This window comes from Elgaria multicarinata, chromosome 1 (genome assembly GCF_023053635.1).
Source record: "Elgaria multicarinata webbii isolate HBS135686 ecotype San Diego chromosome 1, rElgMul1.1.pri, whole genome shotgun sequence".
NCBI classification, from domain to species: Eukaryota; Metazoa; Chordata; class Lepidosauria; order Squamata; family Anguidae; genus Elgaria; species Elgaria multicarinata.
In genome coordinates, this window is record NC_086171.1 from 135,572,847 (window position 1) to 135,624,533 (window position 51,687).

At 39.8% G+C, this 51,687-nt stretch overlaps 2 protein-coding genes and 3 non-coding genes across 5 annotated transcripts; all 5 read right to left on the reverse strand.

Annotated features, from left to right (window-relative positions):
• Positions 1 to 4,046: 4,046 nt before the first annotated feature.
• RABGGTB (Rab geranylgeranyltransferase subunit beta) lies at positions 4,047 to 17,348 on the reverse strand. Its single transcript, XM_063137299.1, has 9 exons — positions 17,259 to 17,348; positions 15,259 to 15,366; positions 12,992 to 13,189; positions 11,341 to 11,446; positions 10,437 to 10,489; positions 9,440 to 9,550; positions 7,951 to 8,076; positions 5,919 to 6,068; positions 4,047 to 5,054 (listed from the first exon to the last, which is right to left on the reverse strand). Exons 1-9 carry the CDS (start codon positions 17,259 to 17,261, stop codon positions 4,914 to 4,916), a joined length of 996 nt encoding a protein of 331 aa, XP_062993369.1. The 5' UTR covers positions 17,262 to 17,348; the 3' UTR covers positions 4,047 to 4,913.
• On the reverse strand, positions 11,100 to 11,180 carry LOC134413495 (small nucleolar RNA SNORD45). Its single transcript, XR_010026502.1, has one exon. It is a non-coding gene; the product is annotated as a small nucleolar RNA SNORD45 (small nucleolar RNA).
• Positions 12,679 to 12,763, reverse strand: LOC134413494 (small nucleolar RNA SNORD45). Its single transcript, XR_010026501.1, has one exon. It is a non-coding gene; the product is annotated as a small nucleolar RNA SNORD45 (small nucleolar RNA).
• Positions 15,050 to 15,133, reverse strand: LOC134413492 (small nucleolar RNA SNORD45). The gene has a single exon (XR_010026500.1). It is a non-coding gene; the product is annotated as a small nucleolar RNA SNORD45 (small nucleolar RNA).
• A 3,713-nt stretch (positions 17,349 to 21,061) lies between the features above and the next one.
• Positions 21,062 to 36,995, reverse strand: ACADM (acyl-CoA dehydrogenase medium chain). Its single transcript, XM_063137312.1, has 12 exons — positions 36,897 to 36,995; positions 32,983 to 33,079; positions 32,422 to 32,519; positions 32,109 to 32,178; positions 30,700 to 30,800; positions 30,537 to 30,617; positions 29,541 to 29,671; positions 28,236 to 28,344; positions 26,560 to 26,700; positions 26,384 to 26,479; positions 23,599 to 23,847; positions 21,062 to 21,510 (listed from the first exon to the last, which is right to left on the reverse strand). Exons 1-12 carry the CDS (start codon positions 36,918 to 36,920, stop codon positions 21,439 to 21,441), a joined length of 1,269 nt encoding a protein of 422 aa, XP_062993382.1. The 5' UTR covers positions 36,921 to 36,995; the 3' UTR covers positions 21,062 to 21,438.
• Positions 36,996 to 51,687: the final 14,692 nt, after the last annotated feature.

Genomic DNA, 51,687 nt, shown 5'->3' on the forward strand with positions numbered 1-51,687 from the left:
TAGTCCAGGGTCCTCTAAACTGCAATCAGGCATATCCATTTCTCTCCCCCACCCCTTGCCAAAGATGCTCTCCACACCCCACTGCTATTCTTCATAGTTTGTTCACCAATATTCCCAAGATGAAAGATGTCATTGTAAAGTTGTCAATATTATAAGGGCAGGGATGGCAGAAAATATCTAATAAGATAAGATTGCTGTACTGCGTGCATATTTTTGTTGTTGTTTTTAAATCCCTCACTGCCACAAGTTTTGTTCATGACGCCTTTTATGTAAAGCTTAAACGTAACACTCTTCCACATTAGTGCTGTCAAATTCCTAGGATTTTCTGCCACTCTGTAGGCTTTTAAATGTCATGGAATGGGACTCTTAAGCAACAAGCTCACACACCGATAATGCACAAGTATATTGTAATAGCACACACTACAAGGTACTGCCTAGAAAAAGTGTGAGCAATTGTTTTTAGCTGCTCATCTGCCCAATCTCTTTAGCTAGTTCAACATAATGGGTTGGGCCTGCTGGGGCCAATGCCCATGAGCACATCACCCAAAAGGTGCGCACAAGCATGTAAAGGCGAGAACTGACTTGCCTTCTCACTCACTGCACTCTCTCTACGTGCCATGTTCATGAGGATTGGACCCAGCAAGCTCAATCATCCCCATCACACCTGGCAGAAATAGGTGGTGGTGGTGAGTGAACAGGCTGAGTTGGCGGCTCTAAGCCCTCTTGTTGTCCTTTCTCTTGGCAAAGTGTGGCTTGGGGACACTGGGCACATAGCAGGGCACCAAACCAGCAAGTCATAACCGGCACTAGTTTTCCTACCTCTCTAACTGGTGGTCCATTTCTCCTGCCTCTTAGCGCTAACAGCAAAAGACACTTCTTTAATCCTGAAGAAAACAGAAGTCTGCTACATTCTGAGAGTGTAAGCCAGCACAGTGCATTCATGAGAAGTTCATCATAGCACGCCTTTTTTTTTTTTTTTTTGCTGGGCATTTTCAGTATTTGTACACCACCAATTCTCTTTTGTTTGAATGTTGATACTTAGGGACATTCTTAACACTTGTAGCATAGTTGCTACTGAGAAGTCCACAATTCTAGTTCCCCTGCTGTAGACCCACTAGCTCATTTTAGACAAGGCATGGTCTCTGCACAGTAGAGGGAAACAAAATATTGTCCTTCTGACAAGGTTGTTGTAAGGATAATGGCTTGAATCCTAAGTTAAGGAAATTTACAGAAGGGGAATATTGTGTACGTCCCTCCTTCAGCAGTCCCTCACATATTGTTTAGGAAGAGCCCTTCCAAAGGCTTTGACTCTGTGACACAGTTTGTATGATCACCACAACCCACTGTGGCTTACTCAAGCCATGATGGGCTATGGTGCATGCCAACAGTCATTGTGAATATTGAAGCTACAGCAGGTGGCCACTGTGACTTCAAACCGAGGGTGCATTATTGGCATGGTTTGTTAACCACACCAACAACCCAGCTTGCACCAAGTTCAGATATTATAAGCCATGGCGACCGCCTGCTGCTATTTGAAAATTCAAAATGGCTGCCAGTATGCGTCACACTCTGCCATGGCTTAAATAAGCCACGGAGGGCTATGGCGGCAATGTGAAATGGCCGTGTATGTTTGTACATAACAGAAGAAATAGTTCTTCCTTGAACTTCATTATCTTGGGAACCAAAGCCATGTGTGCATGTTAACTTCTTTGAACTCTGCATGCTAAGTAAAAAATGAGACAGATTACAGTGTCAATGCAGTTTTGCTGATTGCTCTTTTATGAGTCTGATATAATTCTGATCAATATTATAGAAATTATTTGGCAAAATACCTGATGTGTAATGGTGGAGCTGCAACTAAACTTAATTTATCTTAAGCACATATCCTTTGACATTTACAACAGAAATGCAATATACACTCTAGACCAAACTTACATTTTTGCTTGCAACTGAAGTCTAATCAACTTAATTCCATTTGCTAAAAATGCAATTAAGAAAACAAATGAGTTTTATGTTAATAAAGCATCTCTCCATTCACAAATTCAAGCTAAAGCCCTAACAAGCTAGACCAGTGGTTCCCAATTAGCTAAGTACTGCAGACCCCTTGTTTTTCAAATGCCAAGCCATGGACCCACTTTTGAAAATTTTGTTATCTCTATAGTAGTTACCTGTGTGAAGCAATTTTTTGGAGAAAATAAGGAGTAGCCCCTAATAAGCAAAGGATTTTAGGGATAGTAAAAAACAGACCATAAAATTTGTGATATTGCCACGCAAAAATGACAATGATTTAGTTAGGAATATAAAGACGAATTTAATTTTACTAACGTCTAGTTTACAATTAAACAAATTATATGTCTAGCAGCTACTAAACCTAAATGTGATGGGAGAAATCATGCCTCTTTTTGTCCTGAACAATCCCTTCCACATCCGGTTCAATATTTCCTACTTTTAATCTGAAATCTGGATCAACATCAAGCCGATTTCTATGCTTGTTCTTCACATAACAAAATGTCAAAAATGTTTGTTAACAAAGATATGTGGAACAAAAAGGAACTAGATGTTTCAAAGCTTTTTCACCTAACTTCTTATAATCAGGAAAAACCTTCACCCAGAATTGGTCCAGTATATATTCTTTGAAAAATTATTTCAATGAACCATCACAAGTCACGTCAACAAGTGCATCTTGCTCTTCTGCAGATAGAGTTGTTAGTTGTACATCACCACATTCAAAAGGATTCCTTATCCATGTGTTTTCAGGATTAGGTGCAGGGAAGTAATCTCTGAAGCTAGTCGCTAAATCATGCAGGTGCTTTTGCGCATGATGTTACCGTCGAAGCAAACGGAGCGCAGGAGACGGCGTATTTTCTTTTATTGAAGTGTGAACCATGCAGAGCTAATGGTCCGCGGACCACCAATTGGGAACCACTGAGCTAGACAAAAAACCCCAGAGATAAACTATTTGTAACCTGAGATAACCAGAGTATCCATCCAGTAGAGATGATATGCCTAGCTATTTCAATAACACAGACATGTTTTCCTTTAATACAAGCTGTTGTTTTTTTCATTTTGTCTTCAAGTCACAATAATGTATCTCCAAGGGAAAGTTTGTCATTTTCTTTTCACATGCAGGTAAGATATTCAGCAGCAGTGTACTTTACCTGTAATCCATATCAGACAACATAAACTAATTAAAAAACACATCTTATATACACCCACCAACCAATTAGGAAAGCAAGGAGCCAATTTATTTTTTCCCATTGTGTCAGAAAAATCTGTAAAATGGTTGATTTCAATGCTTCCGATAGCAATTTGCGTGCCCTCCTCCAACAACAACAAAAATGGAAATTTGTTGCAATACATGGGCTTAACCAAGTGTCAGCAGCCATGGCTAGATGCTTAATTCACAAGACTGTGTTATGTTTTGCTTCATCTTCTAGTTATGAAGTTGTAGTTCAAAACATTAGGAGGTAACCAGGTTGCCTACCTCCTGATGTTTTGAACTACAACTTCCATAATCCTTGACCATTCCCCATGCTGAAATTTATGGGAGTTGTAGCGCAAAACACCAGGTTGCCTACTCCTACTCCTATACTTAATTCCAATATGTAGGATTCTATGGTGAAGTAGTGCTACAAGTACATAATTTAACTTAATATGAATCTGGTTTTTTTCTACTTCCTTGTTTCCACTGCTTGCATTTCTAGCAATTATGGATGCAAAGTTAGGTGAGAAAAAGTCTCGGAATTCAATTCTTACAAAGTCTTAGAATTTAAATCTTGATGCAGCTTTTTTTTTTGGAAAGTACATGCAAGCCTGTCTATACCTGACAAAGCAGAAATCTAGAATGACCATTATTGTGCTTCTACAGTTTTATTTTCAGTTCTGGTTGAACCACTCAGATGTAGTTTAATGGATTGGGCCTTAATATGTGACTGAAAACCATTTTCTTGTAATCTACCAAATCTTGTAACTTCTCAAAACATCAGCAGAAAAAAGTACAAATACAATGCTCTTACACTTCCAATGGATGATAGACAATTGAAGCCTTTACTTCATAATTAGCTTTAATTTGTTTCAAGCAGAATCCCATTTCATACTTAGATTTCAGCCAAGATACAAATGCACAATTGTGACAAATGTGAAATGGAGGCACTTCTAGAGTTCCAGTGGAAGCAGATATTTCACCCTGCAGAAAACAATGTTCTTCTATAGCTTTAGTCTTGACTCTATATAACTGTTCTAAAAGCTACTGAAACTGGGATTCAAATCACAGTTACAATAAATACTTTAGGGCAAATGAATCAATTCTAAAATTCAGCAAGGCCGTTAGTTTAAACCAAATTACATTATAATTGCATTATTAATCTTCATTAAAGGATATCACTCATAGAAAGCAGTTGCCTGAGTACCATAACATTTCTACTATAATGTAGTACAAGAAAATGTGATTCAAATTGGATAAAAAACTATAGCAGATCCTAAACAGGAACTCAAGTGCATAAAGTGTCACTGGCATAAGCAAGTAATTTTTTCTCCATAGAAACAGTGCTCAGGACAATTCACTGTCCAGTACATGCTGACTGTCACCAAGATGAGTGAATGATTGTGTCAAATATCACACAATTCAAGTATTTATCTACTGTGCCTAATACAGTATGTTATTTTGAAATAACATGAGTGGAACAGAGCCCAGAGGCAAACATATATGAAGACAATTTAAATGTGTATGTACATATGTTACTGAAAACCTCAAGCACATGTAACACTCAGTTTATTTACTTTGGATACAGTCCACATACAAAATGACAGTGCTTACAGAAAAGTGGTAATTTATCATGTAAACACATTTAGAAATGTCTCTTGACGGAAAAATTCAAAGCAACAGAGTATGACAATGTTATACACATGAGAACCTAGCTCACAAGCTCTGGCTGTACATTTATTTTTTGAAGGACTTCTTCAGGCATACAAAACACAGGATTTACAGGCTTAATTTGTTCTTCTCCCAATAACGATAGTCCAGCAATTCCAAACAAGGTATGAAATGGATCCACCTAGAACATACAAAGATATACATTAAAAACATTAGCAGTAGGTTCTTACGTGAAGTTATTTGTATCAAATAGGTTTGAGGATTCAATTAGGGAAAGAACTACAGCAGAGATATTTTAGTAACTATTTGGAAATTTCAGAAGCAAATAAAACTAAAGTAAATGTTCTAATTACAGGAAATGTAAACTGATCAGCCAGGGTAACATGGATCACCCAATCATCAAACGCTTAAAGAAACTCTCCAGTAGGCTAGATGGCAGCAGAGAGGCATAAAAGGTACATTTGCTTTGGTGCAAGATGATATGGCCAGAATTAGGTGACACCTGTGTACGCTCAAAGACAGGAATCACAAATTTTCCTTTCCAGTGGCACTCCCTAATGTATGATAAGGTCTCATTTCAGCGGTATGTTTGATGTTCAGGCAGGGTGGAGTGAAGGCATCAATGAGACTGACATGAGAAGCTAAAAAAAGCCTCCCCATCCATTGCATGCAACCATTTGGATCCCAAGATTTGTTTTCCAGATTTCAAATATTTTATGAGCTGTATCCCAAACTTGCACCTAGGAACACATGTGTCTCCCAAGCAGTCACCCATTCAGGTAGCAGTTGGACCTAGATCTGCTTAGCTTTACAGATGAAGTTATTGTGTCAGTTACCTTATCATCTAGAGGGAGAGGAATTTGATTTGGGAAGATGATAATCTTTTATGGAAACAGTGCAAGATAGATCCAAGACTGCCACATCTGTGTGTGGGTTGTGTTTTTGTTTGTTTGCAGAATATGAAGCCTTTTAAAGAGTCCCAAATCCTGCATATCGCTTTAGAAGTGTTAAACACACATAAAAATATTGAAGGTGGATAACTTGCCATATCTCCTGGCCTGTCAGCAAATCCTCCAGTCTCTTCATCCTGGCAAGCCAAGATAAAGCTGCGTAACTTCTCTCTATCAATCCAACGCAATCTGCCAATTATCTTCAAGGATGCCAACACCCACCATGAATAGCATACATCTGGTAACTGACAAATAAAATTGTAGTAGCAACAGCAAAAAAAAAATGTTAGGTCAGAGTGAGAAACTACCACCATAAAAAATAAAAATAAAGAGTGAAAACAATGTAAAAATCTGTTTCCTTATCTGTGAGAAAGACTATTCCTACTACTCAGTAGAATTCCAAGAGCTTTCTTTGAGATTTTCTCCTTTCAACAAACATGTGCTCAACTACACTTACATTGTCTTAAGATCCCTTACTTAATGTTTTCCTTTTATCATGCTTGCTGGGGCATTTGCTGCTCCTAATTTCCTCTACACCATCAGAGGAAACTGGAGTTTGTGAGATACCCTATATGTAAGTAGATAATGGTTGACTATGCTTAAGATTTTCATAGTTAAAATGGGACTTAACACATTAGACTAAACTTAAAAACTAAAAACAATTCTCATAAACGTTAATGTCATGTCATACCCTTAAAATGAACTGTGAAATAATCCAACTGCCATTCTAAAAGGCTTCCAATTTTCATACTCTGGTAAGATTACTGATGTGTATGAAACAGCTTGCTAGCTAAACCCAATCTTGAATATAACACCCACAAATTGTTTTTCAGAGTGTATCTATTTGTAGCAATGCAATATTTGCTAAATCATTTAATTAAAATAAATTATTAATTATTCCTCAACTGTCACCCCCAGCAGCCATTCAAGCAGGCTGCAACAGAGGGAGATGAAAAAGGAAGCAGGACCATTCCTCCTCCCACACCATGCTTTTTCCCTTGTGTGTCATGACTTTTTATATTGTAAGCCTGCAGGCATAGATAATCTGTTTAATTAATACTCTGGCCCCAAGTATTTTAGAAATTTAAAGGTCAACACCAACATTTTGAATTGGGCCCACTCTGAATCAGTGCCTGGGCATGGCAATGGTCAGGATTGAGGGCCAATAAACTGAGACACAACCCAGGCAAGACAAACATACTTTTACTGGGTGGTTCATCTACCTGGCTAACTGATGTTCAACCTGTTCTGGAGGGGGTCACATTCCCCCTAAAGGATCAGGTTCAAAGTTTCAGGGTGCTCTTGGATCCAGTATTGCCACTAAAGGCACAAGCAGGCTCAGAAGCGCAGAGCGCCTTTATCAGATTAGGCTGATGTACAAACTACATCCTTATCTAGACAGATACCCTAGCTAAAATCATCCATACCCTTATACCCTTTTGTCTGGATTACTGGAATGCATTATATGTGGGGCTGCCTTTGAAAAAGGTCTGGAAACTTTAGCTGGTCCAAAATAGAATTGATAACAGCAACGGGCCAACATGATCATATTATGCCAGTCCATTACCATCAGCACTGGCTGCCAGTCCATTTCCGAGCCCAATTCAAAGTGCTGGTATTAACACTTGAAGCCTCAAATGGCCTGGGAACTTGGTTACCTGAAAAATCATCTCCTCTATCTATCTATCTATCTATCTATCTATACACACACACACACACACAGACTCTCAAGATTGTCTTCAGCAGTCCTTCTCCAGGAATCCCTGCCAAATGAAGTAAGGTAGGTAGCTGCCCAATGAAGTGAGGCTACAAAGAAGAGGGCCTTTTCTGTTGTGCACTCCAGTTGTGGAATGAACTCCCCAAAGAGCCTCATCTGGAGCTTATGTTTTGCCCTTCTCTGTGCCAAATGAAGACCTTGTTATTCTGCTAGGTATTGTACTTTGTTGTTTTAAATCTGTTACTGTATTTTAAATCTTTGCACTGCTGCTAGGTCTTATTTTGGTTTTTATTTTATACTGTCATTTTAAACTTTTATATTTTATCGTATTGTACTTTATGACTTTAGAAAGCTTCAGCTATTTGACGGCATAGAAATGTAGTAAATAAATACAAAATGTAACTTAATACCTTTTCTGGCCTTCCATTCAAGCCACCAGATGGCAACTGACGTTCACATAGCCACCAGCCTAACAAGTCAGCGTTTATTTGGTGTAATTGGCCAGTTATGGCAAGAAATCCTGTGCAACAATAGATCTAAAATTACAGATATAAAGTTCATGTCTATTTAAAAATATAGATAAAACAAAGGAAGATTACAATGAAGAATCCCAACCATTTATGCAATAAATGTTTAAAACAAATTCTATAAACCTCTCGCCCCCCCCCCATGTACTTTAATTAGTAAGATTTTCAATCAAAAACGTTAAAATCATGAAATTGATTTAACCCACAAAGCTTCTCAAATGAGATAGCATCTAGAAATGGAAAACATTTAGCAAGGTAACATATTAACCACATTGGTGCAGAGTTAAGCTTAAAAATACAGAACTTGGTATGAAGGCACAAACCAATGGAAGGTGCTGTGCCAGTATTTATCTTGCTCATGGCAAGAAGGGTTCTTCCTAGGCTTCATGCATGACGCCTTATGGGCCTCACCCATAAGCATGGAGATGCCCTATTTGCCCATCAGACAATCCCATTTTAGCCACTGTGGTACCTCCATGGCAAAAACAGATAGGATCGCAATGCCAGTCCTTCCTCCAACTTAATCCTTAGCTTTGTTACATTTAATCTTGTCTGCAATGGTACCGACAAGAAACATTTATTACTGAACTTATTAAGCAGCTTTATTTTAACACTTAACTGTTCTGAATTCAGTTCTGCTGTTTCAGACTCCAGTTCCAATTCTCTTCATCCAAATTGCTAAAGATATTTATAGCATGGGAAACAAGGTAAGACATCTGTAGAAATCCCACACTTGCTACCTCAATCCCAGTTTGAAAGTGCACAATTAGTAAGTTGTCATTTGCAGGCATATTTAGGAAAACACTATGTAGAATAATCATAAACATTATGATTATTATATTATGTAGAAACTAGGAAAATTTAAAGCAGAAATGGGAAACTTCTGGCCCAAGAAGCCCCTTTCCCTCCCTGAAGCCCCCCCCCCCCCCTAAGCCTAGGAGGAAGGGAATCTCCTTATCACACTGCTCCCTCTCCCAACTGAGAGGGGAAGTAGCAAGCAGGGGAACCCCACTATTAGCTCCAATCACAGCAGATTTCTCTCCTTGCTAGCATTGCCTGGTCCAATGGGAAAAGCAAAATTGCCAAGGTGCTGGCTGATGCCTCTGGGGCAACTTCACTGCATGCGGGCTTTTCCCAAGCCCGTGCAGTAAAGCTGGGTTCCCAGATGAAGTGCTTCCAGAATACCTACAAAGGCGTGTGTGTGATCTGGCCACCCTCCCAAAACTAGTTCCACACCCCTGCTTTAAAGGTCTTATGTCTGATTTGTGGAGATGCTTCCATTAAAAAATCCAACACAAATAGCCTAGCATCTTAATGTCAACATGCACTAAGAATCCTTTGCAAGGTTTACTTAAGAAGCAGCACTACTTACCTGTCCTGCATGAGATTCAGATCCTGGTCTACAACCAAATCCTCCATCAAAGTTCATACAGGACAACACAAATTCTACTGCTTTGTCCACATCAATTGCATCCAGTCTTCCCTACAAAGGAGTGAATCCTTGTAATTAGTTTTCCCTATTGTAACTCCAACTATATTGAACCACAAACTTATTAATAAGTGTTCAGCCCAATTCTCAAATCTGTTTTCTAAAAAGCAGCAAATGAAAAGGAAACTATCAATTCATCTCTACAGGGCATAACATAAAGTTTCTCCCACACCTCACCCCCTTATAATTCCTCACCCACTGAGGCAACTCGGCAGACCTGATGAGGAGGGCAAGTACCCCAAATATAATATAATACACCTCCACGGCTCAGTGCTCTGCAGGTTACCAAATTCACCTTTTGCCAGGGCCCCAGGACCGAGAAGCTGAAATATAGCTATCCAAAGATGGGCAGAGAGAAAGGGAGCACAGTGCATAACATCCTGAGGACCTGAATCCCTTGCATGCTACATTTTGGGTTGTTGCAGCGTCATTAGATAATAATAATAACAATAACAACAACAACAACAACTTATTTCTTACCCGCCTCTCCACTTGGATCGAGGCAGGGAACAACAGCGAATATAAAACACATAAAACTGATTAAAAACTTACCATACATGATTAAGACATCCTTAAAACATCCTAAAAACATTCTAAAATTCCACTGGATAGGCCTGCCAGAATAGATCAGTCTCTATTGCTTTTTGAAATGCTAAACGACTGTCAAGTTGATGAATCTCCTCTGGCATTAAAGTATTTTATCCCACATTTCCATAAAAATGTCCACAGCTGCTCTTCTACCTTCAAATCCAGTATGACTTGGTCTGTACAGGACATCCACCGTGACCTTGGTACTGCAGTACCTGTTTCAACTCTGGCAGTATTCCTAACGGTAAATATAACTTTGAAAGCCTTCCTTGCCTCTGACCAAAGGACTTACCAGAAGGGCTAGTGTTGCTACCGCACAAAAGGAAAATCTTGTATCAATTTCTCCTGCAGGAAGAAATAAAATTAAGTGTGCACATGGTATTGAAGTATTTTGGTTATAAACAGAGATGCAAAGATAAAAATGTAAGATTATGGAAATATTCTTCTGTATTTTTTCCTTCTTGTTCTTCAAAAATTACTTAAGTGTTGTTGCACTGCAATTTGCCCAAAGAAACAACCCTTTAGTAATTTCACAAGCAGTTTTCAGCTTAAAATATTTCAATAAATTCTACGTGTACCAGCAGACCTTACATTAGCCGGTACTCTTGATCTTATATACAGTGCACATTTCCCCCCAGTATAAAACAAATAGAATAAGGGGGGTTGTACTCAACAAGCAGAAAACTAATCTATTAATATTTTGACACAGAATTTAAGCACCCATGCACCCATTCTGCTCTTGTGTAAAATGGATCTAGTTGTGCTTTAAATAGCTCAGCATACATGTCTTCTTGATAAAACATTCAAAACTACTTATTTAACTGTGCATATATCAGCAAACTAAGACAAGCAACATTTGTTCTCACAGCTGAATTACAATATGTGAAAGTAGTACATAGTTCTGGAAAGGCAAATAATATGGGATCTTTAAAGCATTACACAGTAATACTGTTCTCAGATGTCAGAGTAATTCTAGAGCTAAAATGATGAGACATCAGCTTTAGAGTCAGATATATATTAAAACTCATCATACATCTGAGAAGCTACCATTTTAGACAAAAATACCATCACAATCCCTCTGAAATTCTGGATTTTCAAATGCATGACCATGCACAGTACAAAGGAGAAAAAAGTGAAGATGTGGAGTGCTTTTTATTATTGTATCAGAAAATGGAAATACTTAAAAAAAAGGTTACCCCATCTGTCTCCAGCAAATGACCCATCCTCCTTTTGTAGATTCTTTACATAATCAACAATTTTTTTTACATCAACAACCTGAAGACTGTCATACAGAGATAGAATCTGCAAAACAAAACCAATCATATTAAGATTATTAGAATTAAAAGATTACCCTGAATATAATACCCAAGAGAATGTCAAAATCAGCAACATGTTTTAATTGGCACATTGGTTTGCTGTACTATCATGGCAACAAATGTTACTGCAAATTGTTTGTTTCCAGATGCTATATTTCTCTCATCTCCATTAAGAAATACTGATTTTGATATACTATACCCCATTTAAGTGATGCTCATTTTTCCATTATGTACAAAATACAGGGGGTTAGATCCTGGTTTAGTCACACTTAGAACAGACCTATTTAAATCAGGGCTATCTTTATGACTAAAGCCATGACTAAGAGAGCTTCGGCTATGGTGCGGTATATAAATGCAATAAATAAATACCATTTCAGTTGGTCTACTCTAAATATGACTAAATCTAGATCCAACCAAATAAGGCTTTTTAAATTTAAAAATAAAGCATGTGCCAAGGTATGACTTTGTGCCATAGAATGCCAAACATCTTCAACTCCCAATTCAAGCCAAACCAGTGACGTTATAATGACATCCAAGGAACATCTCTCTTACCAGACCTTTTTCCAGCTGCTTTGAATAGTTTTGCACTGAACTATTAATCTTTTTAAAAAAAAATTAAGAGAGTTTAAAAAGAATTTTGGGAACTTAGTGGAAAGCTGCTAAACATATAGCAATCCAAGTACATGCATGCCTGCAGATCACAAAGGTATACAGTATTTGTTTCAATTACATAGGTAACACTTTTGCATAATGTAAAGCACAATTCTTAGTTTTTGTGGAATTTTCAGGAGTACAACAAAAAAGTACAGTGCTGAATAAGGAATAGAGAACTAACAGTTTAGGAGTGCTCTTAACTCGGAATAGTAACAATATGGTGTTAATGCTGAACAACGACAGAGGGAGCGCATGATTTCCCCCCGTCCTTAACATAATTTGGCATTTCATCTGACTGTTGTAGCCTCTCCTCCCATTTTCTAAACCTTTCCCAACCAGGTACTTTTCAGATTGGACTACAATTCATATAATGTCAGTAAGGCAATGGCCATGCTGGCTGAGAACAATAGTCTAACACAGCTGGCCAGTGCCAGGTTGGGGAAGGCTGCTCTAAACCACGGTTGATCGCTTGCACTGGTGTTTCAAATTTAAGATGCATGGATTCAGAATCAGATTCTCAGTTTTTGAAAACACTATAAATTCAAGATATTCACAGAACATTCTCAGGTCTCAGAGTAATTCTAGAGCTAAATGTTAAAACCACATCAACTTTAGATTCAGATAAAACAATCAAACTTCATCATCGACCCAAGGACCTACTGGTACTATGTCATAAGCACCAGTGTTTTTAATTTTACTGCACAAAAGGTGTACAACTTTGCACAAACAGGGGAAATGTTACAAGTAGCATCTCTAATACAGGATGTATGCATGCTGATATTTAATATTTGTGCAAGATTAGCAATATTATAGCCTCGGGAAGATCAATTATGGCAAATTTATGCACTAAACAGATATCCATCACTCATGTGTTTACCTGGATAGCACTAAGTGTATATAATAGGTGAGGATCATGACCTATACTGGCACTTATTCCTCCACATTCATGTTGACATGATTTAATAAATGCCAGAATTTCTTCTTTGCTCATCCGATGCAGCTGTCCCATAAGATCCATTACTGTCAGTCCCCAATAGACACCACTCATTCTTAAATATTCTGACATGCAGTATTCCTGCAGGGGGAAAGAATGTTTTAATTGCTGAACTGAAAGAAGTAAGCTTAAAATTGAACGTAACTTCCTATTTAGTTATTTAAAAGAAGAAATCCCAATTACACAAAGTTTAATTTTATTTCTTATTATTAGCAAAGACCTTCTTAAACAGTTTTAACCCCCAAATTTCCCCCTTACTGTTATACTCACATTAGCCCGAGCACCAAAAGGCCTTGCTTACGGGGATCACTGTACTTCTGTCCATAGCTTATATTTATACAAAAATATTTTGAAGTCAGGAACGTGTACAAGAATGCTAAAGAAAGTGATCATATATTCTACCAAATTTGGAGTTGTTGTTTTTAAAGCAAAATTTGTAGAAAATGGAATTTTGCTATAAATAGCTACTTTGTTTTTTAAGGGATCTATTAGTGTAAAACAATAGGATAGCTCTTAGCCCTTATATTACTACAAGAAATCTGGATACTACACAATAAATGTGTATCTACTCTCCTTCCCATCTCCAACAAAACCAATTAGTCCTTTACATTTTCATATGGAACACTGGTCAGTTGCATTATAAGAGAGCCAGTGTGATGTAGTGGCTAAAGTGTTGGACTGGGAGTCCGGAGATCCGTGTTCTAGTCCCCACTTGGCCATAGAAACCCACTGGGTGACTTTGGGCCAGTCACAGACTTTCAGTCCAACCTACCTCAAAGGGCTGTCGTTGAGAGGATAAAACAAAGGAGGCAGATTATGTATGCCGCCTTAGTTTCCTTGGAGGAAAAAAAGGCAGGATATAAATGCAATAAATAAATAAATTAACATTGCTTCTTTTTTGAGTTTTTCCCTGCTTAAATCATTACAGGTCTATATATAATTAAAACTAGTTAGTAATAGTCCAATTACAAATTGCGATCTTAGCTCTCAACACGTGCTCAAATTACCTACAACTAGTAGTAGTTTCAGAAAAGCTGCCTCACTATCTACCAATTAAACAATGTTTCCAAGAAGTTAGAAACCTCTGAATTAACTGTAGTTATGTGTGTGTATATATATATGCGCATATAAATTGAGAGAAAATCATATGCACACATTCCTATTTAAAAAAAAGATAAAAAGAAATAAACCCAGATAAAACTGGCAATGATGAGGGCAGGAAATTTTTACAATGAAAGCGAAGCAATCATTGCTTTCTAAGAGACCAAAATAAACTGGATTCTCCAGATACATAAAAATCCTGAAAAAAAACCTTCAACAGGAAAGTAAATATACACACTTATGGCTAGCTTTAGTGAAGTAACAGCATCTTCAAATTTGAGGCAAAAATCTGAAAGACATTAGGCTGTATCCAGAGAACAGTAAAAAAAAAAAAAACATGTTTTACAGACAAATGCATTGATCCAGAAACCTCCTGAAACCCATGGCCTTTAGTGTGCATATGGAGGTATTACTGTTTTCTGGCCCATTACTTTTTCCTTGCATACTTCAATAAAAGGAGCTGTTCAGCATATGCAAGGGGTTGTGAATGGAAAACCCACACTCATGCTAGAGCTCATCAGGGGTAGACAACTTGCAGATGTCTAGATGATTTGGTCTATATCTCAGGCCAACTGCCTAGAGCTACAGCTTCAACCCTAGCTAGCAGAGCCAATAGTAAAGGATGAAGTGAGTTGTAGGATACCACAAGTTGCCCACCCCTGCTCTGAATACGAACAACACTATATACAAGGCTGCAGATGAAGGTTGGTTCTGGTGCTGATTCAGACTAACAATAGTCTTTTAGTCTCATTTCAAAGTATTTCATATACAAAATTTCAAGTCAGAAGATTTCAGAGGACAACCACATGCAAGTGGAATCTAGTTTAAAATGATGTTTCTTAGGTCTCAGTGTAATTCTAGAGCTAAAGAGCTAAATCTTCAGCTTTGGTGTCAGATAATACATGCCAGGTTACATCACTGACCTAGAGAAACCATCTGCAAGTTACGTCACTAATAATTTTCTCTTTCAGGCAATAAATTAACAGTTATAGCACTATAGTAGAAGAAATAAAAATGCTACTCAACTTATCTTAAAATATGGTACTCACATAATCATCTTTCTTGGTTCCATAAGCAGCTATGTAGTCTGCATGTTTCTCTAAGAACAACGTAGCTGGTGCATCATTTTTTATAACGACATCTTTTTGTGGTGTTCCCTTAAAAATATTACGGTTAGATGAAATCATTTTTAAAAACTGTTTCAACCTGAATTCCATGTTACAAGTAATATATAAAACCAATAAAAAAGATGGAATACTTGTGCGCACACAACTACACTCCTATCTCCTGTATCTGACACCAGCTTTCAAGAATTTGAAATCTTGCACAATCTTTTGTAGCATTTTGTTTGGTGATGTAGGATGGATTTTTTTCCCATGGAAAAAAATCTGTTTCATAAGTTTATTAGTAAAAATGAATGAATGTCAATTGCAAATACGAGATTAGGCAAACTTGGCAGTTTCAAAGTTGGAAATAATATTGTTCAGTTGATTTGCCTAGCATTCATATATGTCAGTGAAATGCACATGTCTCACAATGAAGTGGAACTATTAGGTAATGACAGAGAAACTGAAGGGATGATGGGAATTATAAGCCAAAACACATGGATGGTGAGAAGTTATCTATTCCTGCTCTATCATCAGAACATCTTCCAATGCAAACTTTTCCAATAGTTTAAGTGTGGATTTAGATCCCTCCCACCCCCAATTCTGATTCCACACACACCCCACAGACCCTTTTTGTCTGTTTCTGTGGTTTTCCAATAAGGAAATATTATACTTCTCCAATTTGGCAAAGGAACTTCAGCATAAGCATTCTGTTCCTCATAATGGTTTATATTTCCAAATGTATCTTATTTAGCTTTATATTATGCTAAATACAAATATGTAACCTACCTAGCACTTTTCTTTGGCAAGCAATTCCAGAGAAACCTTCCTTTAACAATTTACAGTGTCAATAAATAAGCTACATATCATAAAAAAGAATGCTTAGAGTGCATTTAATTCTATTATAAACTATATTTTTGCTTTAGCACCATCTATTGACTGCACATGTGGCTGAGGTAAGCAGACATTGAAGACATTTATTCCCAAGCTCTACTTGGGAAAGATGTCCCCACTGTGCCCCAGAAAACTGCAGACAGCATATAATAAAGGTAAAAAAAACTTTTGGCTTAAAATATTGCTTTTCTTTGGTCATGTTGTATTAGTTTATATCCTACACCATAAAACCGTTATATTTAAAAATTAAGTACAATTCTGAATATGTAAAAAAGCGATGGTTCGCTTCTTAACCTTACTTGGCTCCATTTAACTATCCCGATCTATCTTTATCATCGCACTTACAAGGTACACCGGCCTTTTAACAATCTACATCTCGGGCAGTGTATCAGCCTTTCCCCGAGGTGACTCAAAGCAAATTTTAGAGAAGGCGAATCGCTATTGTTCCGGGGCTTCTCCACGAGCCCAGACCGGGAGCCCTGATCTGGCGCCTCCTGGACTCCCCAGCGAGACCACAGAACTAAACAAGGGGAGGAGTGGGGGGGGGAGTTCCAGACACGCAGCCCCACGGGGGAGGGGAGGGGGGCGTGCAAGAGAAGCGCTTTAGAAAGCCGGAAGCCTCCGAGTCGGACACTCCGGTCCCAAGGCGGCGCCAGGGAGGCCGAAGGAACCACGTCATACTCTCACAAGGGCAAGCGTGGGCCCTGGCATGACCCGTAGAGCCGCACGGTGCTCGTTCGTTCTTTGGCCAGGCATGAAAAAGGGGGGGGCTTGAGTGGCAGTGCGATTAACCAATCAACGCCCAACCTATCGCTCCCTCCCTCACACGCACTCCGTAAACCAACTCCATTAGTTTCCTCCTCCCGCACCCCACCCCCACCCGTACGCCAGACGTCCTTAGAAAGCACAGACTGATTTGTTCGCTACGGGGGCACGGCCGGCTCATTCCCCTCACCACGGCCACCCCCACCCCGCAGCCACCCCCACACAGGGCAGGAGGAGGAGGACGCGCGCGAAAAGCTACCCCGGAGAAGCAAGCGGCTGCTCACCATGTTGGCACATCCGCTGCGCCGAGCCCAGTGCTCACCTCAAGCGCGTGCGCGTCGCTGGGCGGAAGGCGAAGGAGGTCTATCCGCCTCCTGCGCGCGAGGACCCCGTCGCAGCTGTCTTCGGGCTGCCTGCGATTGACCAGCTAAAAGGAGGCCTTTTGCACGTTCCTTCCTTCCTTCCTGGCCTTTGAACGAAGTGCTGCCAATCCACGTTTAACCTCTCGCGCCAGTCTCATTAAAGGCTGGGTTCGGACGACACGCTTATCAACGGTTGTTTCCCATTCTTTTCCTGTTACCCCCCACCCCCCATCCTGATTAGTGTGTCGTCCGAATTCAGGCAAAGGCGACTCTGCGCATACTTTTATCTGCACCAGGTTGAGGAGAGCTGCGAATTCCTTCCGACTGAATAGGCAGGATGAGGCTGAAGCTTGCAGTTGCACGCTTGCTCGCTTTCCTTCCCAAGCACTTTTATACATTTTGGCTTTTGCGGTTAACCTATTCTTGTAAGAGCGCAGCTCTTCTGCAGATGCACATTAGCTGCAACAAAGGGGTTCCGTTTTGGCATAAAAGATAGGCCCCACGGTTAAGCATGACTACATAAGAGGGGTATCAGTTTTCAAAGGTGTAGTAGGAAACACACACTGTGACACGTGAATGTATCTTTAAGAGGTCTGCAGCCGTCACGTCTCCAGGTCCTCCTAGAAGCGGCTTCTGCTTTATGCTCTTCTTGGTGCAGGCTTTGAAGCAGGCAGTTTGATGTGTGGCTGTCCCCAGATGTTTTACCAATAAAGGAAACCGTCAAGAAAGGCTTTGGAGTTATTGCTTGGCAGTCAAGGTCTGGGGTGAGCAGCAGGCTGAGCAGGTAAGGTTACCCCTACGGTCCCTATGCCCGAGGGATACCCACACACAGCATAGACCAATTTTAATTGGATGCCTTTGGCAATATTTTCAGAAAGGAACTGATCTACAAGAGTATTGTTCAAGATTGGTAACCTGACTCGTTCTTTTTAATGGTTCATGTAATTTAGTCTTCCCCATTCTGGTGCCCCCTCAAGATGTTTTGAGCTACAACTCACATCAGTCCCAGCCAGCAGAGACAAATGGCAAGGATAATGGGAGTTGTTGGGCAAAATATCTAGAGGGCAGCAAGTTTGGGAATGCTGATGTAATTGATTCCTACCTGCTCAGCTGCAGCATGAAGGTAAATACATAGAGGGAAAGAAAAACACTGCAGAAAACAACATTCCTAAGAGTTGATAAAGGTAAGATGGCAAGAACGTACTAAAAGAAAGCAAATGGAAATAGTTTTAGCTGCCTATTAGTGGGCTACATAGCCACCCATGGAGTTGTTCTGCTAACATGACTTTTAGACATTAAATTTCAAGCATACAGATAGCTTACCTCTCCAAAAATGCTTTAAATAAAACTGGTTTTATTTTGTATGTTTCATCTGTATTCTAAGGAATTCAGAGTAGCCTTTCACTCTCATAACACGCCTATAAAATAACTGGGTTAAGCCAGACACTTGCCAGGACCACTACAGTAGCTTCATAGACAAGCAATAAATTGAACTAGACTCACTGCCACCCTAACTGGTTTTTTAAAGGCACTTGAATTTTCAACTGAGATGTTTTGAAAAGAAAGGCTGCAATATACAATATAATAGCCTCCTCTTCCCTCAACAGTCACCACTAGCTACTATTTCAACAGGCTGCACAGAGAAATATGAGGGGAAAGCGGCACCATTCCACCAGCCCTGCTGAAAGACTTAACTCATGTGGCCGCCATTCCCTTCCCATTTTGTGTTGCATCTCTTAAGATTGTAAGCCTGCATGCAGGAATTGTTTTACTGATTGCATGCAAGCTGCTTCAGGAATCTTTTAGGGCTTTAAATAAAATAACCTATGTTTAAAATAATTAGGAAGGACCCATGGCTGTGTTTATATATAATCTACACATGAATGTATGAAAAGTTGAGCAAGAGACTTTTGAAAGGGTTACCTTATTACTTCATGCATCTTCTGCTCAAGTGCTACATTTTCTCAAAATTAGTAATGTTGCCTTCTTATAAAGCTCTGTGTTTTAAAATAAATAGTAAAGGTGGAAGGCTTTTTTTTACTTTAAAGACAGTGCAGTAAAAATGTCAACATTCAAGCTACACTATTAAACTGATGGCAAAGATGAAAGAAAGAATCTGAAATGTGAGAAGACAGATCACACATTTTTTTTAGAAGGAATTGAATGTTCTAAGTGCAACAAAGCCACAAATTACTGAGTGTGTACCCTCAGTGCACAAGAAAAAAAAAGGAATTCAGTCACTCTTTTGTCACTCATTTTTTCTACCAGAACAAATAATATGAAAATGCCTGGTTTCACTGAGGCACAAGTTACTGAAAAGCATTTTTACTCCAGGCATATTAGAAAACTAGGACAAGTTTACATCATGTGGATTGCTCTTTGTTGCAGTCTACTAAACACAGCTCCTGCACAATAACCCATCATTTATTTATTTGCCTTATTTAATGAATGTCCTGGCTGCCTTTTACAGCTGCAACTTACAATACAAAACATTTCATTTCAATAGGCTCCAACAGTACAGCTACACTGATTAATGCCTTATAAGTAAAGATGCTTTCTTAATATTTTACTATCTGACATTGCAATATAAACCCATTACCTCTGAAAGCTACAAGTTCTTGTGTTTCTGTATTAAGGATATGCATCCTTGCTACTTCTGAGATAACTACTGAGCCACTTCTTAGGATAGATTTAATAGTAAATAAGCTGTTTTCTATTTCACTGTCAAAAGAAATCTGCATTCCAGGTTACAAAGAACATTTTTCCACTTTTCAACTAGAATTCTTGTTTCAGACTTGTTTATTTTTAATTTAAAACTGTAGCTGTTCCAAATAATGCTAGTACTATAAGTATTTCTAGCTGCAATATTGCATTGTATGGCTATTTTCACCATATTTGACTGTTACAAAACATCCATTTAGAAGGTTGTAGATGGCACTGTAACCATTAGCAACATATACTCAAAATTGAAGGCAGGTAGCGCAGTTCTTATTTTACAACTGCAACTTACAAAGTTGTTTGCAAAACTGCTAATATTCACCGTTTACAAGAAACCTTTTTTCAGTAAAGTTAATATAATGCACACTAAAAGGTGACTTGTTCTTAAGCACTGCTTTAAACACACTAGCACGGATTCAGATAGGAATTGGTTTCAAAGGAAGACATAAAGTCCATCATTTCACTTTGCTCTCTATGCTAGTGAACAAAGCATAAGAAATGATCCAGCTGATAGCTATTTTGAATAGCTTCAGAATAGAAAGTCTACAAGTGAGCTGAATCCAACTTATGATTGGTAGAAATCTCAAAGTGGGGAAAGGTGATTTTTCTTAACCCATCTCCCCCTAAAAATCTATTCTAGACCGGGAGACCCTCCAGAAAGGCAGGAGAGGCTACATGAGGGATGGAAGAGCATCCAATGGATCTCAGTCTATTCTGTGAATTTAAGGAGCCCTTCCATTCACAGAACTGTCTGTTTAGATTTAACCTGCAGACAGCACAGCTGGTATGATTGTAAGAGGTAAAACTTTTCATGCTTTACCTTGTGTACAATATTGCAGTATTTAATAGTCGTTAAAATATAGACCTACTGACAGAGTCAGTGATAAGTGTATGATAAAAACAGTCAAATCAGAATTTTCCTGTATCGCAGAATCACTCTTGGTGGCCCTACCCCAATATTACATTATTTGCAGATGGAAGACACGGACTCTCAAAACTCCCACTAGTGATATCAAAGTCTCGATTTAATAGACGACAGCAACATAATTCAATTGTCAATATTTAGGCACTTAGTGTTGCAGAGAAGATTACTTTGAAGGACAATAAAGTTAGGTGAAAGTGTAAAAGTGTAAGGCATTCAGTACTGACAGGTGTGTAATGATTCCATGTATCAGCAAATCTCCAGCTAACAGTTTTGAAGCTAAGTGACCAGCCTCTTCATACAAAGAAGAACTGAAACAGCTGTGGAATGCTACTACTTTGGGGGGCATTTTTGTCTTCCAATCTCAAAAAATAACATATCAGAATGAACACAAATGTTTACAGTCAGGTTAGCGCATGCCAGGAATTAAAGCCCTTTTCTCTTTTTGGTTTCAAAGTTCTCTCAACCCTTAAATTTGCCAATATATTCACGAGCTACAATCAGCCTCTGAATCTGAGCCGTTCCTTCATATATCTGAAAAGACAAAGTGCACAGTAAGTAAGTGATCCGTGTTTTTGACCCCCTACAGAATTATATAGAACATCAGTGAAAACACACTGAACATTTTAAGTGACCATTAACATGTTACCAATTACCGTATTTTCCGGCGTATAAGACGACTTTTTAAACCCAGGAAAATCTTCTCAAAAGTCGGGGGTCGTCTTATACGCTGGATGTCGTCTTATAGGGCGGGTGCTGTAACTTCCGAGCCCGGCTGGAGAATCTGCGGTCGCCGCATATGGTTCAAATCCCCAGCCTTCTGTTTAAGGCTTGCCTATATATATACACGCACACCGTTGCCCCCCTCCGCCTCTTTCTTTTTCTCCTCCCCGCCCCCCTTTTTACTGTTTGGGTTCTGAGGGTGTCGGTGGTTGAGGCAGGCAAAGGGAGCGCGAGCCGCTCGCCTTCAACCGAAGCCATGAGCTCCTGAGTTCTGTGTGTGTGTGCACGCGTGTGTGTGTGTGAGAGAGAGAGCGCAAGCGAGCAAGCGAGAGAGCGCAAGCGAGCAGGAGGGAGGGAAGGAAGGAGGAGAGCGAGGGGGGAGGAGAGCGACGGAGAGAGGAGAAGTGGCTCAGCGAGCAACTCCTGACAGAGTCTAGCCCGGCAGCGCGCCACAGACACAGACTCGTAAACCAGGAGAGAATGAGAGCACGAAAGCAGCACCAGCCTTCCTCAGCTCAGACAGCCGCTTCTCGCCAGCTGCAGGCGCACAACTAGAGCAGGGAGAGGAGAGGCGGAGAGGGGAGGCTGAAGGGGGGCCACAGAGGCACATTCCCCGCACCCTCGCCCGCTCTCCTACCTATTCCGCTCGCCACATCGCCCGCTCCCCTCCCTCCCTCCCCCTGTGTCGGAAGAGGGGTAGTCTTATACGGCGAGTATATCCCAAACTCTATATTTTAACTGGAAAAGTTGGGAGTCGTCTTATACGCCCAGTCTTATACGCCGGAAAATACGGTAAATGCACAACTTGCTACAGATGTGTAATGGAGTAACTAACAAGTTTCACTGAGTACTGCAAGGCTCAATGTAATAGCTTGGGTCCAATGAGCTACTTTAGATAAGTCTAAGGACCCAGAGATGTTCAGCGAGATATTGAACTTTTTCTTTGAATGGCTGGTGTTTAAAAAAGCCAAAACCTCTATCAAAGTCTTCTCCAACCTGGTGACCTCCAGATGCTTTAGATTGCAACTTCCATAATGGTTTAGTGATATATAAGGTGAAAAGATTTGTAAGTAGCAGGTAGGTACAATTAAATGCACACTGGTACATTTAAAATCTGCGCAAGTTCTTTGCAAATTAGTCTATCTATACTTAAAAAACCCAGTACATAGTCATCTAAAAGTCTATTTAAATCTAACACAGTGGTAATCAACTTTAAAATTGCTATACACTGTTACTTGGACTTATGCATTTATTTATTTATTACATTTTTATACTGCCCAATAGCCGAAGCTCTCTGGGCGGTTTACAAAACTTAAAACCATGAAGAGCATAAAAACAACCAACTATTTAAAAATATGAATACAAAATACAATATAAAAAGCACTCTGCTGAACTCAGAATAAATAAACAGGATCATTCTGCATGGGTGCAAAATTCATCAGGGTGCAAAAGGGTGCATGGGTGCAAAATTCATCAGGCTTTTAAAATTTTTAGTGCCATTAAAATTAATCAGTGGAATATAATTTCAAGTTAAGATTGTCAGGACTGAGCTGTTAGTTTTTCTTAAGAGTTTCTATTTCAATGTTTCATGGCATGTCAATCACTTAGATAAACAGATTTTAAACATAATTGACTAAAAAGGAATGTCCCCAACTATATTAATAAAGCACTCACAAAAAACTGCAAATGGCAAGAGCCACTTTAAAATTGACACCTTCTCCCATGACGCTGCATTTTAATATGATGGCTGCTATATGACACACCATTTAAAAATTCTTTTCTCTTTACAATAGTTGTTTTTCATATGCAAATTTAGTCTATTAAAAAACTAATGCTATTAATCCACTAACATTTTCTTTACTGGGTGACAACGTTAGTATTTACATATGGATTACTTGCCTGGAATATTTTGGCATCTCTCATTAGTTTTTCTACTGGGTATTCACTATTGAATCCATTTCCTCCGAAAATCTGGACAGCATCAGAAGCTACTTGATTTGCAATGTCTCCAGCATATGCCTTTGCTATAGATGCATAGTAGGTATTTCTGCGACCAGCATCTACCTCCCATGCTGCCCTTTGATAAGCGAGGCGAGCAATCTCCACTTTCATTGCCATTTCAGCTAGCATGAAGGACACTGCTTGGTGCTATGATTGTTGAAGAACATAGAATGCAAAAGGATAGTGTATACTCACAATCATTATTATTATTATAAGTATTCCATAGAACAGTACAGCAATGGAATGGGGTCAACTGTCAAAGCCCCAATTCACAATTCTAGCTGCAGATATGCATTACATGTGACAAAAAAAATTAAGATAACAGAACAATTACAACGTTTATCGGTTTTTTAATAGTCAAGATTTCCTTAAGACTACTTGACTTCTCACAGCTTTCTATTCTATTCAATTCTAGCATCACTGTTCTCATAAACTAATGTACATTTAATGTGAAGTGTTTATATATCAAAGTAAAAGACAGCTGGCAAATTTCGAAATCAATTCTTCTGCTAGTGACAAACAAGAAAACCCTCAAATGGTTTATAGTCAAACAGATACAGTCGTGTGAAAAAGTACACCCTCTTGGAATTGTATGATTTTACATATCAGGACATAATAACAATCATCTGTTCCTTAGCAGGTCTAAAAATTAGGTAAATACAACCTCAGATGAACAACAACACATGACATATTACACAGTGTCATGATTTATTTAACAGAAATAAAGCGAAAATGGAGAAGCCATGTGTGAAAAAGTAAGTACACCCATACTGCTTCCATAGGAATTAAGATGCTAAGTAGCAGACAGGTGCTGCTAATCAAATGCCCGTGATTAACTGATCATCAGCAAGTATGACCACCCCTATAAAAGCCAAAGCTTTTTCAGTTTGCTGGTCTGGAGCATCCAGGTGTGTGTTAACACAATGCAAGGAGGAAAGACATCAGCAATGATCTTAGAGAAGCAATTGCTGCTGCCCATCAATCTGGGAAGGGTTATAAGGCCATTTCCAAACAATTTAAAGTCCATCATTCTACAGTGAGAAAGATGATTCAAAAGTGGAAAACATTCAAGACTGTTGCCAATCTTCCCAGGAGAGGACGTCCCAGCAAAATCACCCCAAGGTCAGACCGTGCAATGCTCAGAGAAATTGCAAAAACCCCAAGAGTTACATCTCAGACTCTACAGGCCTCAATGAGCATGTTAAATGTTAAAGTTCATGACAGTACAATTAGAAAAAGACTGAACAAGTATGGTTTGTTTGGAAGGGTTGCCAGGAGAAACCCTCTTCTCTCTAAAAAGAACGTGGCAGCACGGCTTAGGTTTGCAAAGTTGCATCTGAACAAACCACAAGACTTCTGGAACGATGTCCTTTGGACAGACGAGACCAAAGTGGAGATGTTTGGCTATAATGCACAGCGCCACGTTTGGCGAAAACCAAACACAGCATATCAGCACAAACACCTCATACCAACTGTCAAGCACGGTGGTGGAGGGGTGATGATTTGGGCTTGTTTTGCAGCCACAGGACCTGGGAACCTTGCAGTCATTGAGTCGACCATGAACTCCTCTGTATACCAAAGTATTCTAGAGTCAAATGTGAGGCCATCTGTCTGACAGCTAAAGCTTGGCCGAAATTGGGTCATGCAACAGGACAATGATCCCAAGCATACCAGCAAATCTACAACAGAATGGCTGAAAAAGAAAGAATCAAGGTGTTGCAATGGCCCAGTCAAAGTCCAGACCTCAACCCGATTAAAATGCTGTGGCGGGACCTTAAGAGAGCTGTGCATAAACAAATGCCCTCAAACCTCAATGAACTGAAGCAACGTTGTAAAGAAGAGTGGGCCAAAATTCCTCCACAACGATGTGAGAGACTGATAAAGTCATACAGAAAACGATTACTTCAAGTTATTGCTGCTAAAGGTGGTTCTACAAGCTATTGAATCATAAGGTGTACTTACTTTTTCACGCATGACTTTCTCCATTTTGGCTTTATTTCTGTTAAATAAATCATGACACGGTGTAATATGTCATGTGTTGTTGTTTATCTGAGGTTGTATTTACCTAATTTTTAGACCTGCTAATGAACAGATGATTGTTGTTATGTCCTGATATGTAAAATCATACCATTCCAAGAGGGTGTACTTTCTTTTTCACATGACTGTATGTGTGGAGAAACAGAGTTAATACCAAATGGTCATTATACTAATGATTGCTTTAATCCAGGTATGATCAGTCTATGGTCCTCTAGGATATTCTTGGATTACTACTCCCCTTTTCCCTAACCACTGGTGATGCTGGCTGGAGCTCATGGGAATTGGAGTTCAACAATTTCTGGAGGACCACTGGTTCACATATCTGTTTTAGTCATTAGCAATGACCCCACATAGACAGAATCAGCAGTAGCTTTGTCATATGATGGTCTGCTGATTTAACTGTCAAGTGTAGCCATCTTGAATCCTCTTACAACACAGGAGTCCTTTTACGAAGTTTCATGACTCCAAATTTAAGTAATTTCTAGTAAGGGATTACTGAATTAAATTTCATTTTTACCTGCATTATGACTTTGTTTGCTAATTGGGGTGGATGGGGTTGGTCCCTACAAACACTTTGTGAATAAGACTTCCCTAAATACATATTAACTGGAAACTATATTATATAAGTGAGTGGAAATTCACATACCTCTGCGAGTATCTTTCCAAACGTTTTTCTTTCCAAAGCATACCTTGTAGCTTCATCTAAAGCTCTCTGTGCTAGTCCTACAGCACCAGCCGCTACCTGTGTTTTTAATGATGAATATCATAAAATGAGAACTCTAGAAGTATGAGATTTTTCTCAAATTTATTTCAAATACTTACTGGAGGCCTTGTTTTATCAAATGCTCCCATAGCTATTTTAAAGCCAGCTCCTTCACCAAGTAGAACGTTCTCTTTGGGCACTCTTACATCCTCAAAAACAATCCCTCTTGTATCTGAACAGCGCTGACCCATATTAAGTTCCTGAAAAGAAGAGGTAATTATCCATTCACACAATAATTCTTCGATATATTGGAAGAAAATGCAGACTTGTCCCTTTTAAATTAAATGTGCAAGAATAATATACTGTAATTGTCACAAGTATGGGTTTTCACACAAAAAAATATTAAAACTAAACATCTTATGAAGGCTTTTAGAAGTTTCAAAATAAGTAGTGTCCTCTTGAAATGTCACACAGCACATAATTAAATTATGGAATTCACTACCACAAGATGATGTAATGGCCACCAAATTGGATGGCTTTAAAAGGGGGTTGGATAAATTCCTGGAGGAGAAGGCTATCAATGGCTACTAGTACTTGTGCTACCCCAAGTATCAGAGGCAGTAAGCCTGTATATATCAGTTGATGAGAAACATACAGTAGGTGGGACCCAGGGGCTGTTGTACAGTGTCCTGGTCAACAGCTGGTTGGCCACTGTGTGAACAGAATGCTGGCCTAGATGGACCCTTGGTCTGATCCAGCATGGCTATGTTCATAATATGACACTTTGATCACAATCTAAACTGGTGGGGGAATTTCAAATGCACAACCACAGTTTTCAGAGGAATTGGGTGCAGTACTGTCCCAATTCTGCAATAAATAGAGAAGCCGTTTCCCATACGAGAATACTACATGAATACTAAAACTGGCAGTCTTCCAGGTAAGGAGTGAAGAAGCAGTAGCTAACCTGTGTTTATTTCAAGCCTATCTGCCCCTCCTCAGCAGCTATTGCATGTGCGTTTGCCTCCTGCTCTCTTGGGAAACAAGTGAGTTTACTTGTAATATGAGAGAGAAATTAGTAATTTAAGTAGCAGGTTGGCAACCATCTCTTTAATATTCATTTTCCAAGTTGTTTTATTTTATTCATTAATATTGGACATGCCACTATACTCCCACATTTATGTATTTACTGGGGTTGCTATTTATGTATCTCCTGTTCCCCTGGCAAGAAAAGCACTTATATTAAGCAGCCATATATCTCTCCATCAAGCCTGGATCCAGCTCCAGCTGACAGCCCCCTTCCCTCCTGCTACCATCTGCCACTGCTGAGGCTATCAGAGGGAAGGGAAGCAGCAGCCAGGCATCCCTCCATTGTGCCTGGATCTGTATAAGGTTATTAGAGCAAAGGGGGGGGGGGGGGGGAGAAGAAGTGGCAGCCCTTTCACTGTGTCCATGACCTGCTGAACTTCGCAACTAAGAATCTAGTGCCTAAATTTGCTTTCCCCCCGCCCACCCCATCCCCTTCCCTTTTGTGTCATGATTTTTAGACCGTAAGCCTGTGGGCAGGGATTATTTTAAGAAATATTTTTGTAAGCCGCCTTCAAAGCCTTTTTTGGCTAAAGGGTGGGATAAAAATACTATAATAAATAAATAAATAAGCATTTTGCTTGGAACAACTCTTATGCAATACAGGCGACTAAATGCTAATTATAAGGCTTTTTATATATATGATTATATATATATTCACCTATTGAGAATTTCTGGAAACTTAATTAAGATTAAAATATGTCAACCCCACCTTTCTTCCTAGTTGTACTCCAGGGCTGTCAGCTTCCACAATAAATCCAGTAAAAGCTTTGCTTGTAGGAGCTTTGGGATCAGGATCGGAACGAGCCAATAAAAAATACCTAGTAAAACACACATAGAAACCACAGTGACTTAACTTTAACTTTCATTCTCACAAGTGCTTATGGTAGTTTTATCCCCACAAACTAAACACTGATCAAGCATTCAAATAATGGGGTCAACACAGCCTCACAGCACTCTCTTATGTGTGTCTCACCAGGGCCATAGCTAGACCTAAGGTTTACCCCTGGATCGTCCAGGGGTCAAACCTGTTCATGTAGGTGACACACAGGGGATCCAGTGCTCAGTCAGGGGCGAATCCTGGATGATCCCAGGATAAACCTTAGGTCTAGCTGTGGCCCATGTTTAGTAGGAATTAACATAGTTGGGATCGAAGACTAATCTTTCAAAGTGCCAAATATTATACACTAGGAAAAGATCAATAAAACATTCACACATGGTATTGTGGCAGTTTGAGGAAACATTCACAAGGGATAGCTTTATTTATTTATTTAAGCATTTTTATCCCACCGTTCAGCCAAAAAGGGCTCTCATGTTTTATCCCTGCCCCTTACACATTTGCTATCATTCTTGGCTCATTGTCACCATCTAAACTGCCTCTCCATTCTTTCCTTCCCAAGGCTACTTTTTACTTGTTGTCAGGAACGTGGGATACATATCACCACATTGTCTCTTGCCTCATTTGGTAAAAAGCAATAACGAATCCCCCCTCCATTTTCAAACATTGGGCAGTATCTAAGGGGTGCTTACACCCCCACTGATTATTTTTTGCCCCATAGATTCCGTTGCACAAGCAGTGGGTCCTGCACACTGCATTGTGCAAAGAGGACCACTGCTGCTTACGCAAGGGAGATTTAGTGCTTCCTAGGGGAATCCCTGAAATAAATGTTTCTGGAAGGAAGCGGGTCAACAGAGTTTGCATAAAGGAGATCCAGTGATATGCCTCCTTCCAGAAACAAGCATTTCTGGTTATTTCAGCTTTCTCTGGAAGTGCTAAGACACTATTGCACAGGCAGTGTGGATCACTTGTGCAATGTAATTGGTGAGGTGGAAGAGAATCAGTGGAAGCACAAGCACCCCAACGGATTCTGCCCATTGATTCTTGGGTCACCTTGAGTATAATACAAGAACTGTCAGAATGCTGGAAAGTGACTTTTTCATGTATAAATCAGTATTTTAATATGTAAAAAGGAGAGCACTACATAAAAAGTTGTTAGCTAAGTAACAATTGCTATACCAGTTGGCTTTGCCACCATTGGTGATCCACATTTTTTGTCCATTAATTATATATTCATCTCCTTTCTTTTCAGCTCTTGTTTTTAGACCTGCTACATCAGAACCTGCTCCTGGTTCTGTTACACAGTAGGCCTGGAAAAAAAATTACATGCTGAAGAAACAAAAATAATAAAAAAATAGGATAGTATTACACAGCTGGTTCAATATATTTATTGTGATATCCTAAAATTTAAAGTTAGGAATACTAGAGCCACCAGTGGAAAGGGTTTACTGATCATTTATAAAACAGTAATGTATCTTTGTTAATAATAGCAGAAATACCGTAACTGAAATTAGAATGAAAAGTTAAGTATTATGAAAAGTACGTTGTCCTTTTTAATATGTACAAAGCGACCAGGAGTAAAAAGAGGCTCCTAATAATTAAATTATGTCCCTGTTATACTCTTGCACCTCTGTGGTTTACTATTCCTATGGGTGTGCAGATTAGGTCGTAGATTAAAACGAACTATGCCCACTGTGCACATAGAAGCTGTATATATACTTATGGATCAAGACCATACTATTAAGCAAACATTGATTGCGGAGGCTTTTAGAAGGCTGTACTTACAGCTTATTTCATCAATGACCCATCACATTGTAGTTATTATTGAGTATGTAGATAAGTGACTACTAGGCTTTTAGAGATTTTTAGGTTTGAAAAATCCTACTATGTGTTCACATAAATGTAAAGGATTTTTCCTTAACATTTAGTTTTATTGTCCTTTCATTCAATTTATTAGTACTTCTTTACAATAAATTGTGTTGTACATTCAGAATCAGCATGCCAGTTAAATATCACAATGTTGCCAAGATCTGCCTATATTTTCAAAAATACTTTGTCAATGTGCTGTTCATAACTGACAAATGAGTAGTATATACATTTACATGACCTCAGAAAAGTTAACCAAGCTTTAAAACAAGTGTGCACAGGTTCTGTAAACAGTGAAAACCCACTTACACACATTAAGGGTTCCTCAGTCAACCTTCCCAGATATTTCTTCTTCTGATGCTCATTTCCTGCAATGATGACTGGCACTTGCTACAAGAAAAGGTTTATTCTTTTAATACATAAGAAGTCATTGTCGAAACCAAATATTACAAAGAAAAGAGAAAATACTTACACCCAGGGTATTTGCTTCAATGGCAGTTTGAACCCCTGTACATCCATAAGCTAATTCTTCAGTAATAAAGCAGGAATCAAAACAGCCAAGGCCAAGGCCACCTGTAATAAAACAATATTGAACAACGAATAGTCTCTTAAAAATCCACACTATGACACACATTTAATTATTTATATATCCTATTAAACCAAGACATCCTATTCCAATTCACTCTAACTCAGGGCTAGCTCACACAGGCATATTCCTCCCATGACATGCATATGTAAATTGCCAACAGATTAAATATCACAGATATCGACAGAATTTTATTTAATGCTAATTGTTTATATCCCACCTTTCATGATATAAATTATTCCATGGCAACTTATATGTAACAACCACCACAACAGCAAGACATAACAAGTCATCAGGATTTTTCCTACTGGGCAGTTGGTGGTAGATAGCCCTGTGGTGAGGGGACGTTTCTGCTCCAGCACAATGGGTTGGCTCCAGGCTTGTGCTCAGTGGAGTTCAGCTCACCCTGGAGAAAGGGGGCAAGTTGGTCATTATCATCAATTCCTTCACTCCCCGAAAAGCTGCTCCTTAGGATTGGGGGACCGTGCGGAATTGCATGGGAGATGGCACTGGGAGTGCAGGGCAAAGAGGGAATTAGCCCTCTTCCTTTCCCATGAGAAGATTCCATCGGATCCTGGTTCTCTCTGCCAGTAGAAGGGACAAGTTTCTGGAACCAGTCCAATGACTTTCAATGAAGTCTGTTCACATATTCATCTGCCAATTATAAGGGCTCAATCCTATGTCCACTAGGTAGCCTCTGGGGGACATAGGATTTTCGGTTTCTAGGATCTGAGATCAGAGAAACCCTTGTTCCACATCTTCTTCCCCGCCCCCTCACAGCCGGCATGGTTCTCTCCACACTGGCTATGTCTCTGCGCTCAAAAATGGAGACAGCGAAAAGAGGGTGGTCCTGGGGCGGGGAGGAGAGGAGACTGTGGAAGCTGCTTTATACAGCTTCCTATGCACGTCCCAGCTTCCCCAGCCCACCCCCAAAATTGCTCATCTAGGAAAAATACAGGGTGGCTGGAGCACAAAGGTGAGGATCCTGCATTGGATACTCGTCAGCCTCTGACTTCAGAGGTTGCTGACTATCAAGGTAGGATTACTCTATGTACCATAGAGCAATAAAAGTGATATGCATTCATGTTTAAACTACTCCTGATTGTTTGACAACATTGCTGTTTCTAATAGTGTGTCAATAAATGAGAATTTATCTTACCTCAGAGAAGCTGGTTATCATTATTTCTTTTTCAAATTTAGAAAACATTTTATTATAAAATCCATAGTATCTTTCCCTCCTATAAAAGCGCTCCTCAGTCTAATCTGTTTTATAGCTTAAAAGGGAGTTCACTCACCATAGCTCTCTGGTATGTGTGTATTCATTAAGCCAAGCTCCCATGCCCTTTTTATGAGAGGAACAGGATACTAGAAAATAAAGAGATATGAAAATATGTATATACAGCTTCTCTGTTTAGAAAAGTTTACTCACTGAAACATTAAGCAAGACATTTCCCTTTTATTTTCTTCCCTTTCTTATTGTTTTATTATGATTTTATTAGAATGTAAGCCCATGTGGCAGGGTGTTGCTGTTTTATTCTTTTTCTGTGTACAGCACCATGCACATTGATGGTGCTATATAAATAAATAAATAAAATATAGCAAACCTACCTCTCCACTTCTGTCATACTGAGCAGCAACAGGCAAGATTTCCTCTCTAGCAAATTTACGAGCTGTAGCTTGAAATTCTTTCTGTTCATCAGTAAGTTCTAGAAAATAAGGCATTTTTGTTTTAAATCCTCAAATATAGCAAAAAACAACAACACCTGACTTTAAAGTGTCCAGAATTATGCAAGACAGTGGATTGCAATACTGTACTCTAGCAGTAAATGCCATCTCTAGTTCTTCTACTAGAGTTGTGGAAGATGCAACAAGACAAGGAGTGCAGCAATATAGAAAAAGCACTGCCTGAAAGGAAGACAGAAGGATTTTCTAAAAACCATCAGATGAAATAGTTCTCAGACACCTTCAGGCAAAAAGAAAGGCAAGGGGTGACAATGTCATTTTCTATTTGTAATCCTTCAATGTTTTCCTGTGTTTTCTTCTGTCTTTTTTCTTTCCACAAGAAAATCAGTTGCAGAATACCTTTTGACTGGTAGGAGCTGTCTGTCTTGGAGCACTCTTTAATATAAAATATTATGGAATATTTTCTAATGCTTTGTCAGTACTTACCAAAACAAAATCCAGCTGCATGTTTGCTTTTTGGTGATGTTGCGGTAGCTTGACTGGACTGTGCTCTCCAGCCACATGTAGCAATGGTTCGTATCACCTGAAATTTAGATTTTAAAAATAATTAAATACAAAAATTATTACTACACCAAAAGCTTTATAGAAGGTCACAGAGATGAAAAAGCACAGCATTTGGGGCTAGAAGTAGTTGGGAAATTCTGTATACCTCAACGTGGAGCACAACAATTTTCTTGATTTCCCATATACTTTAAAATCTATCAGATTTGGGCTCAAAACATATTAGATGCTTTTTTAAAAAAACTAGTTGTCTCTGGCCTTAGCTAGACCTAAGGATTATCCCAGGCAAATGGAGGGGTCATCCCTGCCTGCTCCCAGGATCCCCTGTGTGTCATTTGGATGCACAGGGATGATCCCAGGACAATCCCGGGATATAGGCCTGGTCTAGCCATGGCCTGTATCACTTATGGACCTTGTTATGTTGTACTTGCTTTGGGTACTTGCCTTTTCTGAATAAAACTTCCTACTAGCAAATTGAATATTTTACTAATTACTATTATACAATTCTGTTGAACATACATCTAGAGGAGACTGTATTGTTTAGCTCTATCTAGTGGTATCCACAGCGTTTATTATTTATAAAAGTATCTAAAATATACTAGGAGTTGTACCCAATGTTAGTTCTACTTAGAATAGGCCCATTGAAATGAATGGGATTTAAGTTAGACTAAGATTAGATACAACCCTACATGAATGATAAAAATAAAACAAACAGGTCTTGGTTCATTGGCTTACAATATTAAGACATTAGACAAAAGGTGAGCAGGCTTGGAAGGGGAAAACTCAGCACTATCTGGTTAAAACACGGAGAGAGTTTTAAAGTAAAACCTATGCAATCATTAGTTGACACATAAGAAATTAATCAAATAAGTCAAATGGAAAAAGTAGGAAACAAAGAAAGAAAACTTTGATTTCTTAAAGGGGGTCAAAGAGGCCTACTGAATATCTAAAAGTGAGAGAGTTCCACAAATAAAGGACCCAGAGAAAACACAATGATACATGATACAATAAGAGGGGGAAAAAGTAGTGATAGAAGGTGATATTAGAGGACAGAAAGATTGAGAGAGAGAGTATCGGGTTTAATAGAAGTAGTTAAAATGGACAAATTTTAGAATTATGAGAGAGAGAGACTAATAATGTGAATCAAGAAAGAGAAGGATCAAAGATATCTCCTAAGCTCTTAAATTGCAGGAAACATTGTCAGGATATCTTTATTAAACTCCAAGGTAGGTATGTAAACAGATGGGAATGAAAATAAGATTTGACTAAGCAGTGTATAATGGTTTTTAATGCTTTATGTGTGTATGTTCTGTGTTTTAGAATTTTAAATTTTGTATACTCGTTTTAATCTTAATTTTAGAATTTCTGTAAACTGTCCAGAGAGCCCTGGCTATGGGAGCGGTATATAAGTGCAATAAATAAATAAAATAAATAAAGAAGCACAATAGAGTAAAATAGCCCAGGGATTTCAGCAAGAGAAGAACAAAGTCCATCTAATCGTACACCAGCAAGTGCAGGTGAGTTATTCTCAAGAAAGAAAAAAAGTGACTATAGTAGAGGCAGAGAGGTACATGAAGCAGATCCAAGATACATATGACTGAGAATGAGTCCCTGGAACATCCAATGTATAATATTAACTAAAAATGGTTGTTCTAGTTACATAAATCAAATAATAAGTCATACATTTACATTCAATTCCAATTCTGTCCTGGTTTTAATATTGATACTTATTAATTTGCTTAATACATTTTGATTCATTATTCCCCACTCTTAAACCCTGGATCACTCTTTTACAGACCAAAGTTTCTGTCGGACTTCTTTTCCTTAGTCCTATGCTCTCCATAACTCTGTATATGCCAATGGAGGCATTCTTCCATATTTTGCTTTATTTACAAATTAAGTGAATTTCCTTCATACCCCTTCAAACTTGTCTTCATTTAATTGTCCTCGTGCAATCCCTAACTTCTGGGTGAATTTCTCAAAGACAGCAATCTGCCATACTCTCTGGAACCAGTTTTTGATACAGAGCCCTTTACCGTCTTTCCAATACTTGGCTATCAACCATCTTGCCGCTAACAATAGATGACACACTAATACCCTACTTAGCATATATAACCCTCTATATTAAATTTAGCAAGGCTAGGTGAGGAGATAGATAAGCCCACTGTCCCGTTATCAAACTAGTCTCTTGAAAGACTAATATCCAGAAATTATTTACCCTAGGGCAGGTCCACCAAAAAGCCAGAAAGTTTTGGTTAATAATGCATACATTCATGCTTTATGTACTCTTCATACTTTAACTTCACAACTCTTTACAAGAGTCATTTATCTTGAAGAACTTAATAACTTTTGGCTCCTTGTATACCTTGGAAATAATATGTTTATGCTACTTTTTACTGTTTTAATATTACATTTTAATATTGTATTTTATTCTTTTAAAATTCTGTAAGCCCACCCAGAGAACATGAGTTATTGGGTGGCCATACAAGTTTTTTGTGTGTATTATAAACATAAACAGACACACACACACTCCAAACAAAAGTGATGGTTCAGCAAACAATTATGGAGGTTAGTCCCCGATGCCAACTGCTGACATTTTATATTTTGTTCCTTTAATTCCTTGCTTTTCAGGGGTTTGGAACGGATCCATTACGTCGCATGGCATACTCAGGGAAATAAGACGGGGGAATAAGAAGGGTACTCACTGCTACTACCAGATTCCATTACTATCAAAATAGTTCACTCGTTTAAGGCTTTGACCTTTCCATTGTGGCAGTTTCCATGTACTTGTTTTCCCTGCGGTAAACTCTTCTGTTTTTCACTCTCATAGTTAATAGTTTTGTTTCAGAGATCTTTGCACACAAATGATTTTGCCCTATTTATTCTCCAGTTTCCTAAGTCCTTGCTAGACAGGAATGCCTGCTCAAAGAACAGGAATGTTTTATTGCTGTAACAAGTAACTACATGGTTTCTCACACTTTCAGAAACTGATTACTCATCTAAATAAGAGCACATGAACTGCTAAATTCTGTTTCAAAACTGAGCACTTTTTATATACAAGCAGATCTTCTGGAACAAGATGGGAGCAGAGGTGAACTTTCAATTGCTTACATGCCAGTAAACAGGCACGGAGGAAGAAGACAAATGCAATCAGATAAACTAGTTTATCATGCTAGTTCTCTGTTATCATGTTAGGTTTTGATATACTGCTATTTCTTCTGGTTAAGTCACTGGGAATTCCAGTAAACTAACTTCGAAACCGGCCATTATAGGTACTGCAAGAAATTTCCAGAACATACACTTTCAAAAAATCTTCATTTAGATAGAAGATTGCAACCGTTAATTTCTGGACATGATTTTCACTTGCTATTTTTATATATATGTCACCTACGGAATGAGATACTCAAAGCTCCCAGATGATAAACCAGCGTGTATGAAACTGATAAACTGACGCAACACACTGAACGGACTCGCCCCATACACTGCAACAGCCTTCCCCCAATCTGGTACTCTCCAGAAATATTGGGACTAAAACTCCCAGGATCCCGGCCAGCCATCTGGAGGGCACCAGGCTGTGGCAATGTATGGGGCGAATACGTTAAGAGTGGGGCAGCACCCCGGCAGTGTGCTGCATCCTTTTACCAGTTTCGTATATTGCTGCACTACAAGATGGAAACCCTCCCCAGCCTCCGGCTGTGCAAGCGTCTCCCAGAACTTCCAGGCTGCCCCGAAATCCCGACGCCGCTTTTCGTCTCTTCAGCGGCCTTCATTTATGCACCCCGACGTCTCCCCCTCACACACCCCTTCCAGTCCGCCATCCGCCGCGCAAACTTCCTCACCCGAGAGACCCTGAGCGCAGCCATGACGCCTCCGTCTGCCTCTTTCCTTCCCTGCCCGGCGCTGCTGAGAGGTCGGAGCTTAACCTCCCACCCAGTAGGCTGTCGCCCAGGCCGACAATACAGCGGGAGGTGGGGAGGGCGACGGGAGGCAGGCCGAAGGGTAAAGTTCGCCAGCGACTGACGACAGTGCTATGGGAAAGATCGGTCGGTAAATGAAATAGCCGGAACTCCGGCCTGCCTAGTATATCCGTCGTATGAGGTCGTGTTCCAAGCTATGGGGAGGCCACACACGGCAACCTGATTCTGGTGTGTCCATCAGTAGCCTTCGCCCAGCTGTCACTGCCGCACTACCAAGGGCGAGCAGAGGCTACGGATCGCCGGCTAGCTTTATTTCTGGGGGCAAAAACAGCCATGGCTTTAAATGTGTGTCTAGCAATTACGTTGTATTTTTTATTATTTTATTACTAATTTATTCTTGTCCTCTAGAGATTGGGGGTTCCGCACCTACTCTAGTGTAAGAATGAAACAGCGTAGCTGCTTAGACCCACATTGAAGTCATGGCTGTTTTGTCCCTGGATGGCAAGAGCAAGAGAGGAAAGGTAGTGGCTGCTCCAGAAAAGAGCTTCTCTTGCTTGTATGCCCCCTTGTAGGCAATCCATCTGGACCCAATTCCCACTGCCATGCCTCCCTGGGAGAGAGAGAAAGTGGGCAGAGGCTGCCTTCTCCTTTTCTCTCATTTGGGTGTGCTTTCTGGCTGGTCTAGTGGCCCCAGTTCCAACTGCCACATTTCCCAAAAGTAGAGGGCAGCCAGGCAAGCTGTATTTTGGAGACCGCATTTTGCAACTGCCACTTGTTCACGCTGCCACTGCTGGGGGGCGTAAAAGGAAGTAGTGTGTCTGGAGAGGTGCACAGCAAGAGGGCCTAGATCTCTGAAGGGCTACTGTACCCCATTAGCAGCTAGTCAGTAATCATGTGTAAAGCAGTAGAGAAATGAGTACACGCCACCCGGTGGAGGGGAGCAGGGAAAACATGCCCTAACATGAAGGAGCTCATTTGCATACAGTGTTGTGCATGCAACAGTCTCTTGCTGCAGAAGGAGGAGCTGAACTTTGACATTGTTAGTGTTGGAGGTGGTTCCTGTTTTGGGCTTGCTGAATCAGCTCTCTTTTGCAGCGCACCCCAGTTCCTGGTTTGGGCCTACTGAATCAGTTTTCTTTGCAGCGCACCCCAGTTCCTGATGCTGCTGAATCAGCTCTCTGCAGCGCACCCCAGTTCCGGTTGCTGCCACCTACCATCCACCTTATTGCATGCCTGGAGGATCCCTATTCATTCACTGTCTCCTGGGCTTGTGAATAAGGCTAAAGGACACAGGCTTCCATCGGCCTACCTAGACCTTGGGAGGGAAATGTGTTAATCAAAAGGTTGTCTCCCATGTTCTATTTTTGTTGCTTGTTGTCAAACTGAATAAATACCAGTACTTATACCTCAGGTGTGTGGGTGAGGTTGCTACTCAGACATCTCTAAATTGGTGTCCCAGGTTTCCTGGGTGGGGGCTTGAGCCTGAGCTAACCTTAAGGGAAAAACAAACAACCCCTAGACATAGAACCCGGCCCTAGGTTCCGACCCAAGGGTTACACATGGCTCTGTCCTCCTGGAGTGCTGAGGCTTTGCCAACCCCTGACACTGGTGGTAATATTTAAGACTACAGATGTATGGGGGATTTTCTCTCCCAAGCACTGCCTCCACCTATCTGCTCCCTCACTGTGCAACCCCATCTATCTGCTTTCTTATTTGCAACAAATGCTTATATTTCAGGGCCTAAGGAAGTTTCTGGCTGTGTAACTTAGGATTCCCCAAGGTGATCCTTTTTCCCCTCTCCAAGGTTGCTTTTCTGACCTCAAAGGGCAATCGGAGTGGTTCTTTTCTGCAAGGGGGTGAGGGAAGATGTTGGATCTCCAACTCCCCCTTCCAAGGTTGGAGCACCATAATATACAGAGCGCTGTCTCTGACTTTGGAGGAGGGAATCCCTAGTATCTTATGGCTCCTTGGACAATGTCTAGGGGCCATAGGATTGTTCCCTCAACAAGTTAATTTATTAAATGTATATTTTACACATAAGTAAATACTTTTGGGATTTCCAAAAATCTGCTTACTGATAATCATTAAGGACTGAAGAGACACTCTTGCTGCTACAAGCCATTTCATGGCTTCTTTTACCTCAGGCCAAATTCCCTAAATGTCCATCCCAACCAAATATACTCACAACCAGTTCCAGCTCTTGGGTACACACTTCCTCTGATTCCCAGTGCTGCTCCCCTTGTATTTCTGACTGTTTATTTGGATTGTTATTGCCTGTTTGTGTTAGGGAAGCCTCCTGGCATAACACTGCCACCTGCTTCCTACTCCTGATCTACAGCCTTGTGTGGTTATCCCAGAGAAAAAGAATAGTTTAATATTCAAGCTTTAGCTATTCACTTTCTCCTCAGCTTTTTTCCAGTCCTACTAAAATACCACAATTGTATACAGAGTTGTGTGCAATTTGACTTCCATGGGGTGACTGTGGGTATTTCACATATTCACATACGTCATATGATTTCTCTACACTTGATTCTGGGTGGCTGAACAAGTGACATGATGCTTCAGTTTGGATCAATTACTCTAAAGTGATAGAAATGAATTATAAGTCACACAGGAGTTTGGAAAAATATGCTAATCTGACAGGTAGTGTTTACTCAGCTGTGCTTGGCCTATCTTTACTCAGCTATGTCTTCGAACTTTTCATTGACAAGATGGGAAGGACCAGCTTGAAGCAGTCACTTAGGTAATTAATAAAGAAACAAGGCATTCTTTATTTAAAGTTACACAGAGGCCCTCTAGGGACAAAGCAGTAAATGTGTGACTTCAAAGCTTTCTTCCAGCACTGTAAATAGTAAGGATGCATGTTTAGACAGCCTGGAATGGTAGACTTATTCCCCCTAAACATGCATAGAATTACACCCCAAATCAATCTAAAAAGTGACGGTTTTACTTAAAGAGCAATCCTATTGACCATACATTGCTGCTCAGAAGCTCCCAAATGCAGAGGCTTCTGAAATTCCTATGCCCTATCAGGCTGAAGTCAACGGATGAGAAGAGCAGTGGAGGTGACCTTTGCTTCCCTGTCCCTTTTTGTACATTTTTGGTAGAAGGGCTTTTCAGTTCATCTAGGAAGGCCCTTTGGAGGGGGAGGAAAGGATGCTTTGGAGGTAGGAGGCGGCTCAGGATAAACTGGAATGCCCCCTTTCCCCCCCTCTCCGAGGCCAGCTGCAAGTGGTCAGTGGTCAGATATTGACTCCCCCTTCCGAGCCATTCTATAGCCCCTGGGATGGACCACAGGATTGCTTTCTTCAGGCACTCCTGGCTGGCTGGTGAATGCTGAGAGTTATTGGACTTTTTCTGGCTGTGCTTTTAATGGTGTGTGTGTGTGTTTTGTTTTGTGCTCATTAAGATGCAAGACTTTAACCCACACAAGTGAATATGAGTTCAGAACCAAGGAGTTGTAATTCATATGTGTACTTGAGGCAAGGGATGGGGGGAGGGTCAATTAAGGAATGGAGGAGGGAACAGAGGAACCTGATCAATCAGTGAGAGGAAAGATGATCAAGTGGGGGGAATGGAGATGTGAAGAATCATGAAGAAAATGTATATAGTGGACACAGTAATCAGGCTATGTAGGATATGCCCAAGAGAGCTTTTCTACTTGAGGCATTTGTTGTGCACTTGTTATTCACTACTCATAGTTTATTTTATTTTTATTTATTTATTGCATTTATATACCGCCCCATAGCCGAAGCTCTCTGGGTGGTTTACAAAAGTTAAAAACAGTAAACATTAAAAACAAACATACAAAATTTAAAAAGCATAAAAACAACAGTATCCTTGTGAAAACAGCTATTCTGGGGTCAGTTAGAAACAAACAAAACTCAGTCCATGTTGTTTATGGGTTCTTTAGATGACACCATGACCCTCCAGTTTTGCTTCTGTTTGTAAACTGCACTTTTGGTGATTTTTTTAAGAGCAGGGCAATTGGGTATTATTTCTGATGGCGAAAGAAAGCCCATGATCCTCCTGTGTATTTGCACTATTCCGCTCTACCATAGTGCCATGTAGAGGTTATGTAGCAGAAAAGCAGGAAAGGAAAGGAAATGCTCCTTGTGTAGTGCTCGGATCTCAATTTTCCAACAAAAGCGGAAGTAGATGCAGCTGGTTAACAGCCTTGTGTAGAAAAGCCCTCAGTGGTATTTTCTTCTGAGTAAAGATGCTTAAGAATTCAGTGTTAAATAGGGTAAGCTGGGCACTCCTGGACAATGGTTCAAAAATAAGAGAGAAAACAGCTATTAAGAAGGTGCAAGGTACTTAGCCTAATCTGTGACAGAATAGTGCCCTAGAGAAATTATGGAGGGAGATAGGTTATGTAAAAGGTGAACATGTGTTTTTGAAGATATTTTATCATAGCAAACCTGTGGTTACTTCCACTGTCATCTTCAAGCACAGAACTTAAAAATTGAAGAACCTCTTTATAAGATGTGATTCTGTCTTTGTTGTTATGTCATTGTTGTTGTTATTAATAATTAATAAAATAATACCTTGTCATGCTTCAGTAATCTAGCAATTTCCTTCTTTTATTATGATTAATTTAAAACTCACAGTGATTATATCTTATCAAAAAAACACCAAAGTATATGTTATTTATTCCTAATTTTGCTTTCCTCTTTCTGTAATTGAACCTCCTGATTGGAGGAATTCTTTACAATCCTGTCCAATACATATCCACTCAGAAGTAAGCCCCATTGAACTCAATGCGAATTACTACTGTGTGAGTACATAGAGAATTGAAGTAATAGAATAGAATGAAGCCCAGTATTGGGAAAAAGGTAGGATACAAATAAATATAATAATAACAATAATAATAATAATAGAATATAGTTGTACTTGATCCAAAGTATGTACTTATGTATCTTTATCAGTCAGAATCTAAATAAAAAACTGTTTGAAATATATTCCCCATTTTTAAAAGATGCTTAAAAATGATTTCCCGTTTAATATTTCTGGGTATACATAATCTCAGTGAAGTCCCCACAAGGGATACACAGTCATATACCTTCCTCTGTTCTTACTGAGCATTGACTACTTTACTAGTAAGCTTGCAGTACTTTTGCTTATAATTTGTCTTGTGAGGATTTTTTTAATCCCTGCAGTGTGTAATATATATTAACTTAGTTGGTTTCATTAATTCAGCAGAAACTGGGTTTTTTTTAATTCTAATGAATGATAGAGACTTGTGGGTTATTACTAGCTTGTATAAATTAGCAAGTAAACACTGTAAAAAATAGGGGTAATTTGTTACACACACCCCATTTTTCATTTATTTAGACACTTGCAGTACTGTTTTCATTATTTCTCTTAATATTTCATGTGTTATTTTAATGTTAAATATTTATTGCATTTATTACCGTTATATTTGTATTATTTTTATTAATTATTTGGTAATATAAAAAGTTACTAAACTATATGCTAGTAAATTATTGCAATTAGTTATAAATGTGTCAGGTTTACCATTTGGGTTACAAAGGCTGTGTTGAAGAACAAAAGATTTCTAAAGTTTAGCCATGGACACCTTCCTAAATAAAACACCTTATCATATTACAAAATATAATAGTAATAAAATTGTTTTTGTAATATAAAACTATTTAATTGGTACTTCATGTTACAGAGTGACATTTAAAAAAACATGTTTGCCCCAAGATGTTTACAATTGAAAGGCAATATCCCATACTGCTCATTTCGCTGCACCAGCAGAACCCACTGCTAGCACAACGGAGAATTAGCACTTCATAGAGGAACCCAGGGAATGAGATGAAATGCTAGTTTCTGGATTGGGGCAGGTCAGCACAGCTGCCCTCTGCAAGCTCTGTTAAACCTCCACCATTGCAGAAACTATAGTTTCCACTTGTTTCTGTTTTGTTTTCGACATGCTGGCTCCCTGTTGCACTAGCGGTGGGTCCTGCTAGCATTCTGGCAACATAGGATACTGCCCTAAATATCTAAATACAATCTTCTAAAGGGAAGAGAAGAGGGATGGACAACAACAGAAGGGAAGAATATTCAGAAAGACAACATGTGCTTTGGCTTAGTTTTAGAAGGTGTTGAAGACTAAGGTATATAGCCAAAGGCATAATCAAAAAGTTTGAGCAGAGATTTGAAGGAAGAGGGAGGCGGCATCGTAGAGGTATTCTGAAAGAGTGTTCCAGACATAAGGAGTAGCGAGAGAAAATGGGCAGTCTCTTAAGGGAGTCCTTTTAACAGTGGAGTGTGATAGAAGTGGAGAAGCATGGGCCACAGGCTGGGGAATATTGAAATGGGAAGGCAGAAATAAAGGGGTAAAGCCATGAAAGGTTTGCAGTGGATAGGAAACCAGTGTTCCAAATGGAGTGTCACATGGTCTTAATGATTAGATAGGTGAATGATCTTGGATCATACTGGACAGAGATGAGAACATAAATATGTGACAAGAGAAGGCCAGAAAGTAGAAGGTGGGAATCACGGCAGGAAATAACCAAAGCATGAATCTGCATTTTCACCAAGAGGAAGAACTCATTTTATGCAATCTTGTACAGGGAGAAGTGACATGACTTGGCAGCTGTCTGATTGAAGAGCAAAGGAATGTGCTGTTAATATTTTGTTCTTTTAGTAGATGCCCAACAGACTTTCACACTGATCTAGAGCTATGAGTTTTTGTTTTTACAAACTTCCAAAAACTTCCTTCCTGGCTTTAATGTAGGGATTCATGTATCTGTCTAACAGATTTTGAGTTTTGTAACATTGCTGCCTTTGAGGGCTATTAAGAAGGCAAGTACACAAGAGAGAGCCTTTTCCTCAGTGGCCCCACACCACTGATCTATCAGGGGCCCTTCACTGTAAGTCTTTAGGGAGGTCCTGAAGACAGACTCGTTTTCTCTGGACTTCTCCTGATTATGTTTTATTAGGCCAGATATGAGCTGCAGAGAGCAACTAGGTTTTATATTGCCTGTTTGGACTGCCAGTTGACTTGAAATTTTAAAAACTAAATCTGGTCAGTTTAAAGTAGCAATTTTATTTCACGGGTCCTACCAGTCACACTACAGGGTTGGATGAGAACAAAGAAAGGACATATAGTAATCAGGGTGCGTGCATGAAGGAGCAGTATGGAGCCTGTTAAGAAGCTACAATGAAGAATTGGTAAAGTCCCAATCTCTTTGAATCTTGGACATTATTGGTTTTGAACTGGGAGTGTCGAAAAGAACAGATGACCAGATACCAATGCATTGTATGCAAAACAAACAAGATACCTTCCAACAGTGTACAATCTACAGGATCATGCAGCATACAGCTATATTTAACCTTTTGGGGGGGGGCAATGAATGGAAAACATATTGATTACATATATTAAATTCATTGTAATTCTGCTTTATACTGCACATTAGTTACATTTATATGCAATGCTCTTTGAGTTCTGTTTCTGAATAGGCTGGTATCTCCATTCTTCTCTCTCCAATTTCTTCTCTATAAAAAAGTTTTGTAATTTATTTCTCTTGGTTAGAGTCTAGAGCTAGTTTTATTAATTCGAAAGATCTTAAAAACAACTCACATGTTTGCCTTTGATAGGACTTGGAAAATAATTCACTGCATGGCTTAAAACCATTTTCAAGGCTTTTTTTCCATTTTGTGTTTAGATGATTCAAACATTGCTTTGTGGCTTTGTGTTTGCACTCCAGTAAGGAATGGCACTTGTATCTTGTTTGTTATTATAAAACAACATTTGTTCAAAGTTGCTGGCAATGAAAAACAAACATTATTGAGTGGAGAGCATGTTGATTTCCTTATCTTCAAAAAAGGACCAACAAACGTGTATTTGAAGGTTAGACTTTTAAACAAATGTTTTGTAAAGCAGGAAGAGACAGAAGGAGAAACAGAGCTGCCATGTCAATTAGAAAAACTTTTAATAACAATTTAGTAATATCATAAGACCTGCTATACAGGCACAAATGTCTAAGGATGTTGGGCACCAACAGTAGAGATTATATGTTTTCAACATGTGGAAAACTCCATTTTTTATTTTGGAATTTGAAAAATGTACATCATGCAAATATATATTTCATTCCCCCCTTTCTTTTCTTTTTTTGGTAAATGAATGGAAAAACCTACATTGGCTACATTCACACACTATAATGCTAAACTATAATTTAGTGTTCCATGCATTGAGCCTCAGGTTCATATGCTCCCCTCCCCTGTCTTTCTGAGGCATGGTGAAAGGAGATCAGAAGGTTCCATTTCCATTTTCAGCTAACTAGTGTCTGAACTAGGAACTATGGTTAGTATTAGCTATCGTTGGTGAAAGAAGCCAGGATCACTAACCATAATTTGAATGTTATTTATTTCAAGAAACCGTAGTTAACACTAACCACAGTTTGTCTGCATTTAGACATCATAACCTTGTTCAGACAACATGTTAAGCCATTATTATACTGCTAACCCTTTTGCAGCAAATGGTTAGTGAGTATGTTTAAAATATGGTAATATAGCAACCATAGTTAGGAATGGTTCACACGATACGCTAAGTCATTCACATGACATGCTACACCATAGTGTTTAGCTCAAAATGCTTAACCACTGTGACTTAGCATGTGGTCTGAACAGCGTCACTGAGACAATGCAGTTAACTGAAAATGGAAGCAAAAGCTTCCTTTCTCCTCAGAACTGTGACAGAGGAAAAAGTGGAACCAAGGCCAGTGAACATAATACAAAACTGGTTTAGCACTGTATGCAAACCAGGCTGTTGACAACTATGTAGATTTTATTTAGTGTAATTTTGCTTTATATTGCACATTAGTCACATTCACAAGTCATGCATTCTGGACTAAAAGGTGTTCTGTCCATTCCCAATCAATATGGAAGTGGGTCCAGGGTCTAAAAAAGGGTGTGGTGGGGGGTCTGGAACTTGGCAGAGAGGTTCAGGGGATCAGTTGCATTATCAGCCACTTGGTGAATCCTGCCACACTTTCTGGTTCTTAGCCAGGCCCAGATTTAAACAGGCAATGGCTTCCCCATCCTCCTGAGTGGTCCCACATAAAGGGTAGCCTTGTACAGCTAGAAAAGTGTTCTGCTGGTGGATCCTGCCTAGCTCATTATCTCCTCTCCCACAGCCCTGGGGTTATGATCCCAGGCAATTGATGTGGAATTTTCCAGTGCCGCAGTTTGAAAGATAATGGGCTCGTTGGGATTGCTGGCAGTGGTAGGATTCACTGGAAGGAGAGGGTTCTACAGTAGTAGTAAATATGATAGTTATGTAAGTTTTAAAATGTGTAGCTTCTCTGCACTGCCTGATTAATTTCCTTCTATACATTATATCCATTGTCTTGAAATGCTCATTAATAATTTTCGACAAGACTTCTTTTTTGTATCCGTGGTTGTGTACAAAGTCAGTGTGTCTTAAACTGATAACTCTGGAATAGCTCTGTTGGCATCAGTGGGATTATTCTTCAGTAAATTATTTCAGAATAATTAACTCAGACATGTATATGGGAGTTTCCTGAAAGTTGAAAAGACTAAATCATAACCATTTTAAAATTATAGAGTTCTAGGTGAAAACAAAATTTATATAACTAAGCAATTTGGATCTCAGTGCAATCAGGATGGAGAGCAAAGTAGAAGGAAGCAGGTTATTTTCAAAACTGAAAGGATGATAATTCTGTGGTTCATCAAAAAACTGTCATACCTTTAATTTGTCAAATTGTAAAGCAACAGTAGAGGGCGCTCTGGCAGGAGATTGCACTCAGGATTTCTAACATTCAAACTGATATTTGTGTGTGTATCAGAACAGAAGACATTGTATCATTTGTCATGTGCAAAGTGGCAAATGTCATATATGCTTAACTTCATAATTGGAAGAAAAATGTCAATGTCTATATACAATAAACAAATATACAAATGATTTCTAGAATAATTCTACCATTTGTGTCACAGAGGCTCTTCTTACCGCAATCTTGGAAGAAATTCAGCCTGTCCATAACACAAAGGCATTCAGAAGAGCGAAGGATATAGAGATTCTATTGGAAGATCATAAAGTATTTCTACAATAAGAACAAATTCTGAGTTTAAAGGTCCGAGTCAATAAGCATTTACTATTAAGACATATAGTATAATAGTGGTAACGTAATACTATCCAAGTCACCTTTGGATGGGTTCACACATGCTTGACATATTCAGTGGATATCATTTGCCTAAAACATATTCAGTAGATATCATTTGCCTAAAACAAGCACGCAATGATGCAAGTGGAGTGCATTGTTTTCTGGAACTCCCATAATGAGAACCTCCACCTAACGGTGAATGAGAACATAAGGACAGCCCTGCTGGATCAGATCAAGAGTCCATCTAGTCCAGCACGCTCTTCACACAGTGGCCAACCAGCTGTCAACCAGGAACACAGGGATAACAGCAGCACCCTGCTCATGGTCCCCAACAACTGGTGTATATAGTTTTACTGCCTCTGATACTGGAGGTAGCACATAGCCATCAGGACTAGTGGTCATTGATAGCCTTCTTCCAGAATTTATCTAAACCTCTTTTAAACCTATCCAAATTGAAGGCCATCATTGTGGTGGTGAACTCCATACTTTAACTATGGCCCTTCCTACACCTACATGTGTAGAGGGAGGGAGAGGGGACGATCCCAGACTTACCTGCTTCCGGGATTGTCACATGGCCACGCAATGTCCCGGGCGTCATGCCCTTCATGGCTGCCATTTATTTATTTATTTGTTTTAAAGAAGAGCTGGAGTGCACTTGCGCTCCAGCGAAAATTAAAGTTTAATAAAAAAGGCCTGACCCTGCTTCCCCCACCCCCTTCATTCCTCCCGGCCCAGCTGTTTCCCTCTGCTAAACTTGCAGGGAGGAGGGAAGAAACTGGGACGGGCGCCCACACCTCCTGCAATCTTGGGACTATCATGAGACCGCGAGAAGAATTGGGTTTTCCCAGGGATTATTTATCTCTGGGAAAACCTGTGATTGTTCCTCCCCTGCCCCCGGGAGTCCCTGTGTGTCATTTGGATGCACAGGGACTCGGCTGTGACCAGCCTGGATTTTCGGGCTGGTGTAGAAACGGCCTGTGTTGTGTGAAGAAGCACTTTCTTTTATCTGTCCTGAATCTCCCACCAATCAGCTTCATGGGATGACCCCGGGTTCTAGTATTTTGAGAGAAGGAGAAAAATGTCTCTGCATCTACATTCTCTGTACCATGCATGTACACCTCTATCATGTCTCCACTTACCCTCTTTTCCAAGCTAAACAATCCCAGCTGTTGTAACCTTCCCTCATAGGGAGATGCCCCAGCCTCTTGTTCATTTTAGTTGCCTTTTTCTGTGAATGAACCATTTGTTGCTACCCCATACCTTGCAATTTCTATCAATTTTCACCATTCCAAGTGACACAAATGGCAGTTTCATATCATCAGACATAATATCATGCTTTACTTTGGATATTCAAGGAGCTTTTGGCACTTATGTAGCCAAAATGGCAAAACCTAAGTGCAAGAGGCAGGTGTCAATAGGCATGCAGGAATCCTGAGGTTTGCAGAAATACAAAAATAAGGAAGGGGGAACCTCCCAGAACAGACCGTGGAGGACTGAGGCATTGCGGGGGGTGGGGACAAGTGGGAGTGGAAATAAAATGGAGAAATCCAAGATTTTAATGAAAGATTTTGGGTACTCGTGTGTACACACACACACACACACACACATACACACAAGAAAACCACAAGGAGAAGAGTTCCTTCTCTTTCTAACTTGTTAAGCTGAAACAGAACAAGGCCCTTCTTGACAAGCATTCTGTTCACACAGTGGCCAGTCAGCTGCCCACGAGAAACTTACAAGCAGGACATGAATGCAACAGTACCATCCCATCCATATATCCCAATAACTAGTGTACATAGGTATACTGTGTCTGATACTGGTGGTAGCATATAGCCATTGGAACTAGCAGCCATTGATAGCCTTATCCTCCATGATGATAAATTCTGATATAATGTTAATTTTTAATTTAAAAAACCTCTGCTAATGAAAAATGTAAAGGAAATGAAATTCATTGTCCCCAAACTGCAGGCTTGAAGAAGCTGTGAATAGAACCTAGTGCCATATAGCAGCCCTGCAGTGTAGTTCATACTTACTACTGCAGTTCAGGTTCTGTTTTAATTAGGGTTTTGTTGTAATCTCAATTTTATTATTGTTAGCCACCTTGTGTGCCATTTTGGTGGAAAGGTGGGATATAAATTTAATAAACAAAACCTGCAATGTTGTCCTTAACTATTAGATGCTCTATTGCACATTGGGAGTTGGGCTGAAGCTAAGACTACAACCCTCCACAATGTTATCCATTGCAATTTGAGCTGAGAGAGATCCAATAACCCTATAGTACAATTCATTATTATACCCCCGTTGCAGGTTCATAGGCATGTGCAAGGTGTGTGCTGGATGTGCCCAGGAACACCCTAATGTCTCAAGCAATAAGCACTGAATTGAGTGGGCCATTGAGTAGGGATCCAGAGGGGGCTCCGCTGCCACCATCACAACAGCTTACCATTGCTCCTGGCAGCAGGAGTGAGAAGGAATCGCTCTGCCAGGAGCCACACTTTAAAGAGACCAGGAGGAGGCCCTCTGAAGCCCCTCCTTCAGCCACTGTCACCACAAAGCCCCACCAATGTTGGGGCTTATTTATTTATTTATTTATTTATTACATTTTTATACCGCCCAATAGCCGAAGCTCTCTGGGCGGTTCACAAAAATTAAAACCATCATAAAACAACCAGCAAGTTAAAAACACAAATACAAAATACAATATAAAAAGCACAACCAGGATAAAACCACGCAGCAAAATTGATATAAGGTTAAAATACAGAGTTAAAACAGTATATTTTAAATTTAAGTTAAAATTAAGTGTTAAAATACTGAATAAAAAGGTCTTCAGCTGGCGACGAAAGCAGTACAGTGTAGGCGCCAGGCGGACCTCTCTGGGGAGCTCATTCCACAACCGGGGTGCCACAGCGGAGAAAGCCCTCCTCCTAGTAGCCACCTGCCTCACTTCCTTTGGCAGGGGCTCACGGAGAAGGGCCCCTGTAGATGATCTTAAGGTCTGGGTAGGTACATATAGGAGGAGGCGTTCCTTCAAATAACCTGGCCCCAAACCGTTTAGGGCTTTAAATGTCAATACCAGCACTTTGAATCGGGCCCGGACCTGGACTGGCAGCCAATGAAGTTGTAAAAGGACTGGCGTAATGTGATCTCGCCAGCCAGTCCCTGTTAGTAAACGGGCTGCCCTGTTTTGTACCAGCTGAAGCTTCCGGACCGTTTTCAAAGGCAGCCCCACGTATAACGCATTGCAGTAATCCAAACGAGAGGTTATCAGAGCATGGATAACTGTAGCTAGGCTATCACTGTCCAGATAAGGGCACAGTTGGTATATCAGCCTTGGTATATCTCCTCATTCCCCCCCCCCCTTCACCTGCAATGGCCCTCCCACAGTCAGGCAAGCCAAAGGTGGAGTATGGCATCAGTGTCTACAGTATTTAATAAATAAATGAATAAAAACAATGTCCTTCAATAAATGATCACTTTTAAAAATAAAAATTCCCTGGGTGCACACCCTAATGAAATGTGCTGCGCACGCCTATGTGCAGGTTGGAAAGTTATGCTGAGAGAAAGTAACTTCGAGCAGTCTTGCAATGTAGTCTATTTTTAATATTGTAGGTCAGAGATGGGATTGAGGCTGGTTTGGATTCCCAGTCAAAAATATCACATCCTTCTTAGGTTGCAGCAAATGTGAATCTACATAAATTTCACCCCTCAGATCTCATCCCAGGCATCGAGAAACTTCATGATCCATGGACTTGCATGCAGACTAGTTGCTCTTTTAAATATTCAGAAACTTAAAGAAGAAGACTATCATCAAAATGTATTTGCTTACATGCCTGTCCTCCTTGATAAAATTTAAGGCAATATAGTTCCCGGTCAGTCTTCCATCCAGGCATCAAGCAAATCCAGACCTGCTTAACTTCAACAGGGCTGTTGCATACGTGCCTTGAAACCATACCCCATGTCCATTAGCAATAGACCAAGTTGTCAAATTACCCTGAGAGAACATCAGATTGTCAAAGTCTGGCCTCATGGCAAATACAGTTCAAGGGAGACAATTCTTGACTTTTTTTTTAACGTCTGTGATGGTGCAAGGGCTTGTGTAACTCAAAAGCTTGTATCCTGCCTTCAGAACAAAATGTTGCTCCGTTAAAATGTGTATTCATTTAAAGTTTCATTTTACTTATTTTATAGTACAGGGACTGGAGTCATTTACACACATCTACTGGGGTTTCTAATGTGGGCACCAATGTGCCTGTAGATTGGTGCCTGTAGACAGGCACTCTTTTGGTGCCTGCCAAACTCCATGATTTCTCTCTTTCTTTTTCTAGAGCCAGTATAGTTTAGTGGTTAAGAGTTTTGGACTGGGACTTGGGAGATCAAATTCTAGTCCCCATCTTGGTCATGAAGCTCAGTGATTACTCTCAGCCTAACCTACCTTACAAGGTTCTTGTGAGGATAAAGTGGACTTATCACAGCTACATGGAAACAACTGGCAGAGTCCCCTCAAAAATGAACTAGGAATATAAGGATGGATTTGAATGTTACTCCTTTCAGTCACCATAGATGATCACAGGAGACAATGATCT

Coding starts and splice junctions, on each gene's coding strand:
- RABGGTB (XM_063137299.1), bottom strand. Junction 6,069..7,950: donor TGAATGGAAGGCCAGAAAAG/GTATTAAGTTAC, acceptor TTTATTTGTCAG/TTACCAGATGTATGCTATTC. Junction 5,055..5,918: donor CTGACAGGCCAGGAGATATG/GCAAGTTATCCA, acceptor TGTATGTTCTAG/GTGGATCCATTTCATACCTT.
- ACADM (XM_063137312.1), bottom strand. CDS start 36,920: ATGGCTGCGCTCAGGGTCTCTCGG. Junction 32,520..32,982: donor TGCAGCTGGATTTTGTTTTG/GTAAGTACTGAC, acceptor CTTATTTTCTAG/AACTTACTGATGAACAGAAA. Junction 29,672..30,536: donor CTGAGGAACCCTTAATGTGT/GTAAGTGGGTTT, acceptor TTTTTTTTCCAG/GCCTACTGTGTAACAGAACC.